Source organism: Silene latifolia, chromosome Y (genome assembly GCF_048544455.1).
Source record: "Silene latifolia isolate original U9 population chromosome Y, ASM4854445v1, whole genome shotgun sequence".
NCBI classification, from domain to species: Eukaryota; Viridiplantae; Streptophyta; class Magnoliopsida; order Caryophyllales; family Caryophyllaceae; genus Silene; species Silene latifolia.
This window is the reverse complement of record NC_133538.1, coordinates 88,353,759-88,425,847: the sequence shown is the minus strand read 5'-3', so window position 1 is coordinate 88,425,847 and position 72,089 is coordinate 88,353,759. Positions and strand designations below refer to the sequence as shown.

General features: G+C 35.4%; 2 protein-coding genes and 2 long non-coding RNA genes across 4 annotated transcripts; 2 read left to right on the top strand and 2 right to left on the bottom strand.

Moving 5' to 3' along the window:
* The first annotated feature begins 45,177 nt into the window (after window positions 1-45,177).
* LOC141628487 (uncharacterized) lies at window positions 45,178-45,980 on the top strand. The gene is made up of 2 exons (XM_074441625.1): window positions 45,178-45,762; window positions 45,897-45,980. Exons 1-2 carry the CDS (start codon window positions 45,178-45,180, stop codon window positions 45,978-45,980), a joined length of 669 nt encoding a protein of 222 aa, XP_074297726.1.
* A 2,347-nt stretch (window positions 45,981-48,327) lies between these two features.
* Window positions 48,328-48,821, top strand: LOC141628486 (uncharacterized). The gene is made up of 2 exons (XM_074441624.1): window positions 48,328-48,603; window positions 48,738-48,821. Exons 1-2 carry the CDS (start codon window positions 48,328-48,330, stop codon window positions 48,819-48,821), a joined length of 360 nt encoding a protein of 119 aa, XP_074297725.1.
* Window positions 48,822-55,124: 6,303 nt separating this feature from the next.
* On the bottom strand, window positions 55,125-57,255 carry LOC141634090 (uncharacterized). The gene is made up of 2 exons (XR_012538819.1): window positions 57,205-57,255; window positions 55,125-55,367 (listed from the first exon to the last, which is right to left on the bottom strand). It is a non-coding gene; the product is annotated as an uncharacterized LOC141634090 (long non-coding RNA).
* A 3,995-nt stretch (window positions 57,256-61,250) lies between these two features.
* LOC141633368 (uncharacterized) lies at window positions 61,251-63,684 on the bottom strand. Its single transcript, XR_012538139.1, has 3 exons — window positions 63,515-63,684; window positions 63,330-63,402; window positions 61,251-61,493 (listed from the first exon to the last, which is right to left on the bottom strand). It is a non-coding gene; the product is annotated as an uncharacterized LOC141633368 (long non-coding RNA).
* Between the last annotated feature and the right edge of the window lie 8,405 nt (window positions 63,685-72,089).

Here is a 72,089-nt window from a genome sequence, read left to right as displayed (position 1 = left end):
AACTCAAGAAAGTGTGAAAGAAATTTCTATCAAAAGAGATGAAGAAAAGGGGGAGAAGCCAAGATGAACATTCAAACCCCCAAATCTTATTTTCTGGGATTTGTTTTCTAGAGAGGATTTTCTCTCTCTAATTTTTAGAGAGAGGAGTCACCCCTTTTAATCAAAAATTGGCTTAGTAGTAATTGCATGATTGTATATGTGATTATAGGAGGAGATTTTGTAGAAGAGCATTTTGATTAGCTGCTTGTGACGGTCTTGTGATGGCTTATTTCGGGTAGGCTTTCCCTACTTAGTATTGGTTACATAATGTTGTTGTTGTTGTTGTTGTTGTTGTTGTTGTTGTTATTGTTGTTGTTGTATCTCATATCGTTGTTGGATTAGTTTTGGTGATTGTTGATAGTATAATATTGATTGGCTCTGTAACTGTCTGTGATCTTCGGGGTGCGTCCCTGGCTGAGTGGAGTTACTTGCGGGAGTGGCTTCACGCCCTTGATTCGACTTCTTTAGAACCCGCCACAGGAGGGATGTGCACATTAATGAACTTGGGTTTATCGCTCAATGGAGATGAGCAGGGCTTAGGTGGGAACGGCTGCGGCCCCCCACTGGCGGCGAGGAGTACCTATTGCGATGGGTACTCTGGCAGGGCTACACACTTTAGTGTGTAGTCAGTTATGTGGATATTGGAGATGGAGACTGGGGTTGTGCTGAGCTGTTTGAACTGTTTATGTACTTGTTTCATTGTGGCGTTGTTTTTGTGTAATTAGTACTGACCCCGTTTGAATGTTTTAAAAACTGTGGTGATCCATTCGAGGGTGGTGAGCAGTTGGTGAACGGGTATGAGAAGATACGCTTGGGTTAGCTGGGATGAGTCACCACGATGCAGTCTTAGAGTCTTCCGCTGTCTTGATTTAGTGGTTTAGTACTTTTGGGATTTGAGAACTTTGTATTTCACTTTTATCAGTTTTGGCTTTGAACATGTAATCACTTTAAACTATATTGCTGTTTAACTATGTTTCTTCATGGTCATTTGATTATCATTGCCTCGGGTAACCGAGATGGTAGCATTCCATGCCTTAAGTGGTCCTGGTAAGGCACTTGGAGTATGGGGGTGTTACAAAGTGGTATCAGAGCGACGATCTTGAAACCTGTAACCAATGAACCTAATGAACATAGGGAGTCAAACTAAAATGAACCCAGGTAGGAGTTGTAGGAGCTAATTCAAAGACTTGGGAGACGTTCTAAAGTCGCGAACTCGCCTTACAAGTTTGAACCGGTCACCATGGGATGTGAGTCGGGATTGCTGTGTATTTACCTTGTGTGTTATGTATCTATTTAGTAACATGTTGTGTGAATTGGTGGATGCATGATTGTGGTGGAATGGGAAATGTGGTAAAAAGTGTTGTGTATAAGCATGTTACATGATGGTTGGTTTACAATGTTGTTTGGAATTGTTGGAAAAGTACATGAGAAGGATGAATGATGTGGTGGAAAAAGAAAGTAGTTCATATATGATAATATGTGATGAATAATGATGTTGCAGGAAGGATGATTTATAATGTGGCATAATAGTAACATGTGAATAGGAATGTTGTGTCGTATACGTATATTTTATTTGCGTAATGTTATATGATAAGTTTATGTACTTGTCCACTATTGTTCATATGTATATGTTGTATGAAGTGTCTAGTTGTAATGGATGAATTGGTTGGAAAAGATTAAGTAATTGCATAAGAACATGAAATTCATGTATGGAACATGTCTATGTGGGAAGTGGATTTTATAATGTTGCTATGTTAGTAACATGTGAATTGGGGAATTTAATGTTGTATGTTATGCTATTATTATTTTTTTTGCGTAAAGTTATAGAATAAGAGTATGTGGGTAGTACATGATTGATAAGTTGAATAATATATGTGCATAGGGATGTTGTTGTTTGGCTTTTGTAGATGGTAAGATGTGATTAGGGGTACTGGTTTTATGAGTTTTGGATTGGTTTTGTTTGCTTGGTTGTTGTTTAAGTTGTTTGGAAGTAAAAATCAAATGGTTATGTTGTTCGATTATAGAGAGGTCGTCTTTAAACTGTTATAACTTGAGATGTATATATGATTTTGACGTGATTCCAATTGGAAGTCATAGCTTGTCATTTTATGATTCTAACGATAGGTCACATGTCCAAAATGACCAAGAAACAAGTGAGATATGTCCGTTTTACAAAGACAGTGCTGAGAAATGCGTAGGGTACTCGATCGAGTGGCCCTCACTCGATCGAGTGCACCCCTTGTTACTCGATCGAGTAACCCTTACTCGATCGAGTAGCCCTGGTAATTTGTTATACGTGCTTCTGACCTTCACCTACTCAATCGAGTAGGCTGTACTCGATCTAGTGACCCCTGTTTTGGGTCATATGCTTATCTTTTGACTTCGTTGCATATTATGTTTAATTCAAAGGTATTATTTTGCTTCTTTATGCATTGTTTTACATGTGTGTCGATCTTGATGCGTAAGTTACCCAATCTTATGATGTGGTGAGTGGCACCTTATGGTGGGTATGAGTTCGGTGGGGAGGACATGAGTTATATGTGGTTGTGATGGATAGTGGAAAAAGGAAAGAAACATTGGTGAGCTGGTTGAGGCATGGTGCAAGTTTTGTGAGACGTGGTGAGTGATATAATTGTGAATTAAGTGATGTAAAGGTAAGTGTATATGAGTAAAGAGTGATGTAAGTGTAAGGAACGTGAGAATCAAAAGGTTGAAAGGAAGGATGTGGGTAGTAGCAACTTGAGATGTGTAAGAAATTATGGAGGGAGATTGTTAGATTGTGTTGGTTAAGAATATATGTAATGAAAGATCGTTGTAGAGGGATGGAGAAGAATGGTATATAGTGAACTTAATGGAGACATGCCGCGACGTGGATTTGCAGATAGTGAGTAAGTTTGGGAATTTGTATCATCAAGAGGTGAAACTAATGTGTGATTTTCTTGGGCAATTAACGGTATGAAATAAGTTTTGGGATTCAAAAAAACAAAAAAAAAAGGTGATTGGTGATGAGTGTGAGTCATAGCATGAGATGGTGGGCTGATTGGTGATAAGTGTGAGTGATAGCATGATAAGAGAAAATCCATGATAGGAAAGAGTGAGATGATATTGATATGAATTAATGGGATTCGAGTTTTGGAGTAATGCGGAGGTAACCGAAGCACTAAAGAATTAGATAGAAGTAATAAGGAGTTCAACTATTAATTGGTATTGTTGAGTGTAAAGAGAAAAGAAGGATAAAAAGCAAGCTGAGAAAAATGTTAACCGAAGTTATGTGATATAGAAGTAATGAATCGTCGAGATGTGTGATACTATCATGAGGATTTTAGGTAACGGTTATGTAGGGGTTCCAGGACGACATGTTAATCTTGAGTTTCAAGGAATTAAGGAAAGTAAAAAGCTTGGTGAAGAATTTGCACGATAGGAGATCTTGGTGGTGGGTTGGGTGACAGTACAATTAAGGATAGTATTGGAAAGAAGGTTGAGGTAAATTTTGTTGGTGGATTTGATGTCATTATTTGGAATGCTAACCGAAGATAGGAAATGAACTGTTATTTTTAGAGGTGAGTGGAAGATATTTGTTGTACGAGCAGTGGTGATATTGTGGTGTTGTCACTAGTGGTTAAGGGTGATGACAGATAAGAAAGATAATAATTCTAAAGAGGTTGATCTTGTATAGGGCGGATTGATATGTACGGTTGTGAGGAAGTATAAGACGTGGTCTTAGGAGGCGGTTGCTATTAGTTGAGTAATAGCTGTATGGTTATATTTGGCAGGGGGTGATGGTTATGCGAATGGGAGAGTATTCTATGAGGGGCATACGAGTTAAACTCGGGCGAGAGGTAACCTTTATTTAGTGGTAACTTACGTGTTCAGGATTGACTAGTTGGATGTGATTACGGGTCTATGATGTGTATAAATGTTTGTGTGACGTTCTGACCTCACGAGTATGGTGTGATAGTTATAAAGTTGTTATATGAATGTTTTGTGATATGTGTTAGGTACAGTAAACTAATGGAATGATGTTCAAAAGTGATAGTTTGGGTGACATGGCATGGCTAGTTATACTTGTATGTGTATTCATGATATATGTTTATTCCGTGAAAAGGTATGAATGATATTCATGAGATTCTTGTCCGTTTATTCCGTATAATATGTTGTGTTGTGATCTAATAAAGCAGTTTTGAGTGAGTTTTCTTGTCTGGAAAGTTATACTGAGTCAGTGATTATGGGAATTGTATGTGGTTGTGATGTCTATCTATGTGGTTGTTGTGCCTCGGGTGGTGATCTGGGCACGGTACTTCGTGTTGTGATGCGGGTATTTTCGCGCTGCGGTGCGGTTGTTGGTGGCGGTGTTGCGATGCCGTCACTGGTTGTGGTGTAGTAGGCGAGATGATTACGATTAGAGTTTCGAAATTACATACCAGTTATACATAGATTGTTGTTTTGTTTGCTGCTGTTTCCTGTGAGTTTCAGTTTGGACAGATAGACGTTTGTTTTGTTTATTGATGTTTCTTACCAGTTTCAGCTTGGGCGTGAGGGTAAAGTTTGATATGGAAGAGAGTTGTGTATGTTTCTGTTGCCGGCATGGTATAGCAATATTTTATTGATAGGACACAGTTGTGAGAGGTTGTTACAGTAATTTTGATCTTGTTTTAAGATGAGGCATTGGTAGACATAGTAATGGCAAGTGAATGGTGGAACATGTGTTGTACTGATCTGAAAGCTGCAAGTCGTTCATAATCTTTTATTGGGACAGTGAGTATAGGGTGTTGGAAATTAGTATCATGATAAGTTATGGGTGAGTTTTGCGGTAATAAAAGAAAAGAACTTGAGGATATAGTGTGAGTGTGTGTAATAATTGTGGATCGTGAGTTATGAGTATGGAGATAGGTGCATGTATAGAGGACTATGTCGTTTTGGCGGTAATATGGAACAGTTGACGTTTTAGTTAAACTAAAGATTTTGTGGTAAAGGTTAGGTGGTGTGCCGAGTGAATTGAGATATGAGAACTGTTTAAGTAAGAGAGCCTTGGATATAGGAATGGTGAGTGTTTATATTATAGGAGGTTATTGTAATACTCCGTATTTTATTTTACTATTTAAGTCGGGTAATTGTTTAGACGATAATTACGTTAAGTTATTTTACTTGACTCGCGTTGTATCGTAAGATCGAGTTGTTTCGTAAGTTAATTGAGACGGGTTTACATGGAATTCGAGAGGTGAGCTAACCCATTTACCCTCGACCCATTGGACTTTACCCAATAACATGTTTAACCCAACACCCAACATCATGTTTTTACCTAATTCTTAACCTAATTTTTACCCTAACACTACACAACCCTCATCTCACCCGCCTCCCTCTCTTCGACGCACACCAACACACACACACACACACGATCCTTGCATTTGATTGAAGATTGCTCATCGATTCCAACCTAATTCGATTCCCTGTTTGTAAGTCGATTTCATTCCATTGTTTATACTATTTTAAAATCGTTTTTTTCGAAAAGTTTGAAAAGAGAGTCCTGTTTATTTGATGTCTAGTTTATGTATATAAAATATCATAGTCAAATTCTTTGTGGTTTGTCCTAGGTGATTTATTTATGAACATGTCGCTGAAAAGTCCGCGAATCTGATTTGGTTGTGGAAAATGATTTGAAACCTTAATTTTTATGTCGATTCAGTTATGAGGCTTCTTCATACATAATCTTTGTATAGTCTAGATGATAATAGGATTTGGAGTTTCTGAAAAATAATGTTTTAAACTCGTTTTATGAATCAATACTTTTTATGCGACGGTTTCTGTCAGTTTTTGGAAATCAGTCTGGAAACCCTTGATAAGTATGGAATTTGGGAAAAACACGTTAAATATAATTTGTAGCTAAGACTCATGGGGTTCCAATTCAATTGGCCTTGTATCAATTTGATTTTTCTGGAATTAGTTATGTATTTTATTCCGAGTCTGTTATGTGCTGGAAAATCAGGAAAAATCATGTTTGTTCTTTAAGTTGATATTCCTACTAAGTTATGATGAGTCTAGGTTATGTGCATGATTATTTGATTGAGTAGGTGGTAATTATATATAATTATGTTATGTAGGTGATGGATATGTGAAGGTTCATAATTGATTGCTTGTGTGAGCTTGGATTTGCTGGCACTTGGAGGTAGGGAAATACACTTGACTTCTTATCGTGTTATTGAATTGTGTTGACTTGTTTGTGTTTCATATGACCAAGTTGTGAACGTGACTTGATTCGTGGTTGTTGATTACGCTATAATATGGTCGACTGAATGGTTCGTGTTGAGTGTGTTATCACAACATTTGGTACCTAACATGATTTCATTCATTGGTATACATATTGTATTGCATTGTTTACTGCTGAGCATTCATATGCATTGGAGATGGAGGATGTTGTGGTGACGTGGTGTGGTGATGGTGATGTTGTGATAAGGCCCAGGCGGGTTCTGCAGGACTTGCCCTGGTGTCCTCAGCTGCGAGCTGGCAGATCGACTACGGTCGATATATATAGTCTACCGGGGATCGGTATGGCTGGGCGTTCCGGGTTATGAGTTATGAGATGTGAGTTGAGATGGAGATGGAGGTGACGGAGGAGCATGCATCATACATATCATATTTTGTTGTTTCATTGTTTTCCCTACTCAACCTCGTGGTTGACTCTGTGTATTCGTGAACACCTGTGACGACCCAATTATTGGCGAGCGGACTTGACAGTTTAAGAGATAGGACGGGGAGCTGGATGGGCGTGAGGCATCGGATCGGAAGACTTAGTAGCTAGATCACTATTTAGAAGACTTTCACTTTTATTCATGTTAATTCTTGTAATTTGATGTAAAAGAAGTTTTGTTATAATTAAGTTAAAGTATTCATATAATTTGCCTTGGAGTTTAATTTGTTATTCACTACCTCGGGAAACCGAGTTGGTAACAGTCCGGTTTATTAGGGAATGTCTTGCCTAAGGCTCCTTCATAAACCGGGGTGTTACAAAGTGGTATCAGAGCGAACGATCCTCGGGCCTAAACCAATGAACCCAATGAACGTAGGATGTGTCTAAATAAAATGAACCCTGGGAATAAACGCTAGGAGCTCACGGTGCGATTAAGAAGGCGCCCTTAATGCGTGCTCTTTTGCCCTCTCAGTTTTGAACCGGTAACCCGAGAGAAATTGAGTGAATGGGGTAGTTAGAAGGAAAACCTTGGATATAATCGAGTGGATGTACACCTTGAGACCCATATATTCTAACCATGCTGCAGGACAACGTTACGGTAAGTATTTTGTATGAATGATGGCGTGATCATGTGATGTTGTGGAGATGAGAATTAAAATTTTCGTGTTCAGGTTGATAATTGTTGGATTGTGGTAATCGTGAGCGTGAAAATAATTGCGAATTGATGATATTTATCTGGATGGATGTCGAATGACGTGTTGATAGTGCTATTATGTCTCGTGATATGCGGTTATGTGATCCCGAAGCCATGCTAGTATAGTATTGTGATAGTAATGAGAAACACTATTGAATTGCATGTTTCTAGTCATAGCAATCGTGATTTAGATGTAAGGAGTATATCGAGATGCTTAGGGATGCTATGGGATAGATGTTTACGTAAGTACAAAGTGTGAGATTTAAGTTAGGATGGGTTAGTATCGATAGTGTGGTTGTAAGAGCTTGGAACATAGTAAATGAATGACCTAGTGCTGAAACACGTTTTGTTTGATTTTACTCTCTAATTGATCTTACTGCCATTTGTTTTCTGTTTGTCGCCTATGGATGAAAATTTTCTGAGAGATAGTCTCGTGAGTTAGTGTTCATTTGGCGTTGGTTTCATGCTTATAGGATATACGGATTAGGAGTAATAAATATTTTAGTGGGCTGTGGTCAGGAAGTTCCTGTGCAGTGATGTTTTGACCAACGATTTTGTAAAAATCCTCATTTAAATTGTATTAATAATTTTTGTATAATTCCAACTCCATCGATCAGAAGATTCGCATATGTTTTCAAATTGATAAGCCACGAAAATTCTTGATGTCTCTATATTAAATGGTAAGTTTTGCAAACTGACCCAAGTTTCGGACCAATTGCTGTCACATACTTGTTTGGACCAACTGAGTTGTAAAATCCTTTAAAAATTGAATTCTTGAGCTGTGGACCTCATTCTTTTTCTCACGAATTATTAACTCTCTGTATGTTATAAAAATGTAATATAACTCAAGTTTTCGTTGAACGGTTATTTATTCGTGATTTTTGGAAGTTACCACGTGAATCATAACTTTTAAAATGTGAATTCTATGTTGAGTTTTCATACAGTTGTTCGATTATTTCATGAGCCTTATTAATGTGAAATTATAGTGTCCTTATATGATGATAGTAGCACACATATTCATTGGTTATGTATCTTAACAAGTGATAAAAAAAAATTAAAGTTTAGTTTATAACATTGTTGGCATGATAGTATGAGTGAAATTGAATAGCTTAATCTGATCCTTAATCGAGGGTGAAATATTTTATACGAGTCCAGTTGTTGCATATTTTATATATGTTTGGCATGTTGTAATATCTCTGGTGTGTTCATCATACTTGTATAGTGGTCGGATATATATAAATATAAAACTATATTGTCATATCTTGGTAAAGTTGGTGGCGTTAAATGTTAACTTGATAGTTCTAATATACTCGCGTGAATATTTATAATAATTATGTTTAAATGTTTACACATGGATGGTAGTAATGAGTATGTCTAAATGTTCACATGTACGATGTCATCTGGGTTCTAATGTCTTTTATGTGAGTCTGTGTGCCTATAGTTATACTTATTACTTTCATTGCATTAATTTATTCAGTTGAACCTAAACTTATGATATGATAATAAAATAGTGTCGTTGTTCCTTATTGGATATGTTCATAGTTGTATTGTCACGAAATGCTAAGGTGATTATTTTGACGGAAATTTTCTTACGTCAGCTATGTTGGCCAATTATGATGGGATAACCCTTTTATGATTCACATGATATGCGTTGGTTTAAATGATAGTCGTTATAGATACAATTAGTTGAGCCTACGAGTTGCCTAATTATTCAAATTGTGCAAATCAGAGAAGTTGTTCAAGTTGCTAATCTTTTATCATAGATAATGTCCTACAAAGTATATGAAGGCAAATGTGTATGTTTAAGCTAATTATGCGATATCTTTTGTTTTTTTGAAAATGAGTTATACTACGTTCTTTGGACACAATTGAACGATAAGGTTGCTAAAATGTTAAACACATGTGTTATATGGAAGTAATGTTGTTGTTGTCATGGATCATATGTTGTTACTTTTATTGGGAAATATGTTTTCAGAATTTACATCATGCAAACTGACTAATTCGTGTTGCATAGCTGATGAGTCAAATGGTTTTGATTACATGTTATGTTTTCTGTGGTTTCAAAGTGTTTAAGTAGTGCGTATGTGCAGCATGTTTTAATACTCCTGGTGATTGTTAGTGGTAGGGCGGAATGAATGCGCATATGGATCAATTGTTCGGAATTAGTAATAGTTTTGACTTGAGAGAGGAATTTGGTGGGGTCAATGTTAAAATTGTATCTTTGGTATATGTATATCCTTATGGTTGATCTTTCTAAGGTTGTTGTTCTCTAGTAGATAATGAGAACTGTGATAATCTTGAGTTGACCAAAACCCTGGTACTACAACAAACTACTCGAAAACTTGTTATATAACTTTCGCACACTTAAACCACGTGAATGAATCCTGTATCTTAACACCTTCTACGGTATCACCCTTGTGTCCTAATTTGTTTAGCTTTTAACTCAGAGGATGGATCCCTACAATGTACACCGCGAGACTGTTACATGTCACTTGATACCGACTTCAATGAGCATTGTGAGAAACTTTGTCCGCCATGGACAAGTATGGCCATAATGGGCACCCTGAGTACTTAACTAATACTCAGTTAAGAGCGTATACCCTTATTGATACTATCCCTGACTCTGACATACTAAGGGACAGCAAACACTTCTATATGAGAGAGTTGTCCACCCATTGCATGAGGTTATGCCGTGACCCCAATTACTGCGGCGGGGCCAATTACCCGCCCGAGCATACCTTTGACTTTATATCGGGCGCACGAGATACGAATTTTATGCTAATGTACCTGATGCCGAAAGTACGACTGAACCATCCAAACCAGACTTTGGGGAAGAGGTGAACCAGGAAGGGAATGACATAGAAGTCACCAGAATCAGAGTAAGCAAGACCTAGGACTGTTAGGTTAGAGCTAGTAACACCATGATCGATCTGTTATGAAACCGTGTAAACCTTTAGCTCCTTTCTTGTTGTTCTTTTAGTTTGATGTTGTGTTTTTAAGTTAAGCATGAGCTAAGTAATAAGTGTTACTTGTTGACAATCAGTTAATTCCATAATAAAACCTTGTTTTCGACTTTAATGTTAAGGCGCAGTCTCTTATCATGTGTTCTTTTTCTCGGTACATGTTGTTGACAAAGTGATTTTGTTGCATACGTATATGAAAGTTGAAAAGAGGTTACGAGGACGTAACCATGTTTTTAGTTGGGTAGGATTGTAAAATCTTAATGTTATGTTGCACTTGTTTATAGATTGTGGTTTGATTAAGTTGATGTTTCGTTGGGTGTACCCATGCAAATGAGTTCTCTATGTTGTGTTCTTACTTCTGTTAGTTGGTTGATGTGTAAGAGAAGCGTGTAGTTAAACTACTGGTATGGTGCTCTAATAGGTCGAGGTGAACAACGGTAGTAGGATGATGGAATGATTCGTGGTGATATGTTTGCATGAAGTAAGTTCCGGGACGTAACTTTCTTTTTTAGGAGGGTAGAATGTAACATTTTGTTTTATGGGCCTAAGTTAGTTCTTGAGTTCTTATACTAGAAAATCTGTTTTGGTACCCACGGTGATGCTTGGAGGTTTGATAGATGAGCGAACTTCGGGACGAAGTTCATTTTAAGGGGGGAAGACTGTAATACTCCGTATTTTATTTTACTATTTAAGTCGGGTAATTGTTTAGACGATAATTACGTTAAGTTATTTTACTTGACTCGCGTTGTATCGTAAGATCGAGTTGTTTCGTAAGTTAATTGAGACGGGTTTACATGGAATTCGAGAGGTGAGCTAACCCATTTACCCTCGACCCATTGGACTTTACCCAATAACATGTATAACCCAACACTCAACATCATGTTTTTACCTAATTCTTAACCTAATTTTTACCCTAACACTACACAACCCTCATCTCACCCGCCTCCCTCTCTTCGACGCACACCAACACACACACACACACGATCCTTGCATTTGATTGAAGATTGCTCATCGATTCCAACCTAATTCGATTCCCTGTTTGTAAGTCGATTTCATTCCATTGTTTATACTATTTTAAAATCGTTTTTTTCGAAACGTTTGAAAAGAGAGTCCTGTTTATTTGATGTCTAGTTTATGCATATAAAATATCATAGTCAAATTCTTTGTGGTTTGTCCTAGGTGATTTATTTATGAACATGTCGCTGAAAAGTCCGCGAATCTGATTTGGTTGTGGAAAATGATTTGAAACCTTAATTTTTATGTCGATTCAGTTATGAGGCTTCTTCATACATAATCTTTGTATAGTCTAGATGATAATAGGATTTGGAGTTTCTGAAAAATAATGTTTTAAACTCGTTTTATGAATCAATACTTTTTATGCGACGGTTTCTGTCAGTTTTTGGAAATCAGTCTGGAAACCCTTGATAAGTATGGAATTTGGGAAAAACACGTTAAATATAATTTGTAGCTAAGACTCATGGGGTTCCAATTCAATTGGCCTTGTATCAATTTGATTTTTCTGGAATTAGTTATGTATTTTATTCCGAGTCTGTTATGTGCTGGAAAATCAGGAAAAATCATGTTTGTTCTTTAAGTTGATATTCCTACTAAGTTATGATGAGTCTAGGTTATGTGCATGATTATTTGATTGAGTAGGTGGTAATTATATATAATTATGTTATGTAGGTGATGGATATATGAAGGTTCATAATTGATTGCTTGTGTGAGCTTGGATTTCTTTGGCACTTGGAGGTAGGGAAATACACTTGACTTCTTATCGTGTTATTGAATTGTGTTGACTTGTTTGTGTTTCATATGACCAAGTTGTGAACGTGACTTGATTCGTGGTTGTTGATTACGCTATAATATGGTCGACTGAATGGTTCGTGTTGAGTGTGTTATCACAACATTTGGTACCTAACATGATTTCATTCATTGGTATACATATTGTATTGCATTGTTTATCACGAGCATTCATATGCATTGGAGATGGAGGATGTTGTGGTGACGTGGTGTGGTGATGGTGATGTTGTGATAAGGCCCAGGCGGGTTCTGCAGGACTTGCCCTGGTGTCTTCAGCTGCGAGCTGGCAGATCGACTACGGTCGATATATATAGTCTACCGGGGATCGGTATGGCTGGGAGTTCCGGGTTATGAGTTATGAGATGTGAGTTGAGATGGAGATGGAGGTGACGGAGGAGCATGCATCATACATATCATATTTTGTTGTTTCATTGTTTTCCCTACTCAACCTCGTGGTTGACTCTGTGTATTCGTGAACACCTGTGACGACCCAATTATTGGCGAGCAGACTTGACAGGTTTAAGAGATAGGACGGGAGCTGGATGGGCGTGAGGCACTGGATCGGAAGACTTAGTAGCTAGATCACTATTTAGAAGACTTTCACTTTTATTCATGTTAATTCTTGTAATTTGATGTAAAAGAAGTTTTGTTATAATTAAGTTAAAGTATTCATATAATTTGCCTTGGAGTTTAATTTGTTATTCACTACCTCGGGAAACCGAGTTGGTAACAGTCCGGTTTATTAGGGAATGTCTTGCCTAAGGCTCCTTCATAAACCGGGGTGTTACAGTTATCTTTGACATGCGGTGGTGATGAGGATAATGAGAAGATATAGCTATTGATTTAGTATTAGTGAGTTACGAGGACGTAACATTTATCTTAAGAGGAGTAGGATGCGATAAAAGAGAGTTTCATGGTTGTGCATGTTGTAGTATAATTGGAAGTAGAGTGTTGGTGTAACATAAAGGGTGGATCTTTGTTGTGATTGATTTTATTAAAGGTCATGGTCATGCTTGTAGTAGTTCGATGTTTAGGAATGGGAGAATAGTTTGATAGAGTTCACAGTTGGATGATGATGTTTATGAGTTCGATGGTGTTGATAGTTGGATGATAATGTTTATGAGCATGAGTAAACTTCGAGGACGAAGTTCCTTTTAAGGGTGGTAGAATGTAACTTTCCGTTTGATGTTTATGAATGTCTTGATATTGGATTCGCTAGTAGATAATATGTTAGTGAGACGGAGCTAGCAGCGTTGGTTGAAGGTATTCGATAGTGTATGAAGGTAATGTAGAGAGGCTATGATGTAGTTGATACCATATCGTGAGCCGTGTTGTGAAGGTAGGCATAGTTGGTGGAGTTGGTGTTAAGAGTTCATGTTTTATAGGTTGGGGTTTTGTTTTGAGTTCTTAGTTGCGTTGTTATGTCTTGATCGAGTTAGTATGTTTGTTTTGAGTATGGGTTGAACTTCGGGGATGAAGTTCTTTTTAAGGAGGGAAGACTGTAATACTACGGATTTCTATGTCTTTGGGTACTCAATCGAGTGGGGCTTACTCTGTCGAGTAAGTAAGTTGTTTTACAAAACAGTGTCCTGTCTGATGGGTACTCGATCGAGTAAGTGTGGCACTCGATCGAGTAAGTAACTTACTCGATCGAGTAAGTTACTTTTGTGGGTTGTTTTAGTCGGGTTTTGTTAGTAACGCACGATTGATATATTATCGCCGTTGAGTTCGTCGTGTCGAGGGTAAGATCCTTGTATATATTTTATGTTGTTTCGTCAATTTTGGTTAAACCCTAATTGGGTAAATTTGGGGGTTTTGGGTGTTTGATTGGCTTAGTAGTAATTGCATGATTGTATATGTGATTATAGGAGGAGATTTTGTAGAAGAGCATTTTGATTAGCTACTTGTGACGGTCTTGTGATGCCTTATTTCAGGTAAGGTTTCCCTACTCAGTATTGGTTACATAATGTTGATGTTGTTGTTGTTGTTATTGTTGTTGTTCTATCTCATATCGTTGTTGGATTGGTTTTGGTGATTGTTGATAGTATAATGTTGATTGGCTGTGTAACTGTCTGTTATCTTCGGGGTGCATCCCCGGCTGAGTAGAGTCACTTGCGGGAGTGGCTTCACGCCCTTGATTCGCCTTCTGTGGAACCCGCCACAGGAGGGATGTGCACATTAATGAATTTGGGTTTATCGCTCGATGGAGATGAGCGGGGCTTAGGTGGGAACGGCTGCGGTTCCCCACTAGCGGCGAGGTGTACTTGTTGTGATGGGTACTCTGGCAGGGCTACACACTTTAGTGTGTAGTCAGTTATGTGGAGATTGGAGATGGAGACTGGGGTTGTGCTGAGCTTTTTGAACTGTTTGTGTACTTGTTTCATCGTGGCATTGTTTTTGTGTAATTAGTACTGACCCCGTTTAAATGTTTTAAAAACTGTGGTGATCCATTCGGAGGTGGTGAGCAGTTGTTAAACAGGTATGAGAAGATACGCTTGGGTTAGCTGGGATGAGTCACCACGATGCAGTCTTAGAGTCTTCCGCTGTCTTGATTTAGTTGTTTAGTAGTTTTGGGATTTGAGAACTTTTTATTTCACTTTTATCAGTTTTGGCTTTGGACATGTAATCACTTTAAACAATATTGTTGTTTAACTATATTTCTTCATGGTCATTTGATTATCATTGCCTCGGGTAACCGAGATGGTAGAATTCCCATGCCATAAGTGGTCCTGGTTATGGGGGTGTTACAGCTATGGCTTGACCATAAACCAAATCATCATATGAAAAGGTGAGACAATTGTTTTTAATCACAAATGTGAAACCTTCTGTGTCTAACACAGAAATGGAAATTATATTCTTGCTTAGAGTTGGTACATAATAACAATTATTTAAGTATAACTCTTGGCCTGATCCTAATTTGATTACATATGTTCATACAGAAACCCCAGCTACTCTAGCTCCATTTCCCATACGTAGGTAAATGTCACCTTTAGCTAATCGTTGTACGTTAACTAACCCTTGCAAGTGATTACAAAGGTGTGAACCACATCCAGTATCTAATACCTATGTCGTTGTACTAGCGTAGTTTATGTCTATCATATAAACATTGGAGGAAAAAGAGCTTGTTAGTGTCATACGTTCAGCTACTTTATCGTCCAAATGTTTAGGGTATTTTCTCTTGAACCTTGTCTTATCTTTAACATTTAAAGTTAAGATTTCCTTCCCAAAACTCCCACAAAATTGTGCATTATTCTCTTCATAAGAGGATTTATCAACGTTTGTTGCACAATTATAAGATTTGGCTGAATTAGATTCAACTAAATTGCGCATTGTTTCGTCTGTTCCAATGTCTTTATGGAGATTTGTCTCCCAATTATGATAAATATTATTTTCAAAGGAAACGCTTCCCAAGGACATACGCGGTTGTGAATTTTGAGAAGTGGATTGATCGTCGATAATTGTCATTGCACGATGATATACTACAAAACGAAATAAAGGAAACATTAACATTCATCCTATAAAATAACTCGAGAAACAATTTCAACCGAGTTTAAAGAAATTAACATTTATATAATGATCTCTCACCTAAATTATATAAATGATTTCGAGATCCGTCTCTAAATAAATCTCAGCCTAGTGACGCCAGACATACGAGATCTAAATAAGTTTGGTGAGTCAACCATTTGACTGATTCTACTCCTAGAACTCTCGGTCGACAGATTTCAAGTAAATCCATCTCCTAGCCCTAAAACACAAAACTGGGCCCGGTGAAGCCAGACATACCAATCTTGCAATTCCGTTTGGTCTAACCAACTTTTATGTGTAATAACATTTATCACCGTACTTACCCAACGTAAAAAGAAAACACCACGGTGAGCCGTACCTGTCCCCTAATGAAGAAGGGATTCATAGGTGTTTCTAATTGGAAGGGCTAGTCTCAATATTTAAACAATGTGAGAGATCTTGTCAATTTATTATCAATTCCCTTTAAGTGAACTAAATCGGCGAATTCTAGATAATTTTAATTGACAATAGTCGAAAACAAGTAAAATGCATGTAATGGCGATTTGGCATGAATGCATTAAATAAAATACATGTAAAAGACGATTTCTAGTATGGCTTCCTAATCCAGTTAATCTAATTAACTATTACAACTTCGGAAACCAACTCCTTTGGTCCCTTGAACTTCATTGGAACGTCTTCCAATATAGCTTGCCCTTTTGGAAACTCCGGTCTTCATCGGAACTTCTTTCCGAAAGTCTCCGTCTTTAGGACACCACCGGTCTTCATAACAAATAATTACAAGTATAAAATGAATTACATAGCAATTCCTATTATACATTTGTAAATTTAAAATTAAAATAAATCTATTAATATTACAAAACGGCGATACGAGATCGCAATTAATTACAAACCAAATCGGGATTCCCTTACATTATGGGTAATACCAATTTAACTAACTAGGCCATACTAGACAAATTACATGAATAAATTACATAAATTTAAATGACATTCATCTAAAAAAAATGCAGAACATAAATCATATTTAAACATGCTCTAACATGCCAAATCGCCCTATAAACCATCGGTTTTATATAAAGCTCGTAACTTTGGTTAATTAAGCGGTTTTTAACCATTAAAAACACAAATTAGTACTTAAATCAAGTTTAAGCACTAAAAAACTTCCCCACCTGATTTGGGACTTAAAAATTAGTCTTCACTAATTTCATAATGATCTCATAACGTTTTATGAATTATTGCTATTTAAAACTTATTTAATCATAACCTTTATAAAATAAATTCAAATAAATAAACAAGAAAAACTTGAAATAATTTTTTTTTTATTTTGGAACATTTACAAGAACTCAAAACTTCAAAAAGTTTCATCCAAAAATTATTTTGTATCAAATACACAATTTAAACCTTGTTATCGCATTTTTAATGTATTAATTCCGAATTAAATACAAAAATTTCGAAAATAATCATCAAATAAAACTTTTTAATATTATGGAACATTTTCCAGAACCTAAAAATGTTAAAAAATTTACCCAAAAACATTCGATTAAAATTTGAGAAAAAAATGGTTACATTATATCGGTTTTATCTCATAAAAACCAAAATACATGGAAAAATTAATCAAATCAATTTTCTAAATTTACATCCAATGTATACAATATACAAGTAACCGTAGATAAATTTCTCATGCCATAAAATTCATTTTTAAGATTTTTAACTAATATAATCACATTTTATTGACTTTTAACTATTAAAATCAATAACCATGCAAAATTAATCAAATTAATTTTCTAATTTTTACTTAATCTAAGTAAATCATGCATATGTGACTATATAAAATTTTCATGGCCAGAATTAACATGCAACTTATTTTAGTTAACAATTAACCAATTTTATGCATATTAAGTCGGTTTTAAGACGAAAAAAATACTTAATTAGCAATAAAATTCCATAATTAACCAAATTTGACCAAAACCATTTTTAGGTCAGAATGTATACATGAAACCAATATTTTCGTGCCAAACTATTTCACACAAAAACATCCGGTTTTATAAAGTCATCTTATAACTCGATAAAATTGTTTATCGACATACATGCAACACCAAAGCTCTGAGACCACTTGAAGGTATTAGACCCCTAATCAGACACCTGTAATTAGTTACTAAATTACTTGTTAATTTAGTCTTAATGATCTAGTTACATGCAAACTTATAAGATGGCTTAAAAGTGGAAAAGACAAATTTTCCTTACATTGCTTAATAGGAAATTGGGCACAACAAAGGCTCCCACCTTTGTTGTTCTTGAGCTAAAAATTGTGATGGATGTTCCTCCAAACCCCAAATCACCAAAGTAGGTGATCTCCTCTAAGATGCACCCAAGATTTGCTCAAAGATATCCTAATTTACTAATTAGGTGATATTAGGATATTCTTATATAATATGTAGAATATTATTACAATAATAATATTAGTTGATGTATATTATTATTTATGATTTTATTTGATCAACTTTTGAACATATGACTTGATGAAGAAGATGAAAAATTTTGGTCTTTTTCTTCTCATTTGAACCGGCCAAGAAGTGCCTTGATAGCCTTTATTTTTCTTAAAAATCAAGCATGCAAAAGTGTGTAAGATGAGGTATATATAGTGTGTAAAATGTAAAGAAATGACATACAAATGTTAGTGGGATTTGCCAACCCACATGATGACAATCATCATGCATTTTAGGCGGAACTCAATGGACTTTCGAGTCCATTTCGATTTTCGACATTTGTCCCATAAATGCTTATAAGTCGTATATTTTAATTATCTTATATAATTAAATATTAATTTAATTATTTAACACTTAAATAATATAAACTAACAAATAATTTCCACCCAACTTTCAAGTATTATTATACTATTTTATCAATATAAAATGTGTCTCATAAAACTCTATTAGCTAATTTTACAACCTCTTGTAAGTTTAATTAGCTAATTACCTCCGCCTCAAACTATACACAAATATCGTAATACTTTAACTAATTAACTATTAATTACTAAATTATTGTATAACATTTACTAATTAATTATCGTATAATTAAATAATAAATACTCTTGGCCCGAGTTCGTAACTCGTCATCAAATAACAAAATCACTTGACTAATTATAAGTCAATATAAAAATTAAATTAATTAAATTGTATCCATATACAAATAATTAATTATTCCATTTTGAGCATCATCCTATTGGTGTGATCGAGAGAGATCAACTGATCACCGCCGTCATACGACAGTAATTTCAAACTCTAGTCAGACGAGCGTTACCGATTTACGTTAATCAGTTGACAAATAATATATTATATCCCTGATATTCCTTTTACGAGATAGTAGACGCACTATTGTGGAGGACACTACTCCAACAAAACACACCTTACATATCACTCCCTTATTCATTCCCCCCTTTTACCCACAATCTAAGCAAGCCCTTAAGTAAAAACATTTCTTACTTTTCTATTCGTCCCTGAATTTTAGGGATGAAAAAAACTTTTTTTTAGGGACCCATATACATTACCCTGATTTAATTACTCTCTCTCCTCCCCATAAAAAAATAATTACACTCATTGCTCTCTTTTATTATTTTAGTTTAACTAACGTTTCATTGATATAAATTCTACATCATAAATAAGGAAACCATTGTATTAAAATAATATTCTGATATTGTATTTTAGATCTAAAAAATATCGTAAAAAATAAATTAATAACAGATATTTTTTAAATCGAAAAAATGTAAACATTAAAATAAATGCATGCAAATATAAAAAGAACCAAATATAACATAATCAGTATAGTACAAGTATATCTGACAATTTTCGTAAAAATAACATCGATTTTTTAAAAGAGAAAAAATACAAGTATTAAAAAAGATGAAAATCTCAAAAGGGATGTTTACATTAAGAAAAACATAGATCTCATAAAAGTCGATATTTTTATAAATTATGAATAAAAACGCCTAAAATGGCAGTATCAAACTTTCACAATTGATTAAATATTGATAATATCATCAAACCTCGGAAATTATATGGAATAGATAAAATAAGTTTTAGCATATAACATATGAAAAATATTAGAAAAAGGATGAATTGGAAAAGAAAATTTTAGGGTTGAATAGAATTAAGAAAGCTAAAGAAGGAGTCATGTTCTGAATGGTATTCATTGTTTTTGAATTGTTCTGCCAGTGAGGGAGGGTGATAAAAATTAATAAAATGAGTGAGGGAGAGTATGAGTTTTGGTTGAACGGCGAGAGACAAATGAGTTTTAGGGTGAGAGTTTGAGTTTGAGGTGTATTTCAAAATATTGAATAATTTGTGTACATTGACGGGCTGATTTTCTTAGGTACCGAGGCTTAGCCCAGTTCAATAGGTTATTTTCATTGCAATTTTATTTTTTTAACAACAATAAAGCGGTTCATTGCAAAATTTAATTGAAGTTTAATTAATAATATGTGTAATTTTAGCAAGTCTCTATTAAGACGAGAGAGTGGGAGACTTATTGATTACTCCCTCTGTTCGATTTGATTTCATATATTTCATATATTAAACAAACGTGGCTAAGAGAAAATTATAGTGAGAGAAAATCCTAGTGAGAGAAAATTCTAGATTTTTGAATGAACAATACCGGTAACGGCCTTCCGCCGGAGGTCCCTACACATCAAAATACTCCTCCTGACCCTCTGCATCCTACCATTGGTGAGGAAATTTCTGCTACACCTAATACAAAAAACACAAAGCGCAAAACTATGCATTTATGCTTACTCCCTCAAAGTCACTCAATCCCAGTACTTCTAATACCATAGCTACTATTCCGGCGTCTACTGGCCACGAACAATCGACAAGATCGAATCTCTCCTATAGAGAAACGGTACAAGGATTCGGTTCAAATTCGAGTCTTTTAAACGACATGTCTTTAGATGAGATTGACATTGATTCCGAAGATGATAGTGAGGATAACCTTGACGAAGATGCCGCAATCTGTCCCCGCATCTGTTGGAATATGTGTCCTCCGACAATAATGCGATCATGATCACATGTTTAAGTCTCATTTTAAGAATACATGTGGGATGTAAATATTTTACAGTCAACTGGTCCACACATATCGGTAATGATTGGCTGACTAGAGTTTGACATTACTGTCGTGCGACGGTGGTGATCAGTTGATCCCCTTTGGTCATACCTATAGGGAAATACTCTTAATTGATTATTTAATTAATCGTATGCCGATACGGGTTAATTAAATTGCTTAAAATTGACGGATGATTTTGTGAGTAAAGTTAACGTGTCTTATTGTAATTCGATTAAGTTAGATACGGTCTAAGTAATCGAATTGTTTTATTACTTAGATAAAATTATTGTTTACGAAACAATTGATATTGAATTGAGATTGAATGAATGATTTATTATAAATACAAGATGTTGTGATTTATAATTGACAAACCATTTTGGTACAAGTAATTACGAATTACTAGTCGATTTTGTAAATGACGTATTTTATGAGTATGTTGATTTTTAATATGTTAAAAATACATTACATTGTGACATGTCATGTAACATGTTACATGTGACAAAATTGACAAATGACAAAATAAAATGGACCTCCCATTTTATAGACATGTACCGAAATATTGAAGGGAGTTAGTGGAAAAATTGTGTAAATTGTTTTAAGTGGAAAACACAATCATAAAAGCTAACTACTAGCCTTGCATGCCTATCATTTTCTTGGGTAGAAAATCTTGCCCATGCATTGGGCACATATACTCCCTCCAACCAGTTTCACCATGAAAAATAGAGAGTGTTTCCTCTACAATTATTCATTCACTCTTATCATAATTTTTCTAGTGTAAGAAAAATGCATGCTCTCTACAATTTGTGTAAATTCTAGAGAAATAAACTCCAAATAATTCCTCCTCTCCACCGAAATAATAGAGAGACAAATTAATATTTTGTGTCATTTTTAAGTTAGACTTTTATTATTACTAGATCATAATAATATTTGTTATTGAGAGGTTTCCTTGGGTATTCACTTTTGGGAGAGATTCTATACTTGAATCTTTGTTCATCCATTATTTGGAATGCTCAAGAACTAACAAGAAGGAGATCTTGTTGGTGCCCTTTTAATCCGAAATTTATAGTAAGGAAAACGATTTCTTCACTTATCTATTTTAGTTTGCATGCATAAGATTTGTATTTAATTTTATGACTAAATTATATCATCACATATATGAATATGTTAATTAATGATATATAGATTTCTAACAAGCGGTATCATGAGCCTTAGGTTGTTTGCATGCAAATCGGTTATAGTTTTTCCGAGTTATACGATTAACATATAAAACTTATAACTTTAAGTTTATTATGATATATCACGAAATCAGTTTTGCATGTTAAAGTTTCTGATCCTAAAATGTATTTAGGATATTTTGGTTAATTTATGGATTTTTATTGTTCATTTTATATAATAATGGCATTAAAAGTGTGATTTTATGATAAAAATGTCATTTTCGGACTAAAATTAGCTAAACTTCGAATTTTAAAGTGGTTTTTGGATATGTGTTTACATATATTATTTTTAGATTACCTGTAAATGTTCATAATTGTTGGAGTTTTTATGCTCGAAATATGGATTTTTCATGATAAATTCGAATTTAAATGAAAATAGGTTAATATGAGATAAATTTCGAATCTGGTCATATAAATTTAGTATGTTGTCACATGAAATTTTACAAGATGTGTGTAAAATAATAGGCTATTATGAAGTCTTTATGCATGATTTATGAATTTTTGATGAAAAATAGCATAAATAGTGACTTTAATTAGTGAATAATTGCTAAAACATACTTCATGACTAAGAAAAAACGTCACATATTGCATTTTATTACCTATTTCAGATCTAAAATTGAAAAGTTGATAAATATAATTTTTCTCATGTTTTTATGATTATATTTGATAAATCCGATAAACCGCAACATTGTTTTTCCCGATAAATTTTCAAAATTTTAACCTAAGTTTTTGGACATTATGAGTGTCATGGTATTTTTCCAGAATGTTCATGAGTTTAAATTTCAAATTTTGAATTTATTTGAAATTTTTTTGATTTATTTGGAGTTTATGGTTTTTTATTGTAATTTTAAGTCCATTAATGAACAAATTTTAAGAAATATAAGTTAATTATTGTCAAATGTTAGTGGAGACTAATTTTGAGTCCTAAGTTGGTTAGGGTAATTAACTTGTGCATAAATATGATTTTATGTAATTTATTGTGATTTTAAAAGGTTGAATCACGCAAATCCGTAAAAACCAGTTAATATACGATATTGGCTCCTTAAAGGCGATTTAGCATAAAATTAGGCATGTTCATACATATTATAATGCTGCATTTTATTTATGATTGTCATAATTTAATTTTATGTAATTTTTTAAATTATGTAATTTTACTTAGTATGGCCTTAGTTTTTAATTGGTATTACCCGAAATGTATGGGAATATCAATTCGGTTGTAATTTATTGTGATCTCGTATCACCGTTTTGTAATTTAATAGATTTATTTTATTTTAATTACAAATGTATAACAGGAAATTATGTATTTGTTATGTAATTTATTTATTTCGGAGTTCCTTGAAGACGGTGTCACTCAAGGAAGACGATACATAAAGACGGTGTTACCTCGAGATGAGTGCCAAAACCGAAGTTCAAGGGACCAATGGAGTTGGTTTCCGAATATGTAATAGTTAATTAGATTTTCTATTTTAGGAAGGCCATACTAGGATTTTATTTACGCTTTGCATTTTATTTATATGTTGCATGCATCGCTAAATCGCCATAACTAAAACATGCATTATCATTTTATCGAGTTTATCGACCGTGTCAATTAAAATTATCGTAGTTCACCGCTTTAGTTCACTTAAAACGTGATAGATAATAAATTGACATGACCTCTCGCTAAATAAACAATTGAGACTTAGCCTTACCAAAAAGTAGAAACCATGAAAACCTATTTCATGAGGGAGTGCACTCGGCCACACCGGGGTACAAACCTTGTTACGTAGGGGAAGTGGGTGATAAATGTCTATCCACCGAATTTATGTTAATGAAGGGTATTTCGGCACACCATGTCCTAAGTTGATATGAGTTTGGATCATGGACACATTTATTCGAAATTTGGGTTGAACTCAACGAAAGTATTCACGACGATTTCCGGATGTGTTTCGGGCTAAAGATAAATATTAATGTAATTTTATCGACCAAGAGTTCTAAAAGTAGAATCGATTAAAGAGTTAATCCACCGAGTTATATTAATAAAGGGTATTTCGGCACACCGTGCCCCAAGTTAATATGAATTTGGATCTTGGAATCATTTATCATAGTTGGGTAGAGGTCACTATGTTAATACATTACTTGTTATTTACAAGTATTATTATAACGATAAATGTTTTGTTTTCATTATTCCGTTATTATATTGTTCTATTTCTTTAGCACAATTCATATACGATATCATTTCGATTTTAATTCAAATCTCCATTAAAACATCGTAACTAAAGACAAATATGAATTTTCTTCTAAAAACCTCATATGAACCATTGCTAAAGATCTCTCTTGAAGAGTATAGATAAAAGTTATTCATTATCAAACAGGTTTTTGATTCTTGACTAACACATCTACTTACAATGGATTGTTTTTCATATACTTAATTGAATTAAGTACCTTGAAGCGATAAATTGTTTTGGTAATTAGATTTGTAGGAAATCGTAATAGACCAAAATACCGCAACCACTTCAATGAAAGTTTTAAGACTAAACAAACGAATGAAGAGTAGTCTTCATGAATATAATTTTGCTTCTCAAAGAAAAGACTCATTGAAATGAGTGGGAGCATTCTCTTAAACCGTTAAGAAAAGGATAAGGTTTTAAAGAAGTAAAATTAGAATGGAATTGATACAAGGTAATGTTAAAAATAACGTTATTGAGAATAACAATACTAAACCTATCAATCCCGACCAATAAAGTTTCCATTGTCTTAAATGTTGGACACTAGAAAAGAAACTACCCCAAGTTGTTAAAGAATAAGCAAGTTAGTTGTGGGACATCTAATAAGACTTAGTTCTTTATTTATTTGATTGACATAAATTTTGCTAGTACTACTTCATCAATATTAGAAACCAGTGGTGGTTTTCATCATTGTACTTGATACATAAGATGATTATAATATGACGACTAGCATCAAATAATGTCGAGAGATAGAGTTATTGTGTACTCAATCTAGTTTTTGGGTTTATAGTTCTACTTAATTATGACTATTAAGTGCATAAACTCTAAATAATAATATAAACTTGTTAAGATACAAAAGAGGTTTCACTTTTGTGACCTTATATACCATGATTTGATGTATGGCTAGCCCATTATCAAAGTGATTATATTCTAAACCAAACTAGAATGATATATCATGTAGATGATGCAAGACTCAAATTGGTAACCCAAGATTGAACCTTAAATTCTGGAATGATGAACGCAAAGAGTTATCGAGTACTCTTGAAACCATTAGATCTTATGGTATATGCGTATCTTGTATTCAAAGCAAGATGTCTCGTGCCTTTTGGTTGAAAAGGAGATCGAGGTTGTAAATCATTGATCCGAAATAGGTTGATCATTTTCTTTTACCAACGATTTAAGTTGACGCTAATGTGTTCACTTAATGAGGTAAATAGAGAAATCTTTGAAGAAGTTCAAAGAGTTCAAGGAATCACGATTTAGTCGTGATGGGATTATCAAATCAAGACCTTGATGCAAGCCAAATGAAATGTGATATAGTATCACAAATTAATCTCTCTTAGCACACATTATGGGATAATGTGTGGTTGGATAAAGAAATCAAACGCTATTCGATATGGTTTGGACTTCGATCAAGTTACTTTGAGTTACTTGATCCTTTTGGGGATTTTATCATTTTGTCTAAATTATTTTTCCACTAAATCTAAAACGAATCATATGAGATATGAAATGGTAGGGTAACATGTTTGTAAGTTTTCAAAAAGAAACAAATGCTCATTTTTCCTTACTATAATCACGAATACAACGAGTTTGCGGCTTGTGAAGCTGTCTTTCTAGAATACAAGTTTATTTCTAGAAGACAGAGTGGGAGAAATTATTCAAGAGCCACAAAAGAATGTTATGTCGCGAGAAACTAGTCTTTCTTGGCTACATGAGACGTTTTGTACGTTTTGTGTAAGACGTTGTTTCTTCAAAACCTAGGAGGTTAAAGTCATCACTTGTTGAAGATGATGAATTCATGTTACTTTTAAGAAAGTAAAGAGCTTACAACTTACAAAGAAATTGTTTGATTCAAGTTAATTACTTCTGGAAAGTAATGAACATATGACTTACATGAGAATGTTTAAGTCACAACTCAATACAAGGCTTAGAACCATGAAAATCCGAAATAAAAGGCTTGATTAGTGACAAAGGGTTTTGCACTAATAAAGAGAGATTTCAAAGCTTGATTTGTAGCAAAGGTTTTTGCACTAGTTGAAATGCTTAAGTCTATTTGGATCTTCTTAGGGATTGTGTTTCATTATGATGATATACATATAGCAAGTGAATCTAAAACCCACTTCTTCAATTAGAAGGAATGTATTCAATACATGTCTTGAGTTTTGTAGATTCTTGCAATCCTGAGATAATGTGCAACTTAAGAGAGGGTCTTAAGTAGGACATCAATGAGTTTGAATCACTGTCTTGATCATGTTAATAAAACTTTTCTCGAAGTTGTGTTTATACATGAGGTTTAGTGGGAGTTACGGAAATTTTACTTAGTCTTATATGTGGATGACATATTGATCATTGGGAATTATTAAAGACTTTTGGAGTATTATAATACATCTTAATATCCGGATTTGTGGAGATAAATCCACATAATATTAGCATCAAATAAGAAGTCTTATGTTGATAAGATTCATGACTAGTTCAATCAAGTTGTACACATTTGATTGATTCCATTTGCTTCCGCTGCCGAATCAATTAAATAGGAAATGATGTATAACACTTCATATAATTTGAGTATGATAAATTGTTTCAAATCGAATTTAAGTAATAGTTACCAAGTAAGCCATAAATATTACCCTTAAGTGTTTGCAGAAGCATTAAGGATGTAATGCAAAGTGTTTTTGATGCAATTTTGTGTAAGGGTGTTACACAAGTGACAATTGACGATTGAGATTATGCATGATTTCCGACAAAACCATAATCAAAACACATTAGGATGGTTAAAGATACCATTGTGGCTATGTTATTTAAGAAATAGATTTTCTAGAATCGTTCTAGGCAATAAAGAACAATGAGAAATATTTACAACGGAAATTGTGTACACTTGCAATCATGAGATGTGCAAGAAGGATAAGTCCCGCACACTATGAAAACAGTGGGAGTTATTCTAAGGCTAGAGGGCCTATGTCTTGATTAGATCTCGACACGTACTCAGAAAGTTTTGTAATGCAAATGTATACATTACAAAGAAAAACGAGTATGTAGTAAGGTTGAGTGAGGTACAAGAAGTTGATAAAACCTACTAACCAAAGCCTTCTCATAGGCTTAACATGATGAATTATGTCATTTCAACTGAATTGAGATGAACAACTACATTCAAGATCAAACTGGATTATATAATATGAAGTAGTAATCAAGTATTGACTACTCATGTGATAATCACATTTATCGTTCGAGTTTTTAAATCAAAGAACTCCTTTTATACTTTGTTACATCCAAACGGGTTGTAGAGACAATATTGAACCCCGTTAAAGTGAACTCGGATTAATATTGTATTCGCCCATAGTCACTTATATGAGGTGACGTCTCGAAGTGACTAGAGTGTGATGCGATTGATGGCAAGTTCAAGTGCCATGGAGTCATATGAGAATGACTAGTCGATCACATAGGCAGGCTGTTAAGAACACCTTGTCGGGCCTTATGACCGCTTATAGAGTTCTGGCAAATTTATATAGCCTGGTCGTGGCGAGAGCTACTATAGTATTCTAATGAGTCGATTCTTTTGACTAAAGATTGTTCGCCTAAGATGGCACAGTTTCAGATTAACTTTGATTGGTGTTACTACGACCTTCGTAAATGGGGTCAAATGGGCATATTTTGGGTTATGATGGCTGTGGCTAGTCGAAGGGAATAAGTGCGATAGGAATTGTCCACCCCTTGTCAGGGTTATAACAATATCTCAGGGCCACTCGAGGAGTAATGAACTGGAAATGCGTGGCCACGCTCGGAAGGTATCTATGATAGATAAACTCCGGTCAATCAGTTATTCTTTAGATCGAGGAAACCACTCTCGATATGATCACTTGCAAGTACGACCTGAAAGACACCTTGCAGTGAGTGGGAGATAGTAATAGGACAAGAGAATTGGTGACGCACACTTGTCGAGGACAAGTGGGAGATTGTTGGAATATGTGTCCTCCGACAATAATGCGATCACAACCGTCGATCATGATGATCACATGTTTAAGTCTCATTTTAAGAATACATGTGGGATGTAAATATTTTACAGTCAACTGGTCCACACATATCGGTATTGATTGGCTGACTAGAGTTTGACATTACTGTCGTTCGACGGTGGTGATCAGTTGATCCCCTTAGGTCATACCTATAGGGAAATACTCTTAATTGATTATTTAATTAATCGTATGCCGATACGGGTTAATTAAATTGCTTAAAATTGACGGATGATTTTGTGAGTAAAGTTAACGTGTGTTATTGTAATTCGATTAAATTAGATACGGTCTAAGTAATCGAGTTGTTTTATTACTTGGATAAAATTATTGTTTACGAAACAATTGATATTGAATTGAGATTGAATGAATGATTTATTATAAATACAAGATGTTGTGATTTATAATTGACAAACCATTTTGGTACAAGTAATTACGAATTACTAGTCGATTTTGTAAATGACGTATTTTATGAGTATGTTGATTTTTAATATGTTAAAAATACATTACATTGTGACATGTCATGTAACATGTTACATGTGACAAAATTGACAAATGACAAAATAAAATGGACCTCCCATTTTATAGACATGTACCGAAATATTGAAGGGAGTTAGTGGAAAAATTGTGTAAATTGTTTTAAGTGGAAAACACAATCATAAAAGCTAACTACTAGCCTTGCATGCCTATCATTTTCTTGGGTAGAAAATCTTGCCCGTGCATTGGGCACATATACTCCCTCCAACCGGTTTCACCATGAAAAATAGAGAATGTTTCCTCTACAATTATTCATTCACTCTTATCATAATTTTTCTAGTGTAAGAAAAATGCATGCTCTCTACAATTTGTGTAAATTCTAGAGAAATAAACTCCAAATAATTCCTCCTCTCCACCGAAATAGTAGAGAGACAAATTATTATTTTGTGTCATTTTTAAGTTAGACTTTTATTATTACTAGATCATAATAATATTTGTTATTGAGAGGTTTCCTTGGGTATTCACTTTTGGGAGAGATTCTATACTTGAATCTTTGTTCATCCATTATTTGGAATGCTCAAGAACTAACAAGAAGGAGATCTTGTTGGTGCCCTTTTAATCCGAAATTTATAGTAAGGAAAAAGATTTCTTCACTTATCTATTTTAGTTTGCATGCATAAGATTTGTATTTAATTTTATGACTAAATTATATCATCACATATATGAATATGTTAATTAATGAGATATAGATTTCTAACAACATCACCCTCACTAAAGAGGAGAAAGAGAAACTTCGTAAACAATGGAGGCGCTCCCTTATCATCAAAATGTTCGATAAAAACATTGGATACCTCTCGCTCATGCGGAAACTTCAGGCGAAATGGTCGATACGAGGGAAGTTGACACTCACTGACTTAATGGGTTCATACTATATTGCTCGATTCACGTCGAGGGAAGATTATAATTTCTTTATTACTCAAGGTCTATGGATGATAGACGACCATTATTTGATAATTAGAAAATGGGTTTCGAATTTTGTCCCCTCTGAAGACAGCATTAAATTTCTAACGGCGTGGGTTCGTATTTCTAATCTACCTGTCGAATATTTTAACGAGTCTTTTTTCAAAAAGGTAGGGGCGAAAATTTGAGAAGTTGTCCGGATTGATAAGAACACTTCTTCCGCGGAGCGCGGTCAATTTATGCGCATGAGTGTGGAGGTCAATATTTCCAAATCTTTGCTATCTAAATTCCGTTTAAATGGCAAGGTTTATTGTATACAATATGAAGGTTTAAAAATTATTTGTTTTAAGTGTGGCAAGCTAGGTCATAATTCAGAAACATGTCATAAACAAGGAGTAGTTAGCTTGGATGAAACTGGTCTCGCAAACATAGTGATACAGGGGAATTGCTGAAGCGTCAATAGCGAATGCTAATTCACTTGAAGCGGGACTCCGGCCTGAAGAGAAAGACGATTTTGGCAACTGGATGATGGTTACTAAACCTCAAAGAAAGAAATCAGTCAGTACACAAGGTAGACAGAATGCAATATTCGGCCAACCTAATGCTAACAATACGATTTTCAATCTTGAAAATAATCAAGCGAAACAAGGGTCAAGGTTCGAGATTTGAAATAATCAAGAAAATATCCTTGACAATATACAATTTCCTAATTTGCCTATTGAAAATATCCAATTTACCTCTAAAAATATCACAGACAATAATTCCAAAATAAGCCAGAATATTAATACCTTTAATAAACAAGCTACTAAAATTCTTTCCCAATCTCGCACCATAATTCGCTCCACCAAATACTCAGCTAAGAGTAAAAATATTCCATCTTCCAATAATATTATCAGTAATAATTCTCCTATTATTCTACAAGATATTTCCAATATCCCCAAGCCAATAAAATCTACTACTATCCCTACCAATAACAAGCTCCTAGTTACGATAATTACAAAAAATACAACACCTGCTCCGACTGTCATCGATCATAAGGGACCCTCACATACCATACTTAGACCTCAAACTTTTGCAACTTTGTTATCTTCCTCAATATCCTCAGTTCGAGATGATACCTCTCACATAGACACTTACGAAATCAGTATGAAAGGAGACCCGTGCACCCTTTATAGGGGTGATGGTACCGAAGTGCCCGATAATGGACCTCACCCTCAAAACAATACAGGAGGACCCCTTGACTCTTTAATTGGAGATGTCGATTCCATGGAACATTAATCAAGTTCTATCTCTTGTAAGTCGAGCTTATCTAACACATTTACTTTATGCAACGTCTACTATGTCGGACAGAATCGCAGCTATAAAATTAAAATTAATGCTGTTAAGGAAGTGGTTAAGACGTATAAGCTTTCTATTATCACTCTTATCGAAACTTATATGAATTATAATTTTCAGGACCAGCTCACAAATGGGCTCGAGGACATTCTGAATCAACAAGACAGAGTGCTCGTCTTGATAGAGCACTATGTAACAGCGAATGGAGCACTTTGTTTGGAGATGCTAGTGTGCGACATCTTCCCGCTTTCCAGTCCGATCATTGCCCATTATTAATATCTCCCAATGGTTTTACTCCTCTTAATGCGGTCCTAAGATCGTTTCATTTTCAAGCGGCGTGGATGACACATGAGAATTTTTCAAACCTCATTGCATCGAGTTGGATAACGGGTAATAACTTAGTTTCCCAATTATCTGATTTGTCTACTAAATTACAAAGATGGAACAAAGACGTGTTCGGTAATATTTTTCGACCAAAAAGGCAATTATTAGCTTGAATAGAAGGTTGTCAGCGCATCCTTTCGAACCAGAGACAGAGTCATATGATTAAGCTTGAGGTGAGACTACGAAAAGAGTTAGATGATATTCTTGAACGTGAAGAGCTATTATGGTACCAAAAATATCGGGTCAAATTCATTAGAGATGGTGATCGAAATACCTCTTATTTTCATGTTAGTAGGTTAGTTCGCCGGTGGAGAAATCTCATAAGTTCTTTAAAGAATGACGATGGACAATGGGTTGAAAATAGCGACGATATTAAGAAGATTATCGTGGAATATTACAAGAAGCTTTACACTGATGATATGCCCGACGATAATGATGCAGACATCCCGTATGATTTATTCCAAGAATATAGCAACGAGCAATGAGAATGGTTAACTAAATACTATTCTAAAGTGGAGATTGATAACGTTATTATGCATATGGGCTCGCTTAAAGCACCCGGACCTGATGGTTTTGAGGCCCTTTTCTATCAAAAACAGTGGGCAATTATTAGAAAAGATGTTTAAATGATGGTTATGAAGGCACTTGAGGGGAAAGGGTTACCAGCTGATCTAAATGATACACATATAGTCTTGATTCCGAAAGTCCCTAGTCCGGAACACATATCTCAATTTCGCCCTATAAGCCTTTGTAATGTGGCTTACAGAATTATAAGTAAGACTATTTCTAACCGAATTAGAAAACGTCTCCCTTGGCTCATATCTGAAAATAAAAGTGGATTTGTCCCGGGACGTCAAGTCACAGATAATATCGTTATTTTTCAAGAAGCGATTCATACTATGCGAAAAAAACGAAAAAACGGGTTATATGGCTATCAAGATTAATTTGGAGAAAGTTTATGACCGTCTCAAATGGAGTTTTATTAGGAGCACTTTGACGGATATGGGCCTTCATATTCTTATGATAGATAAAGTGATGGAATGTGTGACCACTACAACTATGCAAATTCTGTGGAATGGTGAACCGACTAAAACTTTCAAGCCTACTAGAGGGGTTAGACAAGGTGATCCGTTATCATTATACCTCTTCGTTACGTGTCTCGAAAAAATTACAACAATCTATTAATGTTCGTGTTCGTGGCAAGGATTGGCTCCCAATTCCCATATGTAAAAATGGCCCCAAAATTTCTAATCTTTTCTTCGCTGACGATATGGTTTTATTCGCGGAAGCAAGAGCTGATCAAGCTCATGTTATTAAATACGTTCTTGGTAATTTTACCGCGCTTCAGGTGAAAAATTAAGTATGGCGGAATCTAAACTATTCTTTTCCGCTAATACCGCGAGTTCAGATATAGACGATGTCAAAAATATGTTTGGATTTGAAGTATATTGATTTATGTATATTATTATTTATGATTTTATTTGATCAACTTTTGAACATATGACTTGATGAAGAAGATGAAAATTTTTGGTCTTTTTCTTCTCATTTGAGCCGGCCAAGAAGTGCCTTGATAGCCTTTATTTTTCTCAAAAATCAACCATGCAAAGTGTGTAAGATGAGGTATATATAGTGTGTAAAATGTAAAGAAATGACATACAAATGTTAGTGGGATTTGCCAACCCACATGATGACAATCATCATGCATTTTAGGCGGCACTCAATGGACTTCCGAGTCCATTTCGATTTCCGACATTTGTCCCCCAAATGCTTATAAGTCGTATATTTTAATTATCTTATATAATTAAATATTAATTTAATTATTTAACACTTAAATAATATAAATTAACAAATAATTACCACCCAATTTTCAAGTATTATTAGACTATTTTATCAATATAAAATGTGTCTCATAAAACGCGATTAGCTAATTTTACAACCTCTTGTAAGTTTAATTTAGCTAATTATCTCCGCCTCAAACTATACACACATATCATAATACTTTAGCTAATTAACTATTAATTACTAAATTATCGTATAACATTTACTAATTAATTATCGTATAATTAAATTATAAATACTCTTGGCCCGAGTTCGTAACTCGTCATCAAATAACAAAATCACTTGACTAATTAAAAGTCAATATTATAAATTAAATTAAATAAATTTTATCCATATACAAATAATTAATTATTCCATTTTGAGCATCATCCTATTGGTGTGATCGAGAGAGATCAACTGATCACCGCCGTCATACGACAGTAATTTCAAACTCTAGTCAGACGAGCGTTACCGATTTACGTTAATCATTTGACAAATAATATATTATATCCCTGATATTCCTTTTGCGAGATCGTAGACGCAGTATTGTGGAGGACACTACTCCAACAAAACACACCTTACATATCACTCTCTTATTCATTCCCCCCTTTAACCCCCAATCCAAGCAAGCCCTTAAGTAAAAACATTTCTTGCTTTTCTATTCGTCCCTGAATTTTAGGGATGAAAAATACTTTTTTTTAGGGACCCATGTACATTACCCTGATTTAATTACTCTCTCTACTCCCCATAAAAAAATAATTACACTCATTGCTCTCTTTTATTATTTTAGTTTAACTAATGTTTCATTGATATAAATTATACATCACAAATAAGGAAACCATTTTATGAAAAAAAATATTCTGATATTGTATTTTAGATCTAAAAAATATAGTAAAAAATAAATTAATAAGAGATCTTTTTTAAATCGGAAAAACCGTAAACATTAAAATTAATGCATGCAAATATAAAAAGAACCAAATATAACATAATCAGTATAGTACAAGTAGATCTGACAATTTTCGTAAAAATAACATCGATTTTTTAGAAGAGAAAAAAATACAAGTATTAAAAATGATGAAAAACTCAAAAGGGATGTTTACATTAAGAAAAACATAGATCTCATAAAAGTCGATAATTTTATAAAGTATGAATAAAAACGCCTAAAATGGTAGTATCAAACTGTCACAATTGATTAAAGATTGATAATATCATCAAACCTCATAAATAAGTATTAGCATATAACATATGAAAAATATTCTAATAAGGATGAATTGGAAAAGAAAATTTTAGGGTTGAATAGAATTAAGAAAGCTAAAGAAGGCGTCATGTTCTGAATGGTATTCATTGTTTTTGAATTATTCTGCCAGTGAGGGAGGGTGATAAAAATTGATAAAATGAGTGAGGGAGAATATGAGTTTTAGTTGAACGGCGAGAGACAACTGAGTTTTAGGGTGAGAGTTTGAGTTTGAGGTGTATTTCAAAGGATTGAATAATTTGTGTACATTGACGGGCTGATTTTCTTGGGTACCGAGGCTTAGCCCTGTTCAATGGGTTATTTTCATTGCAATTTTATTTTTTTGACAACAATAAAGTGGTTCATTGCAAAATTTAATTGAAGCTTAAGTAATAATATGTGTAATTTTAGCAAGTCCTTCTTAAGACGAGAGAGTGGGAGACTTATTGATTACTACCTCTGTTCGATTTGATTTCATATATTAAACAAACGTAGCTAGGAGAAAAATATAGTGAGAGAAAATCCTAGTTTTTTAATGAACAATACCAGTAACGGCCTCCCGCCGGAGGTCCCTACACATCAAAATACTCCTCCTGACCCACTGCATCCTACCATTGGAGAGGAAATTTCTGCTACACCTAATACAAAAAACACAAAGCGCAAAACTATGCATTTATGCTTACTCCCTCAAAGTCACTCATTCCCAGTACTTCTCATACCATAGATACTATTCCGGCGTGTACTGGCCACGAACAATCGGCAAGCTCAAATCTCTCCTATAGAGAAACGGTACAAGGATTCGGTTCAAATTCGAGTCTTTTAGACGACATGTCTTTAGATGAGATTGACATTGATTCCGAAGATGATAGTGAGGATAACCTTGACGAAGATGCCGCAATCTGTCCCCGCATCACCCTCACTAAAGAGGAGAAAGCGAAACTCCATAAACCAAGGAGGCGCTCCCTTATCATCAAAATGTTCGATAAAAACATTGGATACCTCTCGCTCATGCGGAAACTTCAGGCGAAATGGTCGATATGTGGGAAGTTGACACTCAATGACTTAACGGGTTAATACTATATTGCTCGATTCACATCGAGGGAAGATTATGATTTCGTTATTACTCAAGGTCTATGGATGATAGACGACCATTATTTGACAATTAGAAAATGGGTTCCGAATTTTGTCCCCTCTGAAGACAGCATTAAATTTCTAACGGCGTGGGTTCGTATTCCTAATCTACCTATCGAATATTTTAACGAGTCTTTTCTCAAGATGGTAGGGGCGTAAATTGGAGAAGTTGCCCGGATTGATAAGAACACTGCTTCCGCGGAGCGCGGACAATTTACGCGCATGAGTGTGGAGGTCGATATTTCCAAACCTTTGCTATCTAAATTCCGTTTAAATGGCAAGGTTTATTGTATACAATATGAAGGTTTAAAAATTATTTGTTTTAAGTGTGGCAAGCTAGGTCACACTTCGAAAACATGTCATAAACAAGGAGTAGTTCTCGCAAACACAGTGATACAGGGGAATGCTGAAGCGTCAATAGCAAATGCTAATTCACTTGAAGTGGGACTCGGGCCTGAATAGAAAGACGATTTTCGCAACTGGATGATGGTTACTAAACCTCAAAGAAAGAAATCAGTCAGTACACAAGGTAAACAGAATCCAATATTCGGCCAACCTAATGCTAACAATACGATTTTCAATCTTGAAAAGAATCAAGTGAAACAAGGGTCAAGGTTCGAGATTTTAAATAATCAAGAAAATAACCTTGACAATATGCAATTTCCTAATTTACCTATTAAAAATATCTAATTTACCTCTAAAAATATCACAGACAATAATTCAAAAATAAGCCAGAAGATTAATAACTTTAATAAAAAAGCTACCAAAATTCTTTCCCAATCTCGCACCATAATTCGTTCCACCAAATACTCAGCTAAGAGTAAAAATATTCCATCTTCCAATAATATTATCCCTAATAATTCTCCTATTATTCTACAAGATATTTCCAATATCCCCAAGCCAATACAATCTACTACTATCCCTACCAATAACAAGCTCCCTGTTACGATAATTACAAAAAATACAACACCTGCTCCGACTGTCATCGATCATAAGGGACCCTCACATACCGTACTTAGACCTCAAACTTCCGCAACTTTGTTATATTATCCCTAATAATAGTACAAGGATTCGGTTCAAATTTGAGTCTTTTAGACGACATGTCTTTAGATGAGATTGACATTGATTTCGAAGATGATAGTGAGGATAACCTTGACGAAGATGCCGCAATCTTTCCCCGCATCACCCTCACTAAAGAGGAGAAAGCGAAACTTCGTAAACCATGGAGGCGCTCCCTTATCATCAAAATGTTCGATAAAAACATTGGATACCTCTCGCTCATGCGGAAACTTCAGGCGAAATGGTCGATACGAGGGAAGTTGACACTCACTAACTTAACGGGTTCATACTATATTGCTCGATTCACATCGAGGGAAGATTATAATTTCATTATTACTCAAGGTCTATGGATGATAGACGACCATTATTTTACAATTAGAAAATGGGTTCCGAATTTTGTCCCCTCTGAAGACAACATTAAATTTCTAACGGCGTGGGTTCGTATTCCTAATCTACCTGTCGAATATTTTAACGAGGCTTTTCTCAAGAAGGTAGGGGCGGAAATTGGAGAAGTTGTCCGGATTGATAAGAACACTGCTTTCGCGGAGCGCGGTCAATTTACGTGCATGAGCTTGGAGGTCGATATTTCCAATCCTTTGATATCTAAATTCCGTTTAAATGGCAAGGTTTATTGTACACAATATGAAGGTTAAAAATTATTTGTTTTAAGTGTAGCAAGCTAGGTCACAATTAGGAAACATGTTAAAAACAAGGAGTAGTTAGCTTGGATGAAACTGGTCTCGCAAACACAGTGATATAGGGGAATGCTGAAGCGTCAATAGTGAATGCTAATTCACTTGAAGTGGGACTCGAGCCTGAAGAGAAAGACGATTTTGGCAACTAGATGATGGTTACTAAACCTCAAAGAAAGAAATCAGTCAGTACACAAGGTAAACAGAATCAAATATTCGGCCAAACTAATGCTAACAATACGATTTTCAATCTTGAAAAGAATCAAGCGAAACAAGGGTCAAGGTTCGAGATTTTAAATAATCAAGAAAATATCCTTGACAATATGCAATTTCCTAATTTACCTATTGAAAATATCCAATTTACCTCTAAAAATATCACAGACAATAATTCCAAAATAAGACAGAAGATTAATAAATTTAATAAACAAGCTACTAAAATTCTTTCCCAATCTCGCACCATAATTCGCTCCACCAAATACTCGGCTAAGAGTAAAAATATTCCATCTTCCAATAATATTATCCATAATAATTCTCCTATTATTCTAAAAGATATTTCCAATATCCCCAAGCCAATACAATCTACTACTATCCCTACCAATAACAAGCTCTCTGTTACGATAATTACAAAAAATACAACACCTGCTCCGACTGTCATCGATCATAATGGACCCTCACATACCGTACTTAGACCTCAAACTTCCGCAACTTGTTTATATTATCCCTAATAACGGTACAAGGATTCGGTTCAAATTCGAGTCTTTTAGACGACATGTCTTTAGATGAGATTGACATTGATTCCAAAGATGATAGTGAGGATAACCTTGACGAAGATTCCGCAATCCGTCCCCGCATCACCCTCACCAAAGAGGAGAAATCGAAACTTCGTAAACCATGGAGGCGCTCCCTTATCATCAAAATGTTCGATAAAAACATTGGATACCTCTCGCTCATGCGGAAACTTCAGGCGAAATGGTCGATACGAGGGAAGTTGACACTCACTGACTTAACGGGTTCATACTATATTGCTCGATTCACATCGAGTGAAGATTATGATTTCGTTATTTTTCAAGGTCTATGGATGATAGACGACCATTATTTGACAATTAGAAAATGGGTTCCGAATTTTGTCCCCTCTGAAGACAGCATTAAATTTCTAACGGCGTGGGTTCGTATTCCTAATCTACCTGTCGAATATTTTAACGAGTTTTTTCTCAAGAAGGTAGGGGCGGAAATTGGAGAAGTTGTCCGGATTGATAAGAACACTGCTTCCGCGGAGCGCGATCAATTTACGCGCATGAGTGTGGAGGTCGATATTTCCAAACCTTTGATATCTAAATTCCGTTTAAATGGCAAGGTTTATTGTATACAATATGAAGGTTAAAAATTATTTGTTTTAAGTGTGGCAAGCTATGTCACAATTCGGAAACATGTCATAAACAAGGAGTAGTTAGCTTGGATGAAACTGGTCTCGCAAACACAGTGATACAGGGGAATGCTGAAGCGTCAATAGTGAATGTTAATTCACTTGAAGTGGGACTCGGGCCTGAAGAGAAAGACGATTTTGGCAACTGGATGATGGTTACTAAACCTCAAAGAAAGAAATCAGTCAGTACACAAGGTAAACAGAATCAAATATTCGGCCAAACTAATGCTAACAATACGATTTTCAATCTTGAAAAGAATCAAGCGAAACAAGGGTCAAGGTTCGAGATTTTAAATAATCAAGAAAATATCCTTGACAATATGCAATTTCCTAATTTACCTATTGAAAATATCCAATTTACCTCTAAAAACATCACAGACAATAATTCCAAAATAAGACAGAAAATTAATAACTTTAATAAAAAAGCTACTAAAATTCTTTCCCAATCTCGCACCATAATTCGCTCCACCAAATACTCGGCTAAGAGTAAAAATATTCCATCTTCCAATAATATTATCCATAATAATTCTCCTATTATTCTAAAAGATATTTCCAATATCCCCAAGCCAATACAATCTACTACTATCCCTACCAATAACAAGCTCTCTGTTACGATAATTACAAAAAATACAACACCTGCTCCGACTGTCATCGATCATAATGGACCCTCACATACCGTACTTAGACCTCAAACTTCCGCAACTTGTTTATATTATCCCTAATAACGGTACAAGGATTCGGTTCAAATTCGAGTCTTTTAGACGACATGTCTTTAGATGAGATTGACATTGATTCCAAAGATGATAGTGAGGATAACCTTGACGAAGATTCCGCAATCCGTCCCCGCATCACCCTCACCAAAGAGGAGAAATCGAAACTTCGTAAACCATGGAGGCGCTCCCTTATCATCAAAATGTTCGATAAAAACATTGGATACCTCTCGCTCATGCGGAAACTTCAGGCGAAATGGTCGATACGAGGGAAGTTGACACTCACTGACTTAACGGGTTCATACTATATTGCTCGATTCACATCGAGTGAAGATTATGATTTCGTTATTTTTCAAGGTCTATGGATGATAGACGACCATTATTTGACAATTAGAAAATGGGTTCCGAATTTTGTCCCCTCTGAAGACAGCATTAAATTTCTAACGGCGTGGGTTCGTATTCCTAATCTACCTGTCGAATATTTTAACGAGTTTTTTCTCAAGAAGGTAGGGGCGGAAATTGGAGAAGTTGTCCGGATTGATAAGAACACTGCTTCCGCGGAGCGCGATCAATTTACGCGCATGAGTGTGGAGGTCGATATTTCCAAACCTTTGATATCTAAATTCCGTTTAAATGGCAAGGTTTATTGTATACAATATGAAGGTTAAAAATTATTTGTTTTAAGTGTGGCAAGCTATGTCACAATTCGGAAACATGTCATAAACAAGGAGTAGTTAGCTTGGATGAAACTGGTCTCGCAAACACAGTGATACAGGGGAATGCTGAAGCGTCAATAGTGAATGTTAATTCACTTGAAGTGGGACTCGGGCCTGAAGAGAAAGACGATTTTGGCAACTGGATGATGGTTACTAAACCTCAAAGAAAGAAATCAGTCAGTACACAAGGTAAACAGAATCAAATATTCGGCCAAACTAATGCTAACAATATGATTTTCAATCTTGAAAAGAATCAAGCAAAACAGGGGTCAAGGTTCGAGATATTAAATAATCAAGAAAATATTCTTGACAATATGCAATTTCCTAATTTACCTATTGAAAATATCCAATTTACCTCTAAAAACATCACAGACAATAATTCCAAAATAAGACAGAAAATTAATAACTTTAATAAAAAAGCTACTAAAATTCTTTCCCAATCTCGCACCATAATTCGCTCCACCAAATACTCGGCTAAGAGTAAAAATATTCCATCTTCCAATAATATTATCCCTAATAATTCTCCTATTATTCTACAAGATATTTCCAATATCCCCAAGCCAATACAATCTATTACTATCCCTACCAATAACAAGCTCCCTGTTACGATAATTACAAAAAATACAACACCTGCTCCGACTGTCATCGATCATAATGGACCCTCACATACCGTACTTAGACCTCAAACTTCCGCAACTTTGTTATATTATCCCTAATAATGGTACAAGGATTCGGTTCAAATTTGAGTCTTTTAGACGACATGTCTTTAGATGAGATTGACATTGATTTCGAAGATGATAGTGAGGATAACCTTGACGAAGATGCCGCAATCTTTCCCCGCATCACCCTCACTAAAGAGGAGAAAGCGAAACTTCGTAAACCATGGAGGCGCTCCCTTATCATCAAAATGTTCGATAAAAACATTGGATACCTCTCGCTCATGCGGAAACTTCAGGCGAAATGGTCGATACGAGGGAAGTTGACACTCACTAACTTAACGGGTTCATACTATATTGCTCGATTCACATCGAGGGAAGATTATAATTTCATTATTACTCAAGGTCTATGGATGATAGACGACCATTATTTGACAATTAGAAAATGGGTTCCGAATTTTGTCCCCTCCAAGACAACACTAAATTTCTAACGGCGTGGGTTCGTATTCCTAATCTACCTGTCGAATATTTTAACGAGGCTTTTCTCAAGAAGGTAGGGGCGGAAATTGCAGAAGTTGTCCGGATTGATAAGAACACTGCTTCCGCGGAGCGCGGTCAATTTACGCGCATGAGCTTGGAGGTCGATATTTCCAATCCTTTGATATCTAAATTCCGTTTAAATGGCAAGGTTTATTGTATACAATATGAAGGTTAAAAATTATTTGTTTTAAGTGTAGCAAGCTAGGTCACAATTAGGAAACATGTTAAAAACAAGGAGTAGTTAGCTTGGATGAAAATGGTCTCGCAAACACAGTGATACAGGGCAATGCTGAAGCGTCAATAGTGAATGCTAATTCACTTGAAGTGGGACTCGGGCCTGAAGAGAAAGATGATTTTGGCAACTAGATGATGGTTACTAAACCTCAAAGAAAGAAATCAGTCAGTACACAAGGTAAACAGAATCCAATATTCGGCCAACCTAATGCTAACAATATGATTTTCAATCTTGAAAAGAATCAAGCGAAACAAGGGTCAAGGTTCGAGATTTTAAATAATCAAGAAAATATCCTTGACAATATGCAATTTCCTAATTTACCTATTGAAAATATCCAATTTACCTCTAAAAATATCACAGAAAATAATTCCAAAATAAGATAGAAGATTAATAACTTTAATAAACAAGCTACTAAAATTCTTTCCCAATCTCGCACCATAATTTGCTCCACCAAATACTAGGCTAAGAGTAAAAATATTCCATCTTCCAATAATATTATCCCTAATAATTCTCCTATTATTCTACAAGATATTTCCAATATCCCCAAGCCAATACAATCTACTACTATACCTACCAATAACAAGCTCTCTGTTACGATAATTACAAAAAATACAACACCTGCTCCGACTGTCATCGATCATAATGGACCCTCACATACCGTACTTAGACCTCAAACTTTTGCAACTTTGTTATATTATCCCTAATAACGGTACAAGGATTCGGTTCAAATTCGAGTCTTTTAGACGACATGTCTTTAGATGAGATTGACATTGATTCCAAAGATGATAGTGAGGATAACCTTGACGAAGATTCCGCAATCTGTCCCCGCATCACCCTCACTAAAGAGGAGAAATCGAAACTTCGTAAACCATGGAGGCGCTCCCTTATCATCAAAATGTTCTATAAAAACATTGGATACCTCTCGCTCATGCGGAAACTTCAGGCGAAATGGTCGATACGAGGGAAGTTGACACTCACGGACTTAACGGGTTCATACTATATTGCTCGATTCACATCGAGTGAAGATTATGATTTCGTTATTTTTCAAGGTCTATGGATGATAGACGACCATTATTTGACAATTAGAAAATGGGTTCCGAATTTTGTCCCCTTTGAAGACAGCATTAAATTTCTAACGGCGTGGGTTCGTATTCCTAATCTACCTGTCGAATATTTTAACGAGTTTTTTCTCAAGAAGGTAGGGGCGGAAATTGGAGAAGTTGTCCGGATTGATAAGAACACTGCTTCCGCGGAGCGCGATCAATTTACGCGCATGAGTGTGGAGGTCGATATTTCCAAACCTTTGATATCTAAATGTTGTTTAAATGGCAAGGTTTATTGTATACAATATGAAGGTTAAAAATTATTTGTTTTAAGTGTGGCAAGCTAGGTCACAATTCGGAAACATGTCATAAACAAGGAGTAGTTAGCTTGGATGAAACTGGTCTCGCAAACACAGTGATACAGGGGAATGCTGAAGCGTCAATAGTGAATGTTAATTCACTTGAAGTGGGACTCGGGCCTGAAGAGAAAGACGATTTTGGCAACTGGATGATGGTTACTAAACCTCAAAGAAAGAAATCAGTCAGTACACAAGGTAAACAGAATCAAATATTCGGCCAAACTAATGCTAACAATATGATTTTCAATCTTGAAAAGAATCAAGCAAAACAGGGGTCAAGGTTCGAGATATTAAATAATCAAGAAAATATTCTTGACAATATGCAATTTCCTAATTTACCTATTGAAAATATCCAATTTACCTCTAAAAATATCACAGACAATAATTCCAAAATAAGACAGAAAATTAATAACTTTAATAAAAAAGCTACTAAAATTCTTTCCCAATCTCGCACCATAATTCGCTCCACCAAATACTCGGCTAAGAGTAAAAATATTCCATCTTCCAATAATATTATCCCTAATAATTCTCCTATTATTCTACAAGATATTTCCAATATCCCCAAGCCAATACAATCTATTACTATCCCTACCAATAACAAGCTCCCTGTTACGATAATTACAAAAAATACAACACCTGCTCCGACTGTCATCGATCATAATGGACCCTCACATACCGTACTTAGACCTCAAACTTCCGCAACTTTGTTATATTATCCCTAATAATGGTACAAGGATTCGGTTCAAATTTGAGTCTTTTAGACGACATGTCTTTAGATGAGATTGACATTGATTTCGAAGATGATAGTGAGGATAACCTTGACGAAGATGCCGCAATCTTTCCCCGCATCACCCTCACTAAAGAGGAGAAAGCGAAACTTCGTAAACCATGGAGGCGCTCCCTTATCATCAAAATGTTCGATAAAAACATTGGATACCTCTCGCTCATGCGGAAACTTCAGGCGAAATGGTCGATACGAGGGAAGTTGACACTCACTAACTTAACGGGTTCATACTATATTGCTCGATTCACATCGAGGGAAGATTATAATTTCATTATTACTCAAGGTCTATGGATGATAGACGACCATTATTTGACAATTAGAAAATGGGTTCCGAATTTTGTCCCCTCTGAAGACAACACTAAATTTCTAACGGCGTGGGTTCGTATTCCTAATCTACCTGTCGAATATTTTAACGAGGCTTTTCTCAAGAAGGTAGGGGCGGAAATTGCAGAAGTTGTCCGGATTGATAAGAACACTGCTTCCGCGGAGCGCGGTCAATTTACGCGCATGAGCTTGGAGGTCGATATTTCCAATCCTTTGATATCTAAATTCCGTTTAAATGGCAAGGTTTATTGTATACAATATGAAGGTTAAAAATTATTTGTTTTAAGTGTAGCAAGCTAGGTCACAATTAGGAAACATGTTAAAAACAAGGAGTAGTTAGCTTGGATGAAAATGGTCTCGCAAACACAGTGATACAGGGCAATGCTGAAGCGTCAATAGTGAATGCTAATTCACTTGAAGTGGGACTCGGGCCTGAAGAGAAAGATGATTTTGGCAACTAGATGATGGTTACTAAACCTCAAAGAAAGAAATCAGTCAGTACACAAGGTAAACAGAATCCAATATTCGGCCAACCTAATGCTAACAATATGATTTTCAATCTTGAAAAGAATCAAGCGAAACAAGGGTCAAGGTTCGAGATTTTAAATAATCAAGAAAATATCCTTGACAATATGCAATTTCCTAATTTACCTATTGAAAATATCCAATTTACCTCTAAAAATATCCCAGAAAATAATTCCAAAATAAGATAGAAGATTAATAACTTTAATAAACAAGCTACTAAAATTCTTTCCCAATCTCGCACCATAATTTTCTCCACCAAATACTCGGCTAAGAGTAAAAATATTCCATCTTCCAATAATATTATCCCTAATAATTCTCCTATTATTCTACAAGATATTTCCAATATCCCCAAGCCAATACAATCTACTACTATACCTACCAATAACAAGCTCTCTGTTACGATAATTACAAAAAATACAACACCTGCTCCGACTGTCATCGATCATAATGGACCCTCACATACCGTACTTAGACCTCAAACTTCCGCAACTTTGTTATATTATCCCTAATAACGGTACAAGGATTCGGTTCAAATTCGAGTCTTTTAGACGACATGTCTTTAGATGAGATTGACATTGATTCCAAAGATGATAGTGAGGATAACCTTGACGAAGATTCCGCAATCTGTCCCCGCATCACCCTCACTAAAGAGGAGAAATCGAAACTTCGTAAACCATGGAGGCGCTCCCTTATCATCAAAATGTTCTATAAAAACATTGGATACCTCTCGCTCATGCGGAAACTTCAGGCGAAATGGTCGATACGAGGGAAGTTGACACTCACTAACTTAACGGGTTCATACTATATTGCTCGATTCACATCGAGGGAAGATTATAATTTCATTATTACTCAAGGTCTATGGATGATAGACGACCATTATTTGACAATTAGAAAATGGGTTCCGAATTTTGTCCCCTTTGAAGACAGCATTAAATTTCTAACGGCGTGGGTTCGTATTCCTAATCTACCTGTCGAATATTTTAACGAGTTTTTTCTCAAGAAGGTAGGGGCGGAAATTGGAGAAGTTGTCCGTATTGATAAGAACACTGCTTCCGCGGAGCGCGATCAATTTACGCGCATGAGTGTGGAGGTCGATATTTCCAAACCTTTGATATCTAAATGTTGTTTAAATGGCAAGGTTTATTGTATACAATATGAAGGTTAAAAATTATTTGTTTTAAGTGTAGCAAGCTAGGTCACAATTAGGAAACATGTTAAAAACAAGGAGTAGTTAGCTTGGATGAAAATGGTCTCGCAAACACAGTGATACAGGGCAATGCTGAAGCGTCAATAGTGAATGCTAATTCACTTGAAGTGGGACTCGGGCCTGAAGAGAAAGATGATTTTGGCAACTAGATGATGGTTACTAAACCTCAAAGAAAGAAATCAGTCAGTACACAAGGTAAACAGAATCCAATATTCGGCCAACCTAATGCTAACAATATGATTTTCAATCTTGAAAAGAATCAAGCGAAACAAGGGTCAAGGTTCGAGATTTTAAATAATCAAGAAAATATCCTTGACAATATGCAATTTCCTAATTTACCTATTGAAAATATCCAATTTACCTCTAAAAATATCCCAGAAAATAATTCCAAAATAAGATAGAAGATTAATAACTTTAATAAACAAGCTACTAAAATTCTTTCCCAATCTCGCACCATAATTTTCTCCACCAAATACTCGGCTAAGAGTAAAAATATTCCATCTTCCAATAATATTATCCCTAATAATTCTCCTATTATTCTACAAGATATTTCCAATATCCCCAAGCCAATACAATCTACTACTATACCTACCAATAACAAGCTCTCTGTTACGATAATTACAAAAAATACAACACCTGCTCCGACTGTCATCGATCATAATGGACCCTCACATACCGTACTTAGACCTCAAACTTCCGCAACTTTGTTATATTATCCCTAATAACGGTACAAGGATTCGGTTCAAATTCGAGTCTTTTAGACGACATGTCTTTAGATGAGATTGACATTGATTCCAAAGATGATAGTGAGGATAACCTTGACGAAGATTCCGCAATCTGTCCCCGCATCACCCTCACTAAAGAGGAGAAATCGAAACTTCGTAAACCATGGAGGCGCTCCCTTATCATCAAAATGTTCTATAAAAACATTGGATACCTCTCGCTCATGCGGAAACTTCAGGCGAAATGGTCGATACGAGGGAAGTTGACACTCACGGACTTAACGGGTTCATACTATATTGCTCGATTCACATCGAGTGAAGATTATGATTTCGTTATTTTTCAAGGGCTATGGATGATAGACGACCATTATTTGACAATTAGAAAATGGGTTCCGAATTTTGTCCCCTTTGAAGACAGCATTAAATTTCTAACGGCGTGGGTTCGTATTCCTAATCTACCTGTCGAATATTTTAACGAGTTTTTTCTCAAGAAGGTAGGGGCGGAAATTGGAGAAGTTGTCCGTATTGATAAGAACACTGCTTCCGCGGAGCGCGATCAATTTACGCGCATGAGTGTGGAGGTCGATATTTCCAAACCTTTGATATCTAAATGTTGTTTAAATGGCAAGGTTTATTGTATACAATATGAAGGTTAAAAATTATTTGTTTTAAGTGTGGCAAGCTAGGTCACAATTCGGAAACATGTCATAAACAAGGAGTAGTTAGCTTGGATGAAACTGGTCTCGCAAACACAGTGATACAGGGGAATGCTGAAGCGTCAATAGTGAATGCTAATTCACTTGAAGTGGGACTCGGGCCTGAAGAGAAAGACGATTTTGGCAACTGGATGATGGTTACTAAACCTCAAAGAAAGAAATCAGTCAGTACACAAGGTAAACAGAATCAAATATTCGGCCAAACTAATGCTAACAATATGATTTTCAATCTTGAAAAGAATCAAGCGAAACAAGGGTCAAGGTTCGAGATATTAAATAATCAAGAAAATATCCTTGACAATATGCAATTTCCTAATTTACCTATTGAAAATATCCAATTTACCTCTAAAAATATCACTGACAATAATTCCAAAATAAGACAGAAAATTAATAACTTTAATAAAAAATCTACTAAAATTCTTTCCCAATCTCGCACCATAATTCGCTCCACCAAATACTCGGCTAAGAGTAAAAATATTCCATCTTCCAATAATATTATCCCTAATAATTCTCCTATTATTCTACAAGATATTTCCAATATCCCCAAGCCAATACAATCTACTACTAACCCTACCAATAACAAGCTCCCAGTTACGATAATTACAAAAAATACAACACCTGCTCCGACTGTCATCGATCATAATGGACCCTCACATACCGTACTTAGACCTCAAACTCCCACAACTTTCTTATATTATCCCTAATAACGGTACAAGGATTCGGTTCAAATTCGAGTCTTTTAGACGACATGTCTTTAGATGAGATTGACATTGATTCCGAAGATGATAGTGAGGATAACCTTGACGAAGATGCCGCAATCTGTCCCCGCATCACCCTCACTAAAGAGGAGAAAGCAAAACTTCGTAAACCATGGAGGCGCTCCCTTATCATCAAAATGTTCGATAAAAACATTGGATACCTCTCGCTCATGCGGAAACTTCAGGGCGAAATGCTCGATACGAGGGAAGTTGACACTCACTGACTTAACGGGTTCATACTATATTGCTCGATTCACATCGAGGGAAGATTATGATTTCGTTATTTTTCAAGGTCTATGGATGATAGACGACCATTATTTGACAATTAGAAAATGGGTTCCGAATTTTGTCCCCTCTGAAGACAGCATTAAATTTCTAACGGCGTGGGTTCGTATTCCTAATCATCCTGTCGAATATTTTAACGAGGCTTTTCTCAAGAAGGTAGGGGCGGAAATTGGAGAAGTTGTCCGGATTGATAAGAACACTGCTTCCGTGGAGCGCGGTCAATTTACGCGCATGAGTGTGGAGGTCGATATTTCCAAACCTTTGATATCTAAATTTCGTTTAAATGGCAAGGTTTATTGTATACAATATGAAGGTTAAAAATTATTTGTTTTAAGTGTGGCAAGCTAGGTCACAATTCGGAAACATGTCATAAACAAGGAGTAGTTAGCTTGGATGAAACTGGTCTCGCAAACACAGTGATACAGGGGAATGCTGAAGCGTCAATAGTGAATGCTAATTCACTTGAAGTGGGACTCGGGCCTGAAGAGAAAGATGATTTTGGCAACTAGATGATGGTTACTAAACCTCAAAGAAAGAAATCAGTCAGTACACAAGGTAAACAGAATCAAATATTCGGCCAAACTAATGCTAACAATATGATTTTCAATCTTGAAAAGAATCAAGCGAAACAAGGGTCAAGGTTCGAGATTTTAAATAATCAAGAAAATATCCTTGACAATATGCAATTTCCTAATTTACCTATTGAAAATATCCAATTTACCTCTAAAAATATCACTGACAATAATTCCAAAATAAGACAGAAAATTAATAACTTTAATAAAAAATCTACTAAAATTCTTTCCCAATCTCGCACCATAATTCGCTCCACCAAATACTCGGCTAAGAGTAAAAATATTCCATCTTCCAATAATATTATCCCTAATAATTCTCCTATTATTCTACAAGATATTTCCAATATCCCCAAGCCAATACAATCTACTACTAACCCTACCAATAACAAGCTCCCAGTTACGATAATTACAAAAAATACAACACCTGCTCCGACTGTCATCGATCATAATGGACCCTCACATACCGTACTTAGACCTCAAACTCCCACAACTTTCTTATATTATCCCTAATAACGGTACAAGGATTCGGTTCAAATTCGAGTCTTTTAGACGACATGTCTTTAGATGAGATTGACATTGATTCCGAAGATGATAGTGAGGATAACCTTGACGAAGATGCCGCAATCTGTCCCCGCATCACCCTCACTAAAGAGGAGAAAGCAAAACTTCGTAAACCATGGAGGCGCTCCCTTATCATCAAAATGTTCGATAAAAACATTGGATACCTCTCGCTCATGCGGAAACTTCAGGCGAAATGCTCGATACGAGGGAAGTTGACACTCACTGACTTAACGGGTTCATACTATATTGCTCGATTCACATCGAGGGAAGATTATGATTTCGTTATTTTTCAAGGTCTATGGATGATAGACGACCATTATTTGACAATTAGAAAATGGGTTCCGAATTTTGTCCCCTCTGAAGACAGCATTAAATTTCTAACGGCGTGGGTTCGTATTCCTAATCATCCTGTCGAATATTTTAACGAGGCTTTTCTCAAGAAGGTAGGGGCGGAAATTGGAGAAGTTGTCCGGATTGATAAGAACACTGCTTCCGTGGAGCGCGGTCAATTTACGCGCATGAGTGTGGAGGTCGATATTTCCAAACCTTTGATATCTAAATTTCGTTTAAATGGCAAGGTTTATTGTATACAATATGAAGGTTAAAAATTATTTGTTTTAAGTGTGGCAAGCTAGGTCACAATTCCGAAACATGTCATAAACAAGGAGTAGTTAGCTTGGATGAAAATGGTCTCGCAAACACAGTGATACAGGGCAATGCTGAAGCGTCAATAGTGAATGCTAATTCACTTGAAGTGGGACTCGGGCCTGAAGAGAAAGATGATTTTGGCAACTAGATGATGGTTACTAAACCTCAAAGAAAGAAATCAGTCAGTACACAAGGTAAACAGAATCCAATATTCGGCCAACCTAATGCTAACAATATGATTTTCAATCTTGAAAAGAATCAAGCGAAACAAGGGTCAAGGTTCGAGATTTTAAATAATCAAGAAAATATCCTTGACAATATGCAATTTCCTAATTTACCTATTGAAAATATCCAATTTACCTCTAAAAATATCACAGAAAATAATTCCAAAATAAGACAAAAGATTAATAACTTTAATAAACAAGCTACTAAAATTCTTTCCCAATCTCGCACTATAATTCGCTCCACCAAATACTCGGTTAAGAGTAAAAATATTCCATCTTCCAATAATATTATCCCTAATAATTCTCCTATTATTCTATAAGATATTTCCAATATCCCCAAGTCAATACAATCTACTACTATCCCTAACAATAACAAGCTCCCTGTTACGATAATTACAAAAAATACAACACCTGATTCGACTGTCATCGATCATAATGGACCCTCACATACCGTACTTAGACCTCAAACTTCCGCAACTTCGTTATCTTCCTCAACATCCTCAGTTCGAGATGATACCTCTCACACAGACACTTACGAAATCAGTATGGAAGGAGACCCTCGCACCCTATATGGAGGTGATGGTACCGGAGTGCACGATAATGGACCTCACCCTCAAAACAATCTAGGAGGACCCCTCGAATCTTCAATTGGAGATGTCGATTCCATGGAACATTAATCAAGTTCTATCGCTTGTAAGTCGAGCTTATCTAACACATTTACTTTATGCACCGTTTAATATGTCGGACAGAATCGCAGCTATATCACCTAATATGTCCCCAATAACCTGTATGGTTTGGAATATAAAAGGGACCGGTAATAAAATTAAAATTAATGCTCTTAAGGATGTGGTTAAGACGTATAAGCCTTCTATTATTGCTCTTGACGAAACTTATATGAATGGTAACCCCGCTCTCAAGATACAGAAAATTATAGGCTATAATGGCCATCCACGGGTCGAGGCAAACGGTTTTAGTGGTGGTATTTCGCTCTATTGGAGACCTGAACTTGTATCTGTCACACCAGTTAAAGAGCACTCGCAGTATATCACAATCGAGGTTTCACGTAATGGTGACTTGCCATGGTTTTTTTTTCCGCTGTCTATGCAAGCTCGAATCCCACAAATCGATTAGAATTTTGGTCGGAGTTGGGACGTTTTGCACGAAACAATAACCATCCGTGGATGCTAGCTGGTGATTATAATGAAACTCGGTCCTTAGAAGAGTGTCATGAAGGTGATCAGAATATGGCACGCAGGTGCGATTTATTTAACAATTGGATCGAGAATTGCCGACATATTAAATTATAATTTTCAGGACCGGCTCACAAATGGGCTCGAGGACATTCTGAATCAACAAGACAGAGTGCTCATCTTGATAGAGCACTATGTAACATCGAATGGAGCACTTTGTTTGGGGATGCTAGTGTGCGACATCTTCCCGCTTTCCAGTCCGATCACTGCCCATTATTAATATCTCCCAATGGTTTTACTCCTCTTAATGCTCTCCAAAGATCGTTTCGTTTTGAAGCGGCGTGGATGACACATGAGAATTTTTCGAACTTCATTGCATCGAGTTGGATAACGGGTAATAACTTAGTTTCCCAATTATCTGATTTGTCTACTAAATTACAAAGATGGAACAAAGACGTGTTCGGTAATATTTTTCGACAAAAAAGGCAATTATTAGCTCGAATAGAAGATTGTCAGCGCATCCTTTCAAACCAGAGCGAGAGTCATATGATTAAAGCTTGAGGTGAGACTACGAAAAGAGTTAGATGATATTCTTGAATGTGAAGAGCTATTATGGTACCAAAAATCTCGGGTCGAATTCATTAGAGATGGTGATCAAAATACCTCTTATTTTCATGTTAGTTGGTTAGTTCGCCGGTGGAGAAATCGCATAAGTTCTTTAAAGAATGACGAGGGTCACTGGGTTGAAAATAACGACGATATTAAGAAGATTGTCATGCACTATTACAAGAAGCTTTACACGGATGATATGCCCGACGATAATGATGCAGACATCTCGTATGATTTATTCCAAGAATATAGCAACGAGCATTGGGAATGGTTAACTAAATACTATTCTAAAGCGGAGATTGATAACGTTATAATGCATATGGGCTCGCTTAAAGCACCCAGACCTGATGGTTTTCAGGCCCTTTTATATCAAAAACAGTGGGCAATTATTAGACAAGATGTTTATATGATGGTTATGAAGGCACTCGAGGGGAAAGGGTTACCAGCTGATCTAAATGATACGCATATAGTCTTGATTCCGAAGGTCCCTAGTCCGGAATACATATCTCAATTTCGCCCTATAAGCCTTTGTAATGTGGCTTACAGAATTATAAGTAAGACTATTGCCAACCGAATTAGAAAAGTTCTCCCTTGGCTCATATCTGAAAATAAAAGTGGATTTGTCCCGGGACGTCAAGTCATAGATAATATCATTGTTTTTCAAGAAGCGATTCATACTATGCGGAAAAAAAAAGGAAAAACGGGTTATATGGCTATCAAAATTGATTTGGAGAAAGTTTATAACCGTCTCAAATGGATTTTTATTAGGAGCACCATGCCGCATATGGGCCTTCCTTTTCTTTTGATAGATAAAGTGATGGAATGTTTGACCACTATGACTATGCGAATTCTGTGGAATGGTGAACCGACTAAAACTTTTAAGCCTACTAGAGGGGTTAGACAAGGTGATCCATTATCATCATACCTCTTCGTTATGTGTCTCGAAAAATTACAACAATCTATTAATGTTCGTGTTCGTGGCAAGGATTGGCTCCCAATTCCCATATGTAAAAATGGCCCCAAAATTTCTAATCTTTTCTTCACTGACGATATGGTTTTATTCGCGGAAGCAAGAGCTGATCAAGCTCATGTTATTAAATATGTTCTTGATAATTTTGCCGCGCTTCAGGTGAAAAAGTAAGTATGGCGAAATCTAAACTATTCTTTTCCGCTAATACCACGAGTTCAGATATAGACGATGTCAAAAATATTCTTGGATTTGAAGTAACTAACGACTTGGGCACATATTTGGGTATGCCGACTATTAATAGGCGCATGACAAAGCCTACTTTTGCTCACCTCGAAGAGATTCAATAAACATTTGGCAGGATTGCAAACTAAGCATTTATCGCTTGCAGGTCGGAATACAATCTACCTTTCTACTATGGCTAATTACAGTATGCAAACCGCGAAGATACCAAGATCAGTATATGACTCGTTTGACAGAAAGACTAGAGGGTTCTTATGGCGAGGTACTGAGGAGCATAAGAAAGTTCATTTGATTTTTTGGGACACGGTTCAGATACCAAAATCTATGGGAGGCTTAGGACTTCGTTCCTCTCGACAGTCAAATGCAGCGTTTTTAACCAAGTTAGGATGGTGAGTTTTGTCCGAGCCAAGCACAATATAGGCTCGGGACCTCCGTTCTAAGTATTGTTATGGTCGATGTGATGTTGACATATTCCAACCTAAACCAAATATGTCCAATGTTTGGGCTGGTATTACCTCGCAAGCAAAAATAATTAATAGTGGAAGCATAGTTGCGGTGGGGAATGGTCGTAAAACATTGTTTTAGGATCATTCTTTGGTGGATTCAGGTAGCATGTCAAATAGAGCTACTATGACGATACATGATGACATTCTAGGTGCCACCATAGCAGATATGTTGGACGAAACACCGGGTTGGAAATGGGACGCCTTTTCAAATTATTTATCTCGTGAGGACTTATTAAAAATTGCTGCATATTCTTTATACCCGGAGTCGTATTTAGAAGACTCGTTTTATTGGAATGCCTCGTCTAGCGGTAAATTTTCCATCAAATCTACTTTAGGTCTTATTAAGACCGCAAAAGCGCCACCAGAAGTGGATACGATGGCATGGCATGTCATTTGGAAAAAACCCGTCCAACAAAGAATCTGAATGTTTATATGGCTAACAACATGCGGCCATCTTATGACTAATTGAAACTGGGTTAGGCAAGGATTGCATGATGATCCTGCTTGTCCAAGATGCCTCAAGGATGACGAGACAACAGATCATCTTTTACGCAGGTGCCCTTTCTCGACTGAAATATGGGAGCAACTTGGTGAGTGCGCTGTTTTATCGACTTTTTATTCCTTGCCTTTCACGAGTTGGGTTTCCAAAAATGCTAGTAACAGTATCTCCCTCGCCACCCACGATTGGTCCGTGAAATTTGCAATAACTTGTTGGTGGATTTGGCGCTGGCATAACAACGTAGTTTTTAGACGGTCCGAGGATCATATTCGGTTTTTGCGAGGTCAATTCGACTTCAATAGGAAAGTGCCTTTCACTTCTCATGCGTTATTTGTAACTCTATGAGAGCGGAGATGAGGGCTCTTGTGGTCGGGTTGGAATATGCTCGATCTATTGGGGTTCGAAAATTGCTGGTGCATATGGATAATTCATCGTGTGTAAGCTATGTTCAGCAGGAACAACTCTTAAGCAATAGCCTTCATCCTCTAGTTCAACGATGCATTGATTGTTGGAGTATGTGTACTCAACAATAGTGCGATTACATGATTTAAATATCATTTGTAAATCTCAAATAAGAATACGTAAGGGATGATTCATTTATATAGTCAACTGATCAACATTAATTGGTAACGATTGGCTTGCTAGAGTTTGACATTACTGTCGTAGGACGGTGGTGGTCAGTTGATCCCTTAAGGTCACACCTATAGGATGATGCCCTAATCAGTAAAGTTAATTACTTGTATATCTGTGACACCCCTCGATGAGGCATCAAAAGAACTATTAAATCTAAGCGGAAAAATAAGGGATTTTTAAAACCTTTAAAGTTTAAAGTGTGAAATCCACCATAAGTGATCAAACGAAAATGAAAAGTAAGATGAATAAGTTTTACAATTAAAAACGAAGTGCGTTGGGGAAAAGATATCCCACGAATAAACACAAGTCTAACTATAGGTGAGTCTAGGCAAACTATAACTAAGGTCCAAGGTTCAACGTTCTCGCTAGCTCACACGTCTTCCCCATAATCTGCATCACAAACCTGTCATTCATGTAAACATGAACGCCACGATCGATGGGGAGTAACTCGGGGTTCTCCAGCCACAATATGTCAAAATGCACATAAGCAAGAACTTAATTAAACATATTGATCATGCATCATACTTGAATAATATGAACAAGGGAATATAAACGATAATCATAATGAGATAGGCACATTGCATTCTTAATGAGATAGGCATGGTACATTATATTAAACATGCATTCAAGGTAACCCAAAACATGGATATGAGATTAGACATCGAATCATATGAAGAAGGTAAACAACGGATCAATTGAATAGAAAATACATGGATGGAAACCAATAGCCATTACTTGAAAACCTCTTAACAACCATAGCACGGGACGTGGCTACTAATGTCACATTCATACTTATGGCTTGCATCTCACCATAAGAACGGATGGGAACATCAATCCCGCCGATCATATCGCAACTAGGGGCTTGCATCTCACCACTAGTATCCGATAGGACCAAGACTCTCACAAACAATCATAGAAGACGTGCACTCTCGTATATAAGAACACGCCAATGACCGTAATCAGCAAGACATTTACAAAGGCTTTGACTCAAACAAGACAGACCCCTAGACTCCAACCTCTTGGTAGGACGACGATCATAATACGGTCCTAGTCTAAACCTCGGATCCGACTCTCGGGATGGGCGACACCCGATTCGACAAACGATACCAAATCGTATCCAAGACTCGAAACATGGCACGCACTCGTATCCAAAGGTCGAGTAACCTCTAATCGGAAACATGGCACGCACTCGTATCCAAAGGTCCGAAGAAAGGCGGAAGGATATCCTAATTCGGAAACATGGCACGCACTCGTACCAAAGGTCCAAAGAAGGAAAGATAACCCAATCCGGAAACATGGCTCACACTCGTGACCAAAGGTCCGAAAAGGGTAAATAGGGAAAGTCAAGTCGTCACACAATGTAAGTCGTCACACTTGGGTCACAAATACGAGTGGAAAAGATTGCACAAACATAACGTAAACAATTCATGTGAAGCATGCATAAGTATAAAGGTATAAGAAACATCAAGTACTCCCATGATAAAAGAGTCTCAACACATCATACACAAGCATTAGAACCAAAGTTAAGATGCATACCCAACAAGAAACTCAAAACCCAATCTATAACAAGAAGTTTAGTACTCGACTACAACAAGGGTCAACTTCAAACGGTCATAACTTGAGTTCTATACATGATAATGAGGTGAAACCAGTTGGAGGTGATAGCTTATCCTCTTACGGTTCTAACGGTAGGTCATAAGCCCCAAACAAACAAGTAACGAAGAAGTTATGGCCATTTTACGAAAACTGGTCCAGGCTGTGTGCGCAGCCTGCGCCGAGGTGCGCAGCCTGCGCCGTGGTGCTGATTTGCACGACACAACAACTCACCTTCATCCCCAAATCATTTTTTTACCATGCCATTACAATCCTAATTCCACCATATATTACCCAAGCAACTTTATACAAGTATTAAGGGTGAAATCAAAGCATAAAAGAGGGATTAAAACACAAGGTTCGATTCAAATTCAAACAATTCCAAACTAACAAATTCGTGACATAATTAAACACAATTATTAAGCATGAATAAGACGGTTTCTTTACTAATTTATCCATATAAACATTCATGTAACCCAAAGGATTGGAAATTCCTTCAACTAACCATGAGATGGTTTCTCATACAAACTCATTCAATAACAAACATGTGAAACAAGAAAAGATTCAAACTTTAACATACATATGAACCAACTACAACATATAAACACACAAATTTGACATAATGTCGAGTAACCCATCACCGTTACCTTTTTGCACTTAAATCCACAAAAGACTCGTCTACCTTTCAAGAATCCACTTAGGGTCAACTAAACTTTCTCCTAAACATAAGAAAACACAAAATAAGACTAAGAATCAAAATTAGAAAAAGGGTACCATGTGTAATATGGGTCGACAGCCCTAAATAAGGAGGAAAGTCGGATCTTTTCTTACCTAGAAAGATGGAGGGCGATGAGAGGAAGAGATAGACGCGAAAATCACTTGAATCGGATAAGAATTGAGCAAGTTATGGTGTTTTGAAGATTTGTAAGAGGAGAGTATGAAAATGGTGTTTGTGTTTGTGGTGGTGTTGCTGAAATTGTGAGGAAGGAGGAGGGGTTAGGGTTTCCCTCATTATTTTGATGAGGAGGAAGGAGTAGTAGGTGAGTCCATTGGTCATACTAGGCCCAATAAGCAAAATTGAGTCGATATACACATGAATTTACGTCTCAAGCCCACTACAACTCAAGACGGAGAATATTATTATTATTATCATTATTATCCGACCAAAATATTTATTTTGTATAACTTAAGCTTTAAAAATATAATATTTATAAAAATCATGTTTAATAATGAAATTAATTAAATTAAATAATTTAAAATATAAATAAGACCATAGAATGGTTAATTAAATTATAAATGTCAAAATGGAAAATTCGCGGGTGTTACAATCACCCCATCTTTTAAAAAGTTTCGTCCTCGAAACTTGAAGGTAGAAAAGAAAGGTTATAAAAAGCAAAATTGAACTTTTAAAATTGGTAACCAAAACATTAAAAGGTTACTTATCGTAAGAATCAAAATCCTTTCAGAAGTCTCAAATAAAATTTTAAAATGAACGATTCTCATCAAAGGAACGAAAATGCTCTCGTTGCGCATTCAAGAACATCACATTCCAAATCGAAGATATGGTCAAAAGCAAATTATTTGTATAAATCGAAAATCAAAATACTTTCAAAAACATTAATGAAGAGTTTTCAAAGGTATAAGTCTCATTCATGGAACGAAATTGCTCTTGTCGTGCACACAAGAACGCTAACTTTCCAAGTCAAAGACAAATTTAAAACAAAAATCACTCGCCGACAAGCGTAGAACAAGTTATTAAACGTTTCAAATAACGAGTTCTAACATCCGATCAACGTCAAAATCGAAAGAAAAAGGTAATTCACTCAAATTTTCTTTTGCCAAAGCCAAATTAGAGATAGAGGTTTCACTTTTAAACTCAAATGGAGTCAAATTTCCGAAAATATAGTATTAAACTCTGACAAAGGAATCATAAGTAGGTCAAAGTTAGTTAGAAATTGAGCAAAATTAAAAGTAACTCGGGTTTAGCAATTAAAATCAATAAAAAGAAGTTGTACTCATAGAACAAAAGGAGAACTAAATCAAATTCCCATTTTCAAACCTTTAAAATAGGTAGGGTTTTATAAAAGTAACATAAACTTTTAACAATGGATCAAAAGTGGTAGCTTGAAATGTTTAGAAATATTACGAAATGAAGAGAACTTAGATATCATGAACACAAGGTACGCTAAGAGGGTTCAAACTTTACCAACAAAAGAGCTATGATGAACTTCCTAGGAGAAGTGTTGAAATCGAGTCTACAAGGATATCAAAGATTGAATTTCACAAGTTACGAGTATCAAATTTAAAGGAGGAGCATGATGAAGCGAAGAAGAGAGGTATGAACGGAAATGCTTATGCTTAAGGAACGAAGGAATTTAAACAACAAGGAAACGCCAGAAAGACAAATCTCAAACAACAAAGTCATCCTGAACGGTAACTCATAACCACATAACTCCCAAGAATTTCCTCAAAATACTTGCACACTTTACTCCTATGCTATCCCGTGGGTCAAGTCACTCCACCACAATTGTGATTCCATAACCCTCAAATATAAGTCATCTATAAACGATTTCCACGAAAGATCAAAACTACTAACAGAGTTACACACATAACCAACTATCGACTACTAGGAGTTCTCACTATGGTAAAATCCTTAATCAAAGGTCAAAATTTCAAGGTCTTCATACTTTCTAACACTCCAAACCAAAAACTTATTCACACCCGAATTCACAAGCATAGATGATCACATTCCCCAAATCATAAAGACCACCAACCAAAAGTAAATAGGTTTGTCATACAATTTTTCCTACCCAACTCAACTCGAGTTCCACTAATCCAATTTTGACGAAATCAAGGTTCACAAAGAATCCTCAAAGAGCATCTCACTCACTCTACAACGTAGCCAACAATGCCATCACTCCACTAAAGAAACAAGAGCAATAACTAGGTCAAGAAAAGATAGGAAATTTCAATGGGATACATGAACATGACGAGGTGTGAGATTAAAGGAGTCAATAGTAAAGGTAACTAGTTAACACCAGTAAGAGACATTAGAATTAGAGAGGTATTCAAGGTAAGGAAATGACAAGTAAACTTTTATACTTAAGGAATAAATCTAATCAAGGTATGAACGAAGGGAAGGAAGATGATTAAAGGTACGAAGGGGGATTTTAAGGCTTAAACCATACGCTTTCTAAGACTTAAGGTTCTCTCTAACAATGCCACGCCTATTAGGATATCGTACCGTCATAACAAAACGACCAAATTCCAAAACGAGGGTCAAGGCAATTCATCTCATTCCTTATATGCAAGTCTCTCTTAAAGGATTACACCTCTATGACTGATCAAGGTAAAAATAAACGCTCGCTTAAGGGTTGATAAATTGGTTAGATTCGTTGTTCACCTATCCTATCACATATTAGGATTTCTCTAAAGCAAATCTACCACTCTAGTATAAAAGCACCCATTTACCTCGAGTACTTGACACAACCTCAATGTTCCTAAAACCATAGGGTTAACAAAGACTTCTCAATACTAAGTCCCTCTCAACTCAAGAACCCTCAAGGGTCAGCTAATATCAAATCACATCACCAATCCATTATGGTCATCAACATACCATTATCCTTTCTAGTTACTAAAACAAATGCTAAAACTTTCCAATGATGTACCTTAGTCTCACTCTCATACCATACCTCAGGTGGTAATCAATATCACTCACTAAAACCAACTAATAATCCCACAATTAGCATTTCTCATATGGTCACATGTACATTATCAAACTCTCATATCTAAAGTGATTACGAAAGTCATTCACAAACTCGACTTACTTAATAAATCCTACATCCTCAAATCCACCATTCAGTTTCATCCATTTTAAGTCAAGTACTAAGCATTAGTATCCCAAGGCACGTCTCACTACACTTCCCAAGGTTTTCAAATCTCAACCATAAACAACAAGCCAAGTTCTATAACCTTAGTAACAAATGCAACTCACACTTGACAACATAAATAATGCCACCAATCAAGAATACTCACTTTACCAAGGATTTAGGTCTAAGAATCATTAAGTATGTCTCATCTCACTACCTAAGTCTTTCCAACATCAAATCCTCTCCAAACCAGGATTAAGAGTCAACCACAAACAATCTCCTCAAAGGTCAAATTTCCAACCAAGGTCAACATTCCTCAAAAGAAAGAGTATTATCAAAAGGCGTTAAGGGAGGATAAGCAAGGAACAAGGAACAAGTTATGGGGTATAGGAGTAGCTTCCAAGCAAAACAGAAGAGAGTTTAGAAGAAGGATAAGCACCAAGAGATAAAGAATAAGGCAAGATACACAAAGAAATGAGAAACATCTTTGAGGAAGTAGAAGCATTCTTCAAATGTTGAACAAATCTTCAATCCTCAGCAATAGGCACCAAATCTTGATCACCACATTGGTAAGTTTACGGTTATTGATCCAAGGGCACACAAATTATTAAAGGACAATCAACAAACATGTTAGAACCTAACAAAGAGCAAACACACTACAGACTACCACCTTAGGTCCTTAAGTCTACCCATCTCTCATTCATTATTCAAGGTCAAGTTCACATTTAAATTTGGGGTACACGCGTGTGCGTCGGGAGCAACATATGCTCGATACCAATGTGACACCCTCGATGAGGCATCAAAAGAACTATTAAATCTAAGCGGAAAAATAAGGGATTTTTAAAACCTTTAAAGTTTAAAGTGTGAAATCCACCATAAGTGATCAAACGAAAATGAAAAGTAAGATGAATAAGTTTTACAATTAAAAACGAAGTGCGTTGGGGAAAAGATATCCCACGAATAAACACAAGTCTAACTATAGGTGAGTCTAGGCAAACTATAACTAAGGTCCAAGGTTCAACGTTCTCGCTAGCTCACACGTCTTCCCCATAATCTGCATCACAAACCTGTCATTCATGTAAACATGAACGCCACAGTCAGTGGGGAGTAACTCAGGGTTCTCCCAGCCACAATATGTCAAAATGCACATAAGCAAGAACTTAATTAAACATATTGATCATGCATCATACTTGAATAATATGAACAAGGGAATATAAACGATAATCATAATGAGATAGGCACATTGCATTCTTAATGAGATAGGCATGGTACATTATATTAAACATGCATTCAAGGTAACCCAAAACATGGATATGAGATTAGACATCGAATCATATGAAGAAGGTAAACAACGGATCAATTGAATAGAAAATACATGGATGGAAACCAATAGCCATTACTTGAAAACCTCTTAACAACCATAGCACGGGACGTGGCTACTAATGTCACATTCATACTTATGGCTTGCATCTCACCATAAGAACGGATGGGAACATCAATCCCGGCGATCATATCGCAACTAGGGCTTGCATCTCACCACTAGTATCCGATAGGACCAAGACTCTCACAAACAATCATAGAAGACGTGCACTCTCGTATATAAGAACACGCCAATGACCGTAATCAGCAAGACATTTACAAAGGCTTTGACTCAAACAAGACAGACCCCTAGACTCCAACCTCTTGGTAGGACGACGATCATAATACGGTCCTAGTCTAAACCGGATCCGACTCTCGGGATGGGCGACACCCGATTCGACAAACGATACCAAATCGTATCCAAGACTCGAAACATGGCACGCACTCGTATCCAAAGGTCGAGTAACCTCTAATCGGAAACATGGCACGCACTCGTATCCAAAGGTCCGAAGAAAGGCGGAAGGATATCCTAATTCGGAAACATGGCACGCACTCGTACCAAAGGTCCAAAGAAGGAAAGATAACCCAATCCGGAAACATGGCTCACACTCGTGACCAAAGGTCCGAAAAGGGTAAATAGGGAAAGTCAAGTCGTCACACAATGTAAGTCGTCACACTTGGGTCACAAATACGAGTGGAAAAGATTGCACAAACATAACGTAAACAATTCATGTGAAGCATGCATAAGTATAAAGGTATAAGAAACATCAAGTACTCCCATGATAAAAGAGTCTCAACACATCATACACAAGCATTAGAACCAAAGTTAAGATGCATACCCAACAAGAAACTCAAAACCCAATCTATAACAAGAAGTTTAGTACTCGACTACAACAAGGGTCAACTTCAAACGGTCATAACTTGAGTTCTATACATGATAATGAGGTGAAACCAGTTGGAGGTGATAGCTTATCCTCTTACGGTTCTAACGGTAGGTCATAAGCCCCAAACAAACAAGTAACGAAGAAGTTATGGCCATTTTACGAAAACTGGTCCAGGCTGTGTGCGCAGCTGCGCGCCGAGGTGCGCAGCCTGCGCCGTGGTGCTGATTTGCACGACACAACAACTCACCTTCATCCCCAAATCATTTTTTTACCATGCCATTACAATCCTAATTCCACCATATATTACCCAAGCAACTTTATACAAGTATTAAGGGTGAAATCAAAGCATAAAAGAGGGATTAAAACACAAGGTTCGATTCAAATTCAAACAATTCCAAACTAACAAATTCGTGACATAATTAAACACAATTATTAAGCATGAATAAGACGGTTTCTTTACTAATTTATCCATATAAACATTCATGTAACCCAAAGGATTGGAAATTCCTTCAACTAACCATGAGATGGTTTCTCATACAAACTCATTCAATAACAAACATGTGAAACAAGAAAAGATTCAAACTTTAACATACATATGAACCAACTACAACATATAAACACACAAATTTGACATAATGTCGAGTAACCCATCACCGTTACCTTTTTGCACTTAAATCCACAAAAGACTCGTCTACCTTTCAAGAATCCACTTCCGGGTCAACTAAACTTTCTCCTAAACATAAGAAAACACAAAATAAGACTAAGAATCAAAATTAGAAAAAGGGTACCATGTGTAATATGGGTCGACAGCCCTAAATAAGGAGGAAAGTCGGATCTTTTCTTACCTAGAAAGATGGAGGGCGATGAGAGGAAGAGATAGACGCGAAAATCACTTGAATCGGATAAGAATTGAGCAAGTTATGGTGTTTTGAAGATTTGTAAGAGGAGAGTATGAAAATGGTGTTTGTGTTTGTGGTGGTGTTGCTGAAATTGTGAGGAAGGAGGAGGGGTTAGGGTTTCCCTCATTATTTTGATGAGGAGGAAGGAGTAGTAGGTGAGTCCATTGGTCATACTAGGCCCAATAAGCAAAATTGAGTCGATATACACATGAATTTACGTCTCAAGCCCACTACAACTCAAGACGGAGAATATTATTATTATTATCATTATTATCCGACCAAAATATTTATTTTGTATAACTTAAGCTTTAAAAATATAATATTTATAAAAATCATGTTTAATAATGAAATTAATTAAATTAAATAATTTAAAATATAAATAAGACCATAGAATGGTTAATTAAATTATAAATGTCAAAATGGAAAATTCGCGGGTGTTACAATATCGATACAAGCTAATTAACTCCTTAAATAAGAACAATTTATATTTATGAGAGGAAATATGTATCTTATTGTAATTCGATTAAATAAGATTCAATTTAGTGGATTAATATATTAATTTACTAAATTATGTTGAGGTTTTATAAATATTTCGATGTAGAGATAATTAGTTATTTACATTTACAAGAGGTTGTAAATTTAACTAACTAGCTATTATGGGACCCGTTATATGTTGATATAATGTTAAAATATTACTCAATAAGTTGAGTGAATATATGTTTATTAATTTGTTACATAATTGTTGTATGATCAAATTAATATTTAATTATGTAAGATAATTAAACATAAGACTTATAAGCATTTGTGGGACAAATATTATAAGACAAAAATGGACCCATATACACTCAAGTGTACCGTCCAAAATGGTAGCATGCTTGAGTATTTGGTTTTGTCATTTTGTTGTTGGAAAGATGCTCCAACATCTTATGACACACTTTATTCTAGCTAGCCTATTACCTACACTAAAGCATATGCATGTGATATATTTGGAGAAGACCAAAATGCTCTATAATAGAGCATTTGGATGGTACATAGAGGATGCATGAGAACAATTTGTTCTTCTCATCTCATTTTTTCCTCCACCATCTCTCAATATAGTACACATGCAAAAATACTTCTCTCATACTCATTTCTCTTTCTCTAAAACTTGAGAAGTTTTGATCTAAATTATTCAAAAATACTACTAATATTATTAATATAATATATGAGTATTAGTAGTCATTTTTAAGGTAGACTACTAAATAAATATCTAGCAAACATTATTTAGTAGTGATAAGGGCTAATCTTGGGTGCATCTCTTGAGGAGGGTTTCTACATTTGAGACCAAGGTTGGAGGATCTTCCATTGAAATTTAAGCTCAAGAACAAGTGAAGGTAGGAGACTTTACTTGTGCCCATTTCGAACTATTTAACAATGTAAGGAACATTGTTTTCTTATTTTATCTCTTATTTAGTTATGCATGCACTAGATCCTTAGAACACATATTAATATGTTAATTATTTCACCATTAGAGATGTCTAATAATAGGTATATGAACCTAACAATTGGTATCAGAGCATAGGATGTTGCATGCATAATCGATTTATAGTTTTTTCGAGTTATTAGTAACCTAATTAAAACTAATAATTTGTGATTTATTAGATAAAGCCACGAAATATTGATGCATATTGTATATTCTGGTCCTAAAATGTTTTTAGGTCATTTTAATGATTTATGGTATTTTATTGCCCATTTTAATGATTTTTAGTTATTTTATTACATTTGTATGACTAAAATGGAAATTAAAATGTTAAATATAGTTAAACTAAGTCTCTGACCTTAAAATTTTTATATGACCTCACATGCATATTTTACTTATTGTATGTAAAATTTCGTATAAATTTGATTTATTTTGCATGACTTATGATTTTTATGATATAAAAATGAATTAAATGGAGGTAAACTTCAAAACATGCCATGAAATTTTAATATGTTGTCACATGCATATTTTAGTCACTGTGTGTAAAATTTAAGATGAACTTGATTCATTTTGCATGATTTATAAATTTTTAGAGTAAAAATAACATAAATAGTGACTATTTTAAGAAAAATAGCTAAAATAAATTGCATGGCATGAGAAAATTATTTTAGGTTTCATTTATATCCCACTTATCAGATCTAAAGTTGTAAAATTGATTAGATTAATTTTTGTATACTTTAGATGTTTTATTTGATAAAACCGATAAATCGCAACTACATTTTTCTCAAGATAAATTCGAAAATTTTAACCATGATTTTTGATATTATGAGTGTCATGGAAATATTTCAGAATGTTCAAAAATTTTAAATACAAATTTTGAAATTATTGTAATTTAGTTTGAATTTATTTCATAATAGTTATGATTTTAGGGTCATAATGAGCATAAAATTATATCAAGTTGAATTATTGTCAAAAATTGAGTGATGACTAATTTTTGAGACCTGAGAATGTTAAGATAATTAACTTGGACTAAAATTAGATTTTAGTATTAATTTACGATTTTAATAAGTTAAAAGTCGTGAATTTCCATGAAACCAGGTTATATGATCGATATAAGTTAAATAGGGCAATTTGGTACATAATTTGGCATATTAGATACATATTATAATGCTACATATTTCATTGTTGAATGTCATATTTTATTTATATAATTTTGAATTATGTAATTTATCTTAGTATGGCCTTAGTTCTAATCGATATTATCCGCAATGAAAGGGAATATGGATTCGGTTGTAATTTAATGTGATCTCGTATCACTTTGATTTTACTAGTTTTTCATATTACAAATGTATAATAGGAATAGCTATGTATTTTTATTATTATTTTTAATCCCAGAGTTCCTTCAAGACGGTGCCATTCGGAAAGGCGTTCCGACAAAGAGGGTGTTCATGGGAGGCGTGCCACTTGAAGATTCAAGGGACCAAAGGAGTTAGTTTCCGAATTTGTAATAGGTTATTTGATTTTCTATTTTAGGAAGGCCATACTAGGAATTTATTATTTGTTTTCCATTTCTTTTAATATGTTGCATGCATTGCCAAATCGCCATAACAACACATGCATATCACATAGAGTCTTCGACCATGTCAATTATAATTATCGATAATTCGACTTTTAGTTCACTTAAAATTGATATATAATAAATTGACAAGACCTTTACTTTTAAAAGATTGAGACTTAGCCTTACCAAATAGTAGGAGCCCATGAATCTAAATTTCATAAGGAGTACAATACGATTTTTCGGGGTGCTTCTATTGACGTTGGGTAAGTGAGGTAATAAGTAGTTATTACACTTCGAAAGTTTGGTTGATCTCAACGAAGGTATTTTGCGACCGTAGCCGCAAAAGGTTCCGGCTAAAGATGGACTTAATGTAAAATCATCGACCGAGAGTTCTAATTGTAGAATCGGTTAAGAGGGTTAACCCACCAAGTTATATTAGTAAAGATGTAGAGGGCCCGTAGGCTCACATCCAAGTTAATATAAATTTTGGATCTCGGAATCATTTATTATAGTTGGGTAGAGGTCACTATATAAATGTTATACTTGTATTCACAAGTATTATAACGATCAATGTTAATTGTTTCCTTCATCTCCGTTTTTGTAGTTATTTATCCGCAATGGATTCATCTAATACTCTTACACCGATCAACATCAATTCATGGCTCCAATCATTCAATGAAAAATGCTCCTTGTATGACAATGATACGACTAGAGAATTACGATTTGGCATTGGTCAGGATGGAAATCTTTACTACCTTACCACTTCCACACCTCCCACTCCTATATTCATGCCTACCTCTTTGATAAGAGAATCTTGTGAAGAAAATCTCACTTTTTCCATGGCATCCTTGTTTGTAGAAGCAAGGAGAAATATTATATTGAGTGGGAATTCTAGCAAGAATGTCCTTGCAACTGAAAGGAGTAATGGTATTATTAAAGGAAAGGCAAATAAGGGTAAGAAACCCAAACCCGATAATGAATTGGAAATGGATAGTGAGACTACCACAACCAAAACCAAGAAGGGTGCCCAATCCTACGATGAATGTCATTATTGTAATGTCATGGTATTTGGGAGATATCAAAGCTGGACTTATCACTTCAGTCGGGGTTAAGTAATGTGGAAGCACTTAGCAAGGGTGACGTGGATCTCCGATTAGCAAATGGATCTAGAGTAGCCGCCATTTCAAAGGGAACCTATGTGATTGTCTTAGCTAAGTGATTTTAAGTTGCATAATTGTTATTATGTAACCACTTTGTCTAAAACATTATTTCCATTTCTATGTTAGACATGGAAGGATTTTTCTTTTGCCATCAAAAATAACCGTTGTATTTTGTTTAAGATAACTTGGCAGTGAGCGAAGCCACTTCTCTTAATGGTATTTATGTTTTAGACACTTCCAACTCAAGCAAAGATATTTATATCATACAATCCAAAAGACTCATAACAAGATATCCAAATGATTTATACATTTGGTATTGTCGATTAGGTCTCATAAATGAGAAATGCATTAAAAAGCTAGTGTCGACTGGAATTATTGAGCCATTTGATTTTAATCATATGGAGTATGTGAATCTTATGTCCTTGGAAAAATGATTCATGTGGTAAAGGGACACGAGCATGAGATTTGTTGTGACCGATGTATGTGGTCCAATGAGCATCACCGCAAGGGGAAATTATGACTACTTCGTAACTTTTACCGATGATTTATATAGATATGGGTATGTTTACTTAAATCAAATATAAAAGTGAAGCTTTTAAAAAATTAAAAGAATTACAAAAGGAAGTAGAGAACCAATTGAACAAGAAAATTAAAGCATTACAATCCGATCGTGGTGGCGAATATCTAAGTAATGAATTTGATTCTCACTTATGGATTATGACCTTGTGTCACTACCTATAAGATCAAACTAATATGAGTCGAGTTTAGTTGTTGAACTCACTTTTGGGGATTTGCGATCCAAAATGGACACATTATTTTAAACAAAAGGTCAATCTGAAGATACCTAAAATAGCAAGTTTATTTAACAAATGACATGGATCAGACATGCATATTACATGAATCAAGCTGCCATAATAGAGCTGGTCTTTTATGGGCTAACACGTCAGTCTAGACAAAATTCTATTAGTTCACCATATATGTTTGTAACTCACAAAGCTATCTCTTAAGAAAATAGAAGTATTTCTAAGAGATATAGTAGGAGTAGATCGTCACAAACATGTCTTATAGTTAATGTGTTGCTTTTTGAAAGTAATGGAACTATAATTTATTGAGATAGAGTGGAAGTAAAGATAGAGTGGAAGTAAAGTACACATGTATTATTGTTAATATGTTACTTTTCGAAAGTAATGGAATTATGACCTATTGAATGATCATTTGCGAGTAGTCCCAAATTGACTTTGTTGCATAAAACCTCGGCATTACAATCCAAAACAAAGTTTTACTCAAGAGTAGATTTACTTTAAAGCCATGGTCTCTTTAAAGTAAATAGAGCTTTAGAGTACCTAAGAGCATAGATTGACATGAAGATGTTAATCAAGATAAATCATGATTTAATCATGTTAGGAATTGCCATATTTTCATGAATGTCAAATGATATTAAAAATTCGCTTTTCTAAAATGGGAATTTAGAGAAGGATGTGTACAGAACACAAAACCTTAGATAAAGATCTAAGAATCCTAACATATTATGCAAAGCTTACTTAAGCGATCCTAGAATGGTCTTAAGCAAGCATCAAAGGATTGTAATAGTCATGCTTTTCGTTCATGTGATAATTGAGAATGATTTCATTCACATTATTGAAGAATCATGTTTATACATGAAGTTAAGTGGGAGCCAGAATTATTTTTCCATGTCTTATATGTTGATAACATATTACTGATTGAGAATAATGTACCAATTCTTTCCTTTGTGAAAGAGTGATTGGGAGACTAGGAAAGGGTGCAATGTATTCTAGATTTCTGAATCTATATGTTAAATTTGAGAGAATATTGACATAGAGTCGAGAGCCTTCTGACGATAAGATTTTTCATATCTGTTTAACATCAATAAGGTTGAGTAGGTTATTAATATTGATGGAAGTGGAATTACTATGATAGAGTCATAGTCATTCACTGAACCTAAATAAGTTGTTGATCACATGAAATCAATTTCTAATGTTTCCGCCATTAAAACGATCATGTATGCCATTATATGCACATGCTATGATGAATCATATGCTTGGAGCATAATAAGTCAATAAAAAGTTAATTCGAATGATGGTCTTTTGAAAGCCTTAAAGAACATCCTTAAGATTCTTGAGGAGAATTGAGGATTCGTTCTTATGTTTGGATGACATACTAAGGGGTCGTTTGGTTCAAAGTATTGGAATGGATTGGAATGGATTGTCATACCATAGAGGTATGGAGTTAGAACCCCATACTTGCTTAAGAGTGTTTGGTTTGATCTCGGAATGGATTGAGTATAGTAATAGGGTGGAATGGATTTAGAAACTTGAGTGTAAACATGGGTATGAGATTCCAAGAGGTTGGAATGGAGTTAGAATCCATTGGGTATCTAACTCCATTCCAAAACCCTCCAACCAAACACTAGAATGGATTGAATCCATTCCAATCCATTCCAAAAGCTCCAACCAAACACCCCCTAAGTTATGTGTTGAAGGGTTACACAAACTTTAGTTTTCAAACCTATAAGGATTTATCGAAATCCTAAGCTGATTTTATTGACTTAGGAGTAAGAGACTAGAGAAATGTTTTAGTTTCAACCATTGCAAGTTCTACAAATAGAATCTAAGTGCATTGTGATAAGATGGTCAACGTAGATAATGAGAGTAAATCCCTCTACCAAAGACTTTATCACAAGTTATATGATGACAGTGGGAGCATCTTCCAAGTACAAGAGCCCAAGTATAGTAAGAAGACTAGATATATACTTAGATAAATTCATGTTATTAGAAATAACATTGAATAGAAGGAAATAACAATTAATAAAGTTGGAATGTATGGATACATGGTATATCCATTTACCAAGCTTTTATTACAATTCAATTAGTGTAAAATGTACACTATAGATTATGAGATATGAAGTAGTAATAGGTTATTGACAATTCATATAAGATAATCGCATTTATCGTTTGAGTTTCTTTAAACTCATCCATTACTTTGTTATAACCAAATGGGTTGTTGAGACAATATTAAACCACGTTGAAGTGAACTGGATTGACATAGTATGCGCCCCTGGTTACTTAAAGAAGGTGACGTCTCGTAGTGACTAGAGTGTGATGCGATTGATGACAAGTTCAAGTGCAATAGGGTCATATGGGATGACTAGTCGATCACATAGACAGACTGTATGAGACACTCTGTCGGGCAGTGACCGCTTATAGAGTTCTGGAAATTCATAAAGCCTGGTCGTGGCGAAAGCTACTATAGTATTCTTATGAGTCGATTCTTTTGACTAGAGACTATTCGCCCAAGTTGGCACAAGTTTCTGATTGGCTTTGATTTATACTCTACGACTGTCGTAACTAAAGTTAAATGAGTATATTTTAGGTCATGATGAACTGTGGCTATACGAAGGGAATAGTGCGATAGAAATTGTCCACCCCCTTATCAGGGTTGCTTGAAATCTCAGGGCCACTCGAGGAGTAGTGAACTGAAAATGCGTGGCCACGCTCGGAAGGTATCTACGGTAGATAATTCCGGTCAGATAGTTACTCTCCAGATTGAGGAAACCACTCAAGATATTATCAAATGCAAGTACGACCTGCAAGACACCTTGCATTGAGTGGGAGATTGTAATAGGACAAGAGAATTAGTGACGCACACTTGTCTCAGACAAGTGAAAGATTGTTGGAGTATGTGTCATCAACAATAGTGCGATCACATGATTTAAATATCATTTGTAAATCTCAAATAAGAATACGTAAAGGGTGATTCATTTATATAGTCAACTGATCAACGTTAATCGGTAATGATTGGCTTGCTAGAGTTTGACGTTACTGTCGTGGGACGGTGGTGGTCAGTTGATCCCTTAAGGTCACACCTATAGGATGATGCCCTAATCAGTAAAGTTAATTAGTTGTATATCGATAAAAGTTAATTAATTCCTTAAATAAGAACAATTTATATTTATGAAAGAAAATATGTCTCTTATTGTAATTCGATTAAATAAGATTCAATTTAGTGGATTAATATATTAATTTACTAAATTATGTTGAGGTTTTATAAATATTTTGAGGTAGAGGTAATTAGTTATTTACATTTACAAGAGGTTGTAAATTTAACTAACTAGCTATTATGGGACCCATTATATGTCGATATAATGGTAAAATATTACTCAATAAGTTGAGTGAATATATGTTTATTAATTTATTACATAATTGTTGTATGATCAAATTAATATTTAATTATGTTACATAATTAAACATAAGACTTATAAGCATTTGTGGGACAAATATTATAAGATAAAAATGGACCCATATACACTCAAATGTACCGTCCAAA

Coding starts and splice junctions, on each gene's coding strand:
- LOC141628487 (XM_074441625.1), top strand. CDS start 45,178: ATGTCTTTAGATGAGATTGACATTGATTCCAAAGATGATAGTGAGGAT. Junction 45,763..45,896: donor AATGTTGTTTAAATGGCAAG/GTTTATTGTATA, acceptor ACAGTGATACAG/GGCAATGCTGAAGCGTCAAT.
- LOC141628486 (XM_074441624.1), top strand. CDS start 48,328: ATGATAGACGACCATTATTTGACAATTAGAAAATGGGTTCCGAATTTT. Junction 48,604..48,737: donor AATTTCGTTTAAATGGCAAG/GTTTATTGTATA, acceptor ACAGTGATACAG/GGGAATGCTGAAGCGTCAAT.